The sequence below is a fragment of the Humulus lupulus genome, chromosome 3, assembly GCF_963169125.1.
Source record: "Humulus lupulus chromosome 3, drHumLupu1.1, whole genome shotgun sequence".
NCBI lineage: Eukaryota > Viridiplantae > Streptophyta > Magnoliopsida > Rosales > Cannabaceae > Humulus > Humulus lupulus.
The window spans coordinates 46,523,641-46,595,729 of NC_084795.1; the positions used below are offsets into that span (position 1 = coordinate 46,523,641).

Genomic DNA, 72,089 nt, shown 5'->3' on the forward strand with positions numbered 1-72,089 from the left:
AGACCAGAAGGCAGAGGTTTCTCTAGGGGCTACAGCCTAGGATGGCCTGTACTGTTCATATTACCATTGTGTCTGGAATTACTACTTATGCACAGGTGGTTGAGAAGGCGCTCACAGCTAAGAGTGCAGAGAACAAGATCTGGCGGGACAATGCAGTCAGGAGAGATAATAGAAGGGTGGGACTTTCATTTGTGGGTTTAGGTAGGGCCAGAGGCCCCAGTGATCAGAAGAGGAAGGCTCATGATGTCGTCCCAGCTCCAAGCCCTAACAGGCGACCACGTGGTATTACAATGGGCCACCAGGGTGGCAGTGAGTCCTGGAGGACTTTTCTTGAGTGCCTTAGATGCAAGAGGCGCCATATAGGGGAATGTCGGGCAAGAGCTTGTTTCTTATGTGGAGTGGTGGGACATTTGAAGAAAGATTTCCCGAGAGCAAGAAAGGAAGAGCCAAGAAAGGCAGACAGCTCGGCCCCAGCTCGAGTGTTCGCATTGACTCAAGCAGAAGCTAAGGCTTGTCCCTTAGTAGTTATAGGTCAGCTTTTTAGTGCTGGAACCTCTTATATTGTTTTGATTGATTTTGGTGCTACACATTCTTTTGTTGCTAGTAAAATTATTGATAGACAGTGTAGACCATGTGATTATTATGTTGTGGGGTTCAGAACCTTATTACCCACTGAGGAGCTAGTAGTATCCAGAAGATGGGTCACATCATTGCCAGTGACAGTGGAGGGCAGAGAGTTATCAATTGATTTGATAGAGTTGGTTATGACCGACTTTGACATGATTCTGAGTATGGATTGGTTGGTAAAGTATGGGGCAACCATAGATTGCAAAAGGAAGATGGTAACATTTGAGCCTGAAGGTGAGGATCCTTTTGTGTTTGTTGGAACTGTGCATGGACCCCGTATACCTATGATATCTGTTTTGAGGGCTAGAGATCTATTGCAATAAGATTGCATAGGATTCTTAGCCAGTGTGGTTGATACCACTCAGGTCATGCCAATGAGACCAGAGGAGACTAGACTAGTTTGTGAGTTTTTGGATGTAATTCCAGAAGATTTACCAGGGTTGCCACCACATAGAGAGATTGAACTTGTGGTTGAACTGGCACCAGGGACGAAGCTAGTGTTTAGAGCACCTTACAATATGGCCCCAACAGAATTGAAAGAACTGAAGGTACAGCTGCAGAAGCTGTTGGACTTAGGTTTTATCAGACCTAGTTGCTCACCATGGGGTGCACCAGTTTTGTTTGTGAAGAAGAAAGATGGTTCTCTAAGGATGTGTATTGATTACAAAGAGCTAAATAAGTTAATAATCAAGAACAAGTATCATCTGCCAAGGATAGATGATCTGTTTGATCAGTTGCAAGGTAAAAGGGTATTCTCTAAGATAGACCTTCGATATGGCTATCATCAGCTGAGGGTCAAGGAGGGAGATATACCGAAGACTGCCTTTCGCACCAGATATGGGCATTATGAGTTTTTGGTCATGTCCTTTGAGTTGAACAATGCCCCAGCTGCTTTTATGGATTTGATAAACATAGTGTTCAAGGGGTTCAAGGATTATTTGGACCAGTTTGTGATCGTCTTCATCGATGATATTCTGGTTTATTCTCAGTCAAAGTCAGAACATGAGCAACATCTGAGGTTTGTTCTACAGAGATTGAGGGAACACAGATTGTTTGCAAAATTCAAGAAGTGTGAATTCTGGTTATCTCAGGTAACTTTCCTTGGGCACATTGTCAGTAAGGAGGGGATTAAAGTAGACCCAGCCAAGATTGAGGCGGTTAGGGATTGGCCAAGGCCAAAGAATGCTTCAGAGGTTAGAAGTTTCCTTGGTTTTACAGGTTATTAGGCATTTCGTGGAAGGATTCTCAAAGATTGCCACTTCATTGATTGAGCTGACACGCAAGAATCAGAAGTTTGTGTGATCAGAAAAATATGAGAACAACTTCCAGGAATTAAAGTAGAGGTTGATTACAGCTCCAGTTCTAAGTCTTCCAACAGATCAGGAGAAGTTTGTGATATACTATAATGCCTCACATCAATGTTTGGGTTGTGTTCTTGTGCATTTAGGGAAGGTGATTGCTTATGCTTCACTTCAGTTGAAACAATATGAACAGAGGTACCCTACTCATGATTTAGAGTTGGCGGCTGTGGTCTTTGCATTAAAGGTATGGAGACATTATCTTTATGGGGAGAAGTGTGAGATTTATACTGACCACAAAAGCCTGAAGTACTTCTTCACACAGAAAGACCTGAACATGAGACAAAGGCATTGGCTGGAGTTAGTAAAGGATTATGATTGTAAAATCTTGTATCATCCAGGAAAGGCCAATGTGGTAGCAGATGCTTTAATCTAGAAGGGTCTAGGATAGATTTTCAGTGCGAGGCTGATATCCAGTGAGTTAGCAGAGGATATGACAAGAGCTAGCATAGAATTGTTGGTAGGTGTTGTGAAAATTTCTAACGATTAAAATATGCGCAAGTATACACAGTCGACAATAAGTAATACAGTGATACAGTATCAAAGTTCGTCTCCACAGGGACTTTTAAACTAAAAATAATGCAATATCAACTAATAACAATTTACAATTCAGTAACCAAATCAAGAGAAAATTTATGTAATTAATTCTGAAAATAAATGTAAATGAGCAAATTAATTAAACTAAAAACCAGAGATTAAAATGAAAGAATTCTGGGTGGATTTCAGATATGAGAAAAATAGATTTGGGTGGTTAATTCCCCTCGGTTCGTTCCAGTTGCTACAGCAATGGCTCAGCAATGGGTCAGCAATTTATGTCACAGTTAACAGATTTCGTAAAACCCAGTAAGTTTTTCCCAAAACTCAATATCTATTGTCTATAACCCCCCTCAATACATTCCTGTATTAAAACAGACTATAAACAATCAATCAAGCACCAAATCTTTAGGTTATGCAAGGCAGCAAAATAGTCCTATTCCACTACTCAAAATCACCTAAAACTATGTAAGTTTCTTGCATCAATTGAATGGGTTCAGCTAGACTTCCCTTTTCCAAGCTAGATCTAACTTAATAAATGCTAAAAATGGCCAGTAATTAACATTCACTTATCATTACAGCACATTCAATTGAACAATGACATAAACAACTTAACCATGCATTTAGAAATTTAGTTCATACATAAGGGTTCATAACCACCCAAATCTTTAGGATGTTAGTTCATAGCTGAAATTATAAACATAAAACCAGTACAGAATATTTCCATGAAGTTTGAACAGAAATTGAGATGAGAAAATAATACAAAATTAAAGAGAAATAGAGATTAGAGAGAATTGAGTGTTGAGCTCTAGTCCCCCTTAGGCGTCTGCCTTCTTTTTCTCTCCTATTTCGTACTCCCTTCTTCTTCTTCTTTCTTTCTGCTTCTCTCTGTACTTTTCTTCCGTGAAAATATCTAGAATTCTCAAAAATGATGGGTGTCTCCTACTATTTCGGCTGCCTCCCTTTTTAGGGTACTTGGTTTACCCTAATTAGTAAGTCAAAGTTAATTGTGCCCTCTTGTCCTTTGCCACACCATCCAGCTGACTCATTGTACAACATTCTCGCCACCTAGGCGTCACTTATTCTTCATTAAGTCCAGTTGGAATTTGTCACGTTTCTTCACTGGTCCCTGCCGATTGCTACGTTGTGGTTGCTACAGCATTGATAGAACAGCAACATGCTATTTCCAGATTTGTTCCCCTTCTTGATCCAAAGTTCCCGATCACCTATTCCAGCTTCCTTTCCTGTTTAACACATACACTAATCTACATAAATCACTCAAAAAATATGACAATGCAAACACAAGGTCCCTAGCTACACAGACACACTAAATTATACACAATTACACGAAATACAAACACATTACTCTTTTGTTTGGTTTGAAAATTAAGTTTAAAGATATGAAAATAACTCTAAATCTTAGAGTTATCAGTAGGCCAGTTGGCCAACATTACGCTACAGTCTACACTATTGAAAATGATAAAGGAAGGTCAGTTGGGTGATCCACAACTGACTAAGATTAGAGAGGATGTTTTGGCTGGAGTGTCCAGGAATTATACAGTGTTAAAGATGGGCTTGCTGAGATACAAAGGTCGAATATGTGTTTCGATGGACATTGATATGAGGCGGGGGATTATGGATGAATCTCATATTACTCCTTACTCTTTGCATCAAGGCACCACAAAGATGTATCAGGATGTAAGATCACTGTATTGGTGGCCTGAGATGAAGAAGGATGTGGCAAAGTATGTGGCTAAGTGCTTGACATGTCAACAGGTCAAGGCTGAGCATCAGAGGCCAACAGGGCTATTACAGCCTCTAGACATTCCAGAGTGGAAATGGGAGGAAATCACGATGTATTTCATGGTGGGATTACCCAAGACTGTGGGTCAACATGATTCAGTGTGGGTTATTGTGGATCGATACACCAAGTCAGCTCACTTCTTACCAGTGAGGACTACCTATATAGTTGACTAGTATGCAGATCTCTATGTGAGAGAGATTGTGTGCCTTCATGGGGCACCAAGGTTTATCGTGTCAGATCAGGACCCCACTTTCACTTCCAAGTTCTGGGGAAGTTTATAAAAGGCCATGGGTACACAGTTGAAGTTCAATACTGCTTATCATCCTCAAACAGATGGGCAATCTGAGAGGATGATCCAGATATTAGAGGACATGTTGTGAGCATGTGTGCTGGACTTTGGTGGGTCCTGGAGTAAGTATCTACCTTTGATAGAGTTTTCCTACAACAACAACTATCAGTCGACCATTGGGGTGGCTCCTTATGAGATGTTGTATGGTAGGAAATGCAGATCTCCCATTCATTGGGATGAGACAAGAGAAAGAAGATACTTGGATCCTGAGGTAGTTCAGAGGACCAATGAGGCCATTGAGAATGTTAGAGCTTGGATGCTCGCTTCTCAAAGCAGACAGAAAAGTTATGCTGATCCCAAACGCAGGAACGTGGAGTTCCAAGTGGGAGACTATGTCTTCCTTAGAGTCTCTCCATGGAAAGGGGTGATAAGATTTGGGAAGAAGGGCAAGTTGAGCCCTAGATTTGTAGGTCCATTTGAGATCCTAGAGAGGATTGGTCAGGTGGCCTATAGGCTGGCCTTACCAACGACATTTTTGGCCGTGCATAACGTATTTCATATTTCAGCTCTTCGTATGTCTCAGATGTGACTCATGTATTGAGTTACGAGGATTTGGAGCTTGAGGCAGATCTCTCCTATGAGGAACAACCAGTCCAGATACTAGACAGAAATGACAAAGTCCTCAAGAGTAAAATTATACCTTTGGTTAAGATATTATGGAGGAACAACAAGGTCGAGGAAGCGACCTGGGAGCTAGAGTCAGATATACAGAGTCAGTATCCCTAGTTGTTCAGGTAAATTTTGAGGACAAAATTTTTGTAAGGAGGGGATAGTTGTAATGTCCCAAATTCCCTAGTGTGACTTAGTGCGTGGATTAGGGGGCCAGGAGGGGCATAATTGATTAATGCATTATTATGTGTTATATGTATGATTATGTGAGTTATACTATTATATAATGATATTTGTATACATATGGGGCCACATCTTATTAGAAGGGCATTTTCGTAATTTTGGCAGTTAAGGGTGTATTTGTATATTTATGAGCATGTATGTGATATATGGGTGAGACCATTTTATATGTGGATATGTTTGAGCTATTCATCATGAGACGATCCTAGAATGCAAGTTAGCGGTTTGGTCATAACATGATTATTTACCGGGCTCAGGGTGAGCCTAGGGGTAAATTGGTGTTTAGTACATTACCAGGAATGAGCGGGTAATGGGATACAATTTAATAATTATTTGAGGATATTGGGAATAATAGGAATTGGAGGACGTTAATTATGATTAACAGGATAGGTGGGAAATGACAATTATGCCCTTGGGTGGCTTTGAGAGATTAGAATGGCTTTAGGGGCAATTTGGTCATTTTGACCATTGGATATGTTTAGCCAAGGAAGGTTGTGGAATAAACTAAGGCAAAACATAGTTTTTTCTTTCTCTCTCACTCTCGATCACTTTTCTTTCTCTCTCTCTCTTTCGAGTTGGATTTCTAAGGCAAGCTAGAAGATTAAACTTGAGGATTAAGGCTTGAGAGTTTAGGATCGTGATCGGCAACTGAAAGAGGTTCAATTCATATTTGAGGTAAGGTTTTCAGCTAGAAATTTCAAGGTTTTGCTCTATTTTTATGTGGTTTGGAGGCTTGAGAGTTTGATTGTGTGATTGGGTGTTTGGTGATGTTTTAAGTGTTATAGAGCTTGGGTTTTGCTGTTAAACTAGTGATAATGTTGCAGTGATGATTGATTATGATATTGGGATTGGTTTGATGAGTTTTGATTAAGGTTTAGATTGAGAAAAATACAGAGGAGCTAGGTTCGCGGGGTCAAGTCGCAACCAAGTTCATGCAAGTCGTGACTTGAGTGTACCCCAGAGCCTTCACTAGGTTCTGTCTGGCAGGCATGCCGCGACCCTCAGGGGCAAGTCGCGACCAGCCCCTGGCACCCAGACAGGGGGCTCTCTGTCTTGGGGGCGTGCCGCGACCCTTGGGGTGCAGGTCGCGGCCCACCTGTCCTCTTTGCGCCAGGTTGGGGTTTAATTAGTTTTAAGCGTGGGTTTTTGAGTCTCAAGGCTCAGGATTGAATCTACTAACCGTTTTAGTAGGATTCAAGGTCCCGGGAGCTAGGTTTTAGTCCATGAACCTTTTATTACTCATTTTATTAATGGGATTTCATATTTGATTATGATTAGGTGACCGCTAAGGGCTTAAGGACAGGATCATTCTCAAGGGTCGTTCTTTATTTATTTTACGCTCAAGTTTGAGGTAAGAACACTGCACCCAGTATGTGACATGCATGGTTATTGATGAGGCATGTTGAGTGCTTTGTATATGGATATTGGTTGCATTGTAAATGTCTAGCAGCATTGCTTACTTATGAATGGCACTGACTTATTAGTCAGAAACGACAATGGTGTTTAGTACTGGTCGGGAAGCTCTGACTTATCATAAGAATAGTACTGAGCGCTGGTCGTATGGAATTGACTTATGAATCAAGTGCGGCATTAGCGTTCTGATCGCAGGCCGAAATGATTAGATCTAATCAACATGAGCATTAAATGCTTGATTGACCTATTGGTCGAAGAAAACTAAAGCGCTTGGCTAGTCTATGACTAGTTACTCAGAGCCAGGGCTAAAAGGCTCAGGTGACTTGATAGTCAAATGGCTTAAGGCGCATGACCCCAAAGAGACTTATTAATCATCTATTCAGGGCGCATGACCCCAGAATGACTTACTAGTCATCTATTTAGGGCGCTGGTCCCTAGAACAACTTAATAGTCAACAATCTAGGGCGCAGGACCCCATAATGATTACATGATTATTTATTATTATTCGTATACATGCAGTAATAAGTTTTCTTGTTGAGCCTTGGCTCACAAGTGCTATGTGGTGCAGGTAAAGGGAAAGAAAATCTTACCCAGACTTGAGTGGAGAGCTTAGGTGGCGATGTGTACATATGCGGCCACTTGACCACCACAGCCAAGGTGTTTCTCAGGGAAACTAGGGTTTAACCCTATTTTTGCCGCTTAGGTCGGCGGATTGTAACTTTTGAACTGTAATGACCATTTTGGATTGTAAACAACTTTGTAAACACTTTTATGGGATCCCATGTACAGTTTAATGTGTTTAGTAAAATATATCTATTCTTTTTTACCAAGATTTTCACCCTGGCCCATTAATGACACTTAGATGCATGTTTATGTCCTAATGACTCGTTTAGCGAGTTAAGCACTATTTAAAGTACACAGTGTGACGGTCTTGGCTAACTAGGGTGTTACACCGTTGTTTGAACTTCCTGCCTTACGACACTCTCAAACCATCTCTCATCTGTGGCGTCTTCTATAACAGGGCCCTCCCTACTGCCCAAGCATAGCTAGAAGTATCATGTGCTGGAGCGACCCTAATGCTCTAGGCCATCCCAGATTTCAGTCCTCAAGTGAACCGTTCCTTCCAGGGCACTACCGCTGGTACCAAATCAAAAGCGGATTTGGCCAACCCATCATATTCATTGACATACTCTATCATTCATAAACTCATTGATCTTTGCAATTCAGCTGTGTCACAATAGTCTCCTTCGTCGAACCACTGTCTGAATTCCTCCCAACCCATCATAACAACATGTTGGGTCTGGGGTACTACTTCCCATCACGTCCGGGCATCCTCCTGCCGCATACACGTGGCACAACCACTCTATCATGGCCTGCCACTCACATAACATCAAGAAGAGCTAATCATGCCCATCTATTGATCTGAACAAACCTAAACCTCCCTCTAAAACTGGAGAATAATGTTTCTAAAGTCTTTCATATGATAACTCTTATCTGTTTCCACCCCCACGTTGAACCAGCACTGGTGCCATTGCTGTCAAGATATACGAAGCAGCGTTCCCTGATGAAACCCGCTGTCTCAACCATCTAATCTCCTCACTTTGATCTGGTAGTCTTGCTTGCATACCAGCATACATCTGCTGCGAATTCCATGGGTAAATGGAGGGTTTGACCCTAACTATCATTTGCAACCCCCATACTAACGATGCCAGGTCCAGTTGACTATTTCGAATACATAATTTCTTAATCAGTCCACAGTCAATGACTTAACCCCTCAGCCTTGATATTCTTATCCAGAATTATCCCACGGGCAGGTCTAAACAATCACAATAACCACACACACAATATACATATCAAAACACAAATCTACATTTTTCATGCATCAATTATCAAATCCCTTTTCCGCCAAATATATTCATACACTTCATGCTCTCTATACTAGCATGCAGATAAGGCATATAGGTTCAATTTAAACAATTAATCACATAATCATGTCATTAGATACCTAACTATGAGTCGAGCTTATCTTTAGCGATGAGTGTACACGCCCAGCCAGTCTTCAGGAACCCTTAAACCTAGATCACTCTAATACCAAGTTGTAACGCCCTGGATAATCAAGACCGTTACACTGTGTGTTTAAAATAGTGCTTAACTTGCTAAGCAAGTCGTTTGAACTCAAACGTGTAATTAAAGACTAAGTCAAGGTCAATTATTAAAAGAATTGGTCAACAAAATGATTATTTTTCATTAAAATATTAAGTTTATACATGGGATCCCCAAATCAGTTTACAGACTTGTAAAAGACAAATAGAATACAATTTAGTTGTCCTACGCAGCAAATCAGGGTTTAACCCTTGTTCCTCCCAATATATCCCGACCGTGACGATTGAGTAGGCTGCATATGTACACACCACCCCTGAAGCTCTCCAACTCATGGCTAGTCTTGCTACCTCTTTCCTTTACCTACACCACGTAGCACCCATGAGCCAAGACTCAATAAGAAAATTTAAACCAATATGCACAACTAGGCAATAGTATAAATGCAGTAAACATAAATCATTAGATTCAATTAACAATATGGTATACGCAACAAACTCACATAAATATTCAGCTCAAACAGTATAACTCAAGCTCATCAATCAATACAAATAGTTAAGTATGAACCACACTTCTGTTTATTGTATAATGTCTAGGCCCGACGCCCTTAGGCCGAGTCTACTAGTCTTATAGCCGACCTCGACACCATTAGGCCGGGCTGCGTTCCGCACGCTTCCTATCAACCCCCGGCACCCTTAGGCTGACCTGAAACAAACATAGTTACAAATGCACAATGCATAAAAAATAATCAATGGTAGCGTATACAAGCATGCCTATCCGGATATTCTCATATACTGGTAGGTTCATATTCATTAACAGGGGTTTGAGCCCCATTCACAACTCAGGTGCATTTTTCTTACCTCAAGTCTCGAGCAGCTAGCGTATGGCAGCCCCGAGCACGATCCCTAATCCTGAGCCCTTGCGGTAAAACCTAGTCACAATGCGATAGTGGATGATCGTTAAAATCCTAAACTAATTAAAAGCTTTGGAATCAAATACTAGCTTCTGAGACCTCAAATTCTACTAAACTGGGTAGTAGAATTCATCCAAGCGCTTAGGTTTAAGTCTCCGAGCCTAAAGACCAAACTTGGTTATGGCTGCCTAGGCAGGTTGCGACCTGACCCTAGAGGTCGTGGCGCACCCCCAAGACAGAGGCGCCAGCCCCAACCCCTACAGGCATGCGGGTCGCGACCTGGCCTTGAGGGTCGCGGCACGCTTATGAGACAGAGAGCCCCCTAGGTTCCTAGGACCATGCGGGCCGCGGCGCCTATGAACAGGGTCGCGGGGCGCCCCCGCAAACCCAGAAAACCCAGCTTCTTTCTGCATTTCCCCCCCAATTCAAAGTCACAGAATTCAACCTAAATATGCTCTAAAGCCACAATTGAGTTTACAACTCTCAATAACACCTTATAAATAGCCCAGACAACCTGGAATCCATATCAAATCCTTAATCCAATTCAAAACCAAAGCTAGAACTAAACTTATTCAAAACAATGCCCAAACCCAGAAATTCACAAAGAAAATTCAGATTGCAAAGCTTACCTCAAGGGTGATTTCGACCTTGAACTGCACCTCAATCAATCCCAGCTCCAATTCTTCAGGAAGAAACTCAACCCTTTCCCCTAAATTCATCAAAACTTCAAATGTCTCCCAAAGCTCTAGAGGAGAGAGAGAAACGTGAGTGATGGAGAGTGAGAGAACAGCTCCATGTTCTATTTTTTCCTTCTGATTGCTTCCCAAGACTATTCAAGTCTATCCTAAGCTCCTCTGAAGTCTAGAGCCTTAAACCAAGCCTATCTCTTGGCCAAAGGACCAAAACACCCCTTAAGCATACTATTAACCTTAAATGGCCCCAAGGGAAAAAACGTCATTTGCCACATTTCCCGCTAATCCTCAAGTAGCACTATAAATTCCCAATAAATCTCGACAAATCCAATTAATCACTAAATAATTGCACATTAACCAATAAATCCTAAGTGCGCACTAAGTCCCCAGAATACCCCTAGGCTCACCCCGAGCGGGGTATTGGACTCCTTTGTTACTATTCCGCTAACCCGCTCACTAGGATCGCCTCGAGCTGAATATTGGAAATATATCCACATAATAATGTATTCTCAATCATTTCAACGAGACAAAATTACAAGTATGCCCCTATAAACAAGAACGAGCCCACATGCATATTTAATACTTATAAAATGCATATAAATATATTCATATTATCATATAAATCATGCATGCCATGTAGTCACACATTTAATCAATTAATTCAACATGTATATCCTATTATGCCCTCCAGGCAATGTAGTATAAGCACTTAGCCTTAACAGTAAATTCGGGTCATTAATGGGTGACCTCTTGGGAAGTCTTTCCCAAGAAGCGTGCGAGTGAGGACAAAGCACGCTGGAAACACTCGTGTTGGTTTGTTGGGTTAGTCGTCATTTGAAGAAGCAGCCATAGCGACGTGGGACGTTACAACCTCATATGCTCAATACTGCAATGCAAGGTCATAACCATACAAATTGTATTTCGCTTATTTCTGTTTCCCGTAACTTCCTTCTTCTTTTGATGATGCATGTCTTTTTGACATGCATCCATAAGCTTGTTAAAAGACACCTTCCCCCATGGGTAAGTAAAGAAGTACTCAGTGTCCTCCACCATCTTCAGCGAATCTATCCAAACATTTAACTTGCCCTCTCGTGCAAGTAAAACCCCCTCAACAAAGAAATATATGCCCAACTTGTAGGCATCTTCAACTACAATGCACTTTTTTAAAGCAGCCTCCAAATGCATTATCTTCACTATTTCTTCATCATTAAAGTACTCATTGATTAAGTGGTCACTAGTTAGGTGATTCTTCAAATCAGTCTTAGATGGCCCAGCATTGAAGTTCAACCTCATAACCAGAGCAAACTCGCCTCTACCAAATCTATAGGGTCTAGATCCCAAATGGAAATGCAACTCATCCTCTTTGTTGCACTGGATCTTGCACAACATTAATTGATGTAAGAGGGATGCAGAGAAGTCCAATTTCTCAGCCACAAAAAACTGTTTGAAAGGGGATTCCTTCACTCTTTCTATCAACCCGAGCTCCTCAAACTTGTCCTTGATTATTTTAAAGTAACCATTACCCCTATATGTGACTCGACGGGGAAAGTGACCTGTCAAGGGAAAAAGAAGCTTCAACATTTGCAAAAAAAAAAAAAAACAATATAGTTAAACAGAATCACATGAAAAATCCATCAATAAACATATATGCAACCATCGAACCCCTATAGAGTACCCATCGAACAAAAAAACTGGACATTTTCATAACAAAAAAATATCCCATCGAACCACTACAGCATTATCCTGTAACCCAGATGCCCTACCCTATCGAACCCAGACAACACCCCCATCGAAGACCCATCGAGTATGCATCGAACCCCCTAAATGCCTACCCTATTGAGCTTATATCGAGAATGCATTGAACCCTATCAACCATGCACCTGGAACCCCTAAGGCCCACCCTATTGAACCAACCTCGAGCATGCATCGAATCACCATCGAACTTGCTCCTAGAACACCTAAATGCCTACCCCATCGAACCCAAATCGAGCATACATCGAACCCTATCGAACCAATATCGAGCATGCATCGAATCACCATCGAGCATGCACTTGGATTCCTTAAATGCTAAACCAATCCCCCCATCGAACTAGCATCGAACCCCTATGGAGCAACCTCATGAAACCCAGAAAAATTCCCAGTAATTCATTCTACGATTCCCACTACAATCCATACAAAAAGCCCAACCACAAACAACAATCCATACACAAAACTAAAAAAAAATAAAAAATACACAAACAATCCTATATTTTAACACTAACAAATCAAATAAAAAATATGTCCATAACTTACCTTTGTACACTTGTATCTCGTGGGTTTTGGTTGAGATTAACCCAATGCCAGAGGTCGACGAAGACGAGAGATGGAGAAATAACTTCGGTTTTAATGGAAGCTTTGACGAGAGACGGAGAAATGGAGAAAGAGAGATGCGACCCTTCGGTTTTTATGGCACGGGGGTTCAACGGAGAAATGGACGGAGGTCGGCGGTGGTTCAACAACGGCAAGATGGGCTTCTCCGATTGGATTCGATGGTTCTCGATGGGTTTCAGGCGAGGGAGAGATGAGCAGAGAGAGTGGAGAAAGAGAGAGGAGAATTAAAAGTGGTGGGAAATTTTTTGTGGCGGAGACATTTTGGGTACTGTCAAAAGTTTTGACATTATTTTAAAATGATTAAAGAGTCTAGTATTTTTTTTGACTTAATATCCATCGTTAAGTATAAAAGTTCAAATTTCCCTTTTTCAAATGTTAGAAACAAGGCATAGACTTTCATTAAGCATAATATGTCAAATTTATGAGTTACAATGCAAGCTGCTGACTGACAGGATCTCATTGGATATCAATATATTATTAGATTATCCTCGGTGCTGTAGTTCTTTTTTTTTTTTTGAAAGGCTCGGTGCTGTAGTTTATCATGTGTATTTGTATCGTTATGAATCTTATCATAGTATCCAATGATATAAGTTAGCAAAATTCGCTATCAGGCCTAGTATGACGTGATAGTATCCAATTATATGATTTCCATTATGACTCCTCAATATAAAATCACATCGATATTTCATTAAAAAAAAATTTAATTTCTTTGACAAACTAATATTAAAATTTAATAATTAAATCCAACTTATACTACGTTGATAGTTTGATATATTACAATATATTATTTTTAAAAGCACAAATTTATTGTAATTAATATATATTTTTAATTATTACTCTTATTTATTAATGAAAAGAAGAAGAAAGAAAGTAGTCTGGTAGAGCAGTAAAAGGGTTTCAAAAAGAGTGATATTAATTTGAGAAGCGGGAGAGGGAAGGGCAAAATTGTAAATATATGAAAATTGAAAAATTAGATGTATTATTGCATTAACTTATTGTTAATGTCCAAAATCCCAAAGTTAAGCTTCGCTCCATTCACCACCATTTCTCTCCTTTCCATTTCCACCCTAAAAAAACCTCACTCACAGGCACACGCACAAAACCAACGAGAGACAAGCAAACAAAGCCTCATACATATTCATCCACGCATATATATATATATATACACATATATTTATATATACGCACACATATATTTATATTTATATGTGTATTATTACATACACAACACCAATATATATATACTCAGCAGACCCCACACTCACCAGGTTCGGCTTCATCTATTTTTATTTTTTGTATTTCATATTGTGATGGACCCTATGTTTTGATCCTCTTTACAACCCATAATCACTTTCCAAATTCAAAAATATTTAGTGGAAAAGTCTCCAGATCTTGATTCTCTATGTGCATTGGGAGGTAAACTAGTTTTTCCCTTTCGGTGTTCGTCGAATCCTCTCATTTCGGAAACCCTCGAACGAAATTGGGGTGGGGGTTGAGGTTGTTATTTTTTCTAATTGGGGATTTGGGTATTGGAATTGGGTTTTGATGCTCGATCCATTTTGGGAATATTCCAGTTTTGGTCTTTGGGCTTGGCCGGCAGCCCTTTTCGTTGCATTTTTTTTTTTATAACTTAGGTTTAAGTTTTGAGGACTATATATATATATATATATTTTTTTTTTGGGTGTGTACGTATGAATATGGTTTGTTTTTCTTCCAATTTCTGCTTTGTTTGGTTGATTAGAAAATGTCTGCGAAATGAAACTGGGTTTCTGAATCTTTAGTTTTTTTTTTCCTCTTTATTTTCATTGCTCAGGACGGTAGAAGACAGAATGTTGCAGCTGGGTGTAGCATAGTACGAGGTAAGTTTCACGTAATAAATTCGAGGATTTTATTTTAATTTAATGTTTATTCTCTTGGGGCATTTTTATGCGTAGAGAATGGAGCATTCAATGGCCGTTTTTTTTCCTAATTTATTTTTTATAAGGTGATATTTTGTTGGTGGCTGTCTCAGGTTGGTGAGGTGCTTCTCTTTTGAGTGCCTGCAGTTTTGGTGGTAGACAATGGGTGACACGAATTCCTTCGATTTGATTCTTGACTTCCTGCGGCGAAATAGGTTCACCAGAGCTGAGGCAGCTTTACGTAGTGAGCTTGGTAGTCGCCCTGATTTGAATGGTTTTCTTCAAAAGCTTGCACTTGAAGACAAGGATTCTGGCAATTCTTTGGATGGAGAGAATGGGGACAAACCGGTCTTGGAAAATCAAGCGTCTTCTCGGAATTCCAGTGACGTTTCGAAGGAACTCATAGTAAAAGAGATTCAGTGTGGAACTGGTAGAAATGGGTCTGAAAGCAACTGGAAGAATGCTTCTTCTACTGGGGAGCGGAATAAGGCAAATGAAGCTGCTGGAACTAGTGACAAGGGCTTTACATTTTATAAAGGTCCAGAGGACACTGTGCTAGATTTGTATTCATGGAAGTATAGTTCTAGCAATGGTACTGCAAATCCATATGGCGCTGGTGACGATTCTGCTGTTAATGCAAAAGGCATTGCGAAATCTGGAGAGGATGTCAGTTTTCCCAATGAAAAGAAAACTTCTTGGGTTGGAAGTACCAGTAAGGTTATTGTGGATCCTAAGTACAACAGAGCCAGTGTGAGTGAACCCAAGGAACTTGATCAGCAACTTAAGGTTACTAATGCATACTCTAAAGAAAATATCACTGATAATCTATGGCCAAGGGGCGAGGAAGCTGCAAATTCATCAACTGACGTGTGGAAAGATTGTTCTGTTAAAACTGTTTTTCCCTTTTCTAAGGGTGATTTTTCAACTGGCAATGATAGTGGTTCTGGTTCTGATAAGAAAGAAGGAAAGAGAAAAGCAGAAGGAACTGACGTTAGGGTGGCAATAAAGGAGCAGGTAGATGAAGTGGGGAGAGCTTTATACTTAGGAAAGTCACAAGGAAGTTCTGAGCACAATGTCATTAGTAGCTTAGTTTTTCCTGTTGTTTCTGAGAATCAGAAAGAAGATTTTCCAAGGTTGCCACCTGTCAAACTTAAGTCAGAAGATAAGTTATTGAGTGTTAATTGGGAGGAAAAATATGATCGAGATGGACCTAGTACAAAACTCAGCAGTGCTGATAACGCTTTGCTTATAGGATCGTACCTAGATGTACCTGTTGGGCAGGAAATTAGCTCCGCAGGTTAGTTCTACTATAAACAGGATATTGCATCTTCATAATATTTTCTTTTGATTTTGAAATTGGTTCAGTTGATAGACAATTCATTGCAGATGCTTTCCCTTCTTGAATTGTAAATTTTGGGCATTAGTTTCTTTACACACTTGTTATTTCTCTGTAGGCAAACCTATCATTATAGCTTAGCTGAAGCATCTCTGTACTATGATTTATTTGAAAATGATTGATAATTGACTGAACATGTTAGCTCTTGTTTATGTGTTATTTTTTGTATTAGTTGTATAAACATTATATTAAAGTAAAGTGCCGATCTGATACTTTCCAAAATGTTGAAATAAGTAGGTATTTTATTCTTCATACTTTCCATGGATTTTATCATGCTTTCAGTTATTACCATGTACTTTTAGAATATTTTTGTTTCCTTTGCTGATATGAGGCACCGAAAAGAACTTAGAACCTGGCTGTGAATTGTTATGATAAAATTTGGTCTCCAATTACTAACACCATTCTTACTGCGTTCCTTTTTTTTTTTTTTTATATATATAGCATAATTGTTCTGTTTGTCTGATGTGGTTACACAATTTAGAATCTGATCGTCTTATTAAACACACACACACACACCCATTTAAATCTTTCTTTTGATGTTCTCATCACTTATTTCTACTGGGCGTGATGTAGCCCTCCATCCTCATGATGTTTTCAAACACATACAGTGTTTATGATGCTATTTTTATGCATAATCAAAACATACAGAGGCATCCTTGCCTTGGTCTTACAGAATTGATAATTAAATAGACTTCAATACTTGTAATTTGTGTACCAACTTATTCCTATCACAAACTTATTTTTAAATGATCAGGGTTTATGATGCTATTTTTATGCATAATCTTCATATATGTGTATGAAGCTGATATTTTTGGATTATCATCTCAATAAATGCCCAGAATTAAGCTGATATTTTTTTAATAATGGACTAGGAGGGAGGAGGACCGGTGGAAGCAGTTGGCTGTCGGTAAGTCAGGGGATTGCAGAAGATGCTTCTGATCTGGTTTCTGGTTTTGCTACTATTGGTGATGGTTTAAGTGGTTCTGACTATCCAAATGAGTACTGGGACTCTGACGAATATGATGACGATGATGATGTGGGATACATGAGACAACCTATTGAGGATGAAGCCTGGTTTTTGGCTCATGAAATTGACTACCCAAGTGACAATGAAAAAGGAACTGGGCATGCAAGTGTCCCAGATCCTCAAGAAAGGGGTCCAACAAAAGATGAGGATGATGATCATTCTTTTGCTGAGGAGGATTCCTACTTTTCTGGTGAGCAGTACTTTCAAGCAAAAAATGTTGAACCAGTGACTGCTTCAGATGATCCTATAGGATTATCAGTGACAGAACTATACGGGAGGAATGATGATAACGATTTAATAGCTCAATATGATGGGCAGCTGATGGATGAAGAAGAACTGAATTTGATGCGTGCGGAACCTGTCTGGCAGGGTTTTGTGACTCAGACAAATGAGCTTGTTATGTTGGGGGATGGGAAGGTTCTTAATGAAAGTGGAAGGCAACGACTAGATGATGTTTGCATGGAAGAGGATCAACATGGTTCAGTGAGATCCATTGGTGTGGGAATTAACAGTGATGCTGCAGATATTGGTAGTGAAGTTAGGGAAAGTTTGGTTGGAGGTAGTAGCGAAGGGGATCTAGAATACTTCCAAGATCATGATGTTGGATTTGGTGGATCCAGAAAGCATCATCATGATTCTGACATGAAGCACGTAAAAGAGAAAAAGAAAATTAGTAAACAAGAGTCAAAAAAATATATGGTTGGGAATAGTAAGAGCGTACCCACGGAGATTAAAAATCTTACAGATGGGGGATTCTCATTTCCTCCACCATCTAGAGATGAACAGCTAGTGCCGACAAGTTCTAGTAAATCTTTGTGGTCAAACAATTGTAATGCTGTTGCTGGCGATGACACTGATGAATGCCTGAATGAGTTAATGAGGTCCGATGACATGCTTTCTTCATGGAAGCGGAAAAGCAATGATTCTTCACCTGCCAAGAGTTCTAGGGATGATAATAATGCTAATGCTGTTAGGTCCACCAATTCATCTCCCTCAACACTCTCAAATTACGCTTATGCCGAAAGAGAGCATGCTGAGGAAGAAGATGATGAAAAAGCTGGCATTGCTAGGGAAGAAGATACAGCAACATCACTTGAGGATGAAGAGGCAGCTGCTGTCCAAGAGCAAGTAAGGCAAATTAAGGCTCAAGAGGAAGAATTTGAGACCTTCAACCTTAAGATTGTCCACAGGAAAAACAGGTATGTCTTCAAGTTACCGCTGTGATGGAGCTTTGTTACAAGGACCAATTATTTTTTGTATGGGGACTGCTGCTTACATTTACTTGAAAATTACTGGTTATTCCCTCTGCCTTTTTGTCTGTTTGTGTCTCTTTATGCACATGTAAACAAAGTCAATTTTAAAAAAAAAAAATCCAAAAATTTCCTCGATGGTAAATTAGCAAGCAATCTTCACACTTGGTCCTTCTATGAAAATGTTTCCTCTTTATCATTATAACTGGAAATATTATAGGGGGCGGGGTATCCAAATAGAAATCTATCTAACCACTTGTTGACCTCAACAAACTGAGATCATGGTTTTCTACGAAACTAATATAGTAAAATCATATGAAAGGTGCTTATTGATGGTTGTCATTCAATGTTTATTAAAGGAACAAAAAAAAGCATTGTCTCTTATTAAAAATGGCCATTTTAATCTGTTGGGGATTGAGCAAGAATATACTTGACTATGGAAGAGATGTCTAGCATTGTGGTCTTTTCTATAATCATATAGAACCCAAGATACCTACCTAGCAATTTGCTAGAGTTTCTCACCTCTCAGAGACTGTAGATTGTAATTGCTGAGGTTTTGTAATGTAATTTTTTTAATTTTTTTTGTTGCTCTTGGTTTGTTAAGACAGTAAGAACTATATAAATATATATATATATTTTGCATTTCTGTTATTTCTTTCTAAATTATTGGTCCTGTGTGGTTTGTGATTTCTTTCTGAATTGGTGGTCCTATGTATCACATTGCAGGATATGTTATTCTTGAAGGTGTCCTCTTCTGTTTCTTTGCTGTTTAATTTTTCATTAGACTTGTTATCCCAAGATTCCCGTTTTAGTACCGCATCATCAATATTATAGAAATATAAAAGACGAAAAGAAAAGGAGAAAGTATGTAGTTTTCTAAGGCTCTTATATTTGTTGTTCTTGCTTAAAAAGTTGCTTTTTTTTTGCTGATTTCTCAGAGCTTAGAGTATAAAGTATGAAAATTTCATAGTAAAAAAAAAAGAAAGTTGTTCTCGAAGATAATATAAATATACAAAATCAGAGAAATCTAATCTATTTCTGACTCGTAGTAGTGCTGCCAAAGAAAGCCTGCCTCCTTTTTGTAACTTATTTCTTTCTGGGCATTTGCCACGGCTTGCTTTCCAGATTCTAATGGATTATACGTTTTGTTGATCAGAACTGGATTTGAGGAGGATAAGAACTTTCACGTTGTTTTAAATTCAGTGATAGCTGGTCGCTATCATGTTACTGAGTATCTGGGATCAGCCGCTTTCAGCAAAGCTATACAAGCACATGATTTGCATACAGGCATGGATGTTTGTGTAAAGATTATTAAGAACAACAAGGACTTCTTTGATCAAAGCCTTGATGAGATAAAGCTACTGAAGTATGTCAACAAACACGATCCTGCAGATAAACACCACCTCCTCCGATTGTATGACTACTTTTACTATCGAGTAAGTAAATGTTTTTCTACTTGATTTTATTTTGTTTTATTTTTGTGGTTGCTTTTTTATACATGCCCAAACTAAGTAGTTCCATACATTATCACACGAAAGAAAAGTAGCTCCATAAATGGAGATAAAAGGTTATTAATTCTCACGAACATTGCACATCAGTTTTATTTTGGAATTTGGACTTGTTCCCATCACATGTTGCTGCTTAGTATGATTTTTTTATATCACGAAAGCTTCAGAGTATGATTGTTTTGCCTTTTGGTCACTTTTTCTTATTTGATTTTAATGAGAGTTGATGTGATGTGCTTTCTAATATAAGAAAAATGCTCATAGAGATGTTAGCCGGGGAGCCTAGTTTTTAAAAAAATGTTCATAGGGATCAAAATAACTGGGAGAGAGTTGGAAAAAAGAGAATGTGATATCGTCCAGTACTTCAAAAGAAACTAAAAGGAAAAATAAATTAATATTTTTTATTTTTATTAAGAGGATTTCCATTGCTCTTCACTTCGATATTTAATATAGTTTTTTTTTCTTCATAAATAAGAAAAGACCTTAAAAGTTGGAGTCCAAGGATATGCCGAAGTTTTTTTTTTCATGGAAACGTGAAACTTATTCTCTGGTCTGTGTGGTTTTCTTATTTGAAAGAATTTAGGGTATCACTATCTTTGATTTTGTTCTTGGTGTGCCAATTCTATGTAAAGCTCTGAAGTCTCCCAGTTCTCTTTACTTGTCCTTTTATATATAGTTTTCTTGGTTCTTCTTTTACACATATATATAAATACCTTAAAAGTTAAAGTTCATGGGTATGGCTAAGTTTTCTTTTTTTCCCCACAAAAGGAGAACACAAGTGGTACCTACCTATTCTCAAAAAGTGACCATTTGTTCTGACCAAATCTCCTAAAATAGTTAAAATCACACCCTTCCAAATGATACCAGATTTAACTAATTCTTTTGCTGACTGGCCATGCATGTTATAAATAATTTTAAACCCTGAAGCCCTCTTATTCTTATATGGCTGTAGCACATAGTGTGTCTCAAAAGTAGATGTTATCACCTTCCAATTTGTTGATATTTTGAAGGTGCTGATAAAGACAAGGGGTGCAAAGAAAATTCTCTGAAAAAATCGAACTATGCTATTGACATTTCCATTATATTATGATTTTATCTTTATCAGTTTAGCCTTGGTTTTCTGTTCATTTTGTTGCCTTTATTTTGCAGTACGCAGGTAAAATTTGTTCTAAATTTTTTTTTTGGTAGCTTAAACAACTTGCTACCCCGTTGTTAACTACTACTTGGCTGGTATTCTAGGGCTGCACTCCTCTAATTAAAAAGAAACATAGTTGATTATTTTTTTCTTTTTTCCTTTTTGAAATAGAAACTAAACTTTGATTAGCTATGATAGCGAATATGAAGGGAACCTGCCTATAATACACAGGCCAAAAACCCAAACTAAAAACAACAGAACAACATGAAAAAGCATTTACAGATGAACAATAATACACAGATAAACAACCTAATTGAAACTTCAGGTTGACATCAATTATTATTATCACAAACATGATTATAATTTTTCAACAATTACGATATGTGTATTGTGATATCCTTACATGACTTTTAACTCATCAATTTGCATTTTCAAATTGTATGCTGATTTTAGTGTTCCAAAGGTTTGCTTTTTTGTATACAGTATTTATGATTTAAGTTTAATTAATGCTGTGAAGATATTTTTTAATCATATTTTTTAAAGTATCGCACTAACTTTCATTCACTCTACATTCACTGTAAGTTCTAGTAAATATAGAATTTTCATAACAGAACTTGTTTACTTGATCTTACTATTGTTCACTTCAGCCTTTCAAAAGTTTACATTAAGAATTTCCATGTTTTGCGAACTCATTTTAGGTGCTTCTAGGTAATGGGGTTTTTTGTCGTAATTTAACAAGCTTTCTTGTCCTCTGATTTTATATCTCCTTTTACATTAATAATGGTTTTATACTTATGTTTCCTTTCAGAGGAAAGAAGACATGAAATTTGTACGGCATAAACATTCTTGTAAAAAATATGGAGTATACCGTGATAGGAGTGTTCGGTGTATTTGTGTGTACTGTGTATATATATATGTTGGTAATAAACTATTATTATTGTAGGCACATATTCAATTTTTGGGTTTGCCTGTCCTTGTACCATGGTCTATATAGCCTCGGCATAGGAATGAATAAAGTTTCATAGTAATAGAAGGTAGAATAAAATATTAATAAATGCTATCAAGATTACCATCTTGTTTTGTTCTATTAAATAATAATCATGTGTAACAAACGGGTTTGTTTATGAAAATATTGGTATTCGTGAATCCATCTGCCTTTTGTGCATTATGATAGTCTTTGCAATCTTTTTTGCTTGATGAAGCACTCAGTTATGAGCAAACTTGTGCTTCTGTGCAGGAGCATTTGCTAATAGTATGTGAACTTCTGAAGGCAAACTTGTATGAGTTTCACAAGTTTAATAGAGAATCAGGAGGGGAAGTTTACTTTACAATGCCAAGATTGCAGGTGTGTCAAGGGCCTTACTTTTCTTAATAGCTTTTAACTTTCAGTTTGCTGGTGCCTAACCTTGTAACACTGTCTCTGCAGTCAATTACTATACAGTGTTTAGAGGCTCTTCAATTTTTGCATGGTCTTGGCCTAATACACTGTGACTTAAAACCTGAGAATATATTGGTAAAAAGCTACAGTAGGTGTGAGGTGAAGGTCATTGATCTTGGGAGTAGTTGTTTTGAGACAGATCATCTCTGCTCATATGTTCAATCCAGGTCTTATCGGGCTCCAGAGGTTATATTGGGACTTTCATATGATAAGAAGATAGATATCTGGTCACTTGGCTGCATCTTGGCAGAACTTTGTACTGGCAATGTAAGTATTTTCTTTCTCATCATATGATGGAATTGGTTTATATTTTGTATCGAGGCATTATGCGCTGTGACAGATTATGCTATGTACAGGTTGCATTTTTAATTTTTTATTTATCATAGCAAAAAAGTTTTTATCATGTGTTTCCTATGTAAAGAATGTGTTCATCACATGAAAATAGGGGCTTTTTTGGATAAGAAGGAAACTGATATGTTATTGATCTAGCATTTTCAATTATTGATGCGTATTCCTCTAAAAAAAAAATTCTTTTGGAGGGAAATTTACTGTTGACAAAACAAAATTGCATTTTAAGTGGTCACTCTCGCAAATTTATCTAAATCAATTCCTGGGCTATCTATTTCCTTGATTTACCTGGATTTTATGATGTGTGGGTTGTTGGACTCAATTGTATTAAACTCTTACGAGAACTAATCTCCTTGTCTAATGCGACAACATACTTGAATTCATTATGTAAATTGACTGTGTTCATGATTGTTTTGTGCAATTATATGGTTAAGATGCACCTTTCTTTTGTCCCTGGAGCTTGTGATGACTAAGTTGCTTTTGTATAGGTATTATTCCAAAACGATTCGCCTGCTACATTACTTGCACGGGTGATAGGAATCATAGGCCCCATTGAACAAGGCATGTTAGTGAAAGGTCGTGACACATACAAATATTTTACCAAAAATCACATGCTTTATGAACGGAATCAGGTAATATCATAGTTGAACTATTTAATTTTTCTGAAGACATTTAGTACTTCAGTATTTCAGCTTTATTTCTTTTGTATTTGTATGATATAAGGGAGAATAATGAAATCTAAAATTTCCTACTGCTTGACGTGGGTAAGAAGTACAAATTGGGTTTCTCAAAATGTAGCCAATAAATGGGGCATAGACTGGCATGCATTATCGTTAAATTATCATTTGGTCTGTTCTAGCAATCAATACTTGGTCAAAATGAAGCCTAGAAGTGGAGCATAGATTGGCATGCATAGTTACATTCTCGAGAGGGCATTTATTTTATTATCTTGTACTTTCTTTATAAATGACAAAAGGTGTTGCATCCATGTATTATTCAGGAAACTAGTAGGCTGGAATACTTGATACCAAAAAAGACATCCTTGAGGCATCGACTTCCGATGGGGGATCAAGGCTTCATTGACTTTGTTGCTCATCTGCTCGAGGTAAATCCGAAGAAACGTCCATCTGCATTGGAGGCCCTGAAGCACCCTTGGTTATCTTATCCTTATGAACCCATATCTGCATGAAAGGAGGAGATTATCTTTTATTTATTGAGATTAGATACATCGTCATCTTCCCCAATGTTTCGGTTTGGGTTTCTTACCAAGAAAAGGAAAGGGCCACAAATCAAATGAGATTTGATTGCTTGCCGTAACTCTATCTATATAAGAAGGTGAGTTTGGAAGAGATTTGCTCCTTCGCGTTGAAAGGTGTGTTTGGCTTTGTGGTGATGTACCTTTTTTCCTCCTTACTGTCACCAAGTTGTACTCTCCCATTTTAACCATAATTAATCAGAGAATGTAATCTTGCACGTGCTGTATTACTAGGTTCTTCACTTTGTTTTGGGTCTTCTAGCCTTAGTGGAGGGGAAATCTTAAAATATCCTGTTGTACATGGTTGTGATAATTCTTTTAGGTAATTTAGTAATATTAATTTTGTGAAATATCTGCCTAATTCAAGTTTTGTCTTGGCTCCTGATAATGCCTTGCATTGCATCAGATAAATGTGCCATTTTATGCTTGTGCTATTTTAGCTTTTCATGTAATTTCATCTTTTCTATTTGATTTGGTAAAAGCAAATCGCCCAGAAATAGGGCTTTGATGTAGTTGAGACAGTGGAGTTTAAAAGTTTTTGGTCTCTGTGTAAAAGACCTTTTTTTTTGCTTATCCCTCCACAAAATTTATGTGGAGTTTGTTTTTTTAGTGTCTAGCAATGCCTTTTTAAATATATTTATAATTTTTGCATCCATTTTTTTTGGTTTATCAAAACATGATCTCTAATTGGACAACTTTTTCAATCACCTGAATAGGGCAAAAGAACACTCAGAATATGCAAATTAATCTCTGAAGTCTTGGACAGTTGCAATCACAGCTTTATAGCAGCTCTAACATCAACTCTAACAAATATTATGTTTTTTTTTGTTTGTTTATATTATTAGAAGAGATTGAGATTATTTTTATATTTGTTACTCTAATATTTGGTTCAACTGCTAGCTCGTAATAGTGTTTTTCTTAAGGAACATTTAAAAAGAAAATTAAAAAACCATCCTAAATAGGTCCAAGAAAGTTCATTACTTCTTTTCTTTAGATATAAGCTACAAGGGGTATTATGTCCCCAAAAAATTCAAGGTTGTCTTCCATGCACAATAATGGAAGTGGAGAACAAAATGAGACCAGCAACCAAGACCAAGTTTTTTGTTCTTTCGAACAGTAACAGAGTTCCTATAAACAAATGTTTTATTAATTTATTCTAAAGGTCGAACAATAAGCCGTCTTAGCTCAGCCGGTAGAGCGCATGGCTTTTAACCATGTGGTCGTGGGTTCGATTCCCACAGACGGCGGGTATTCTAAAAAGCTTTACTTATTTACTTTTGTAATGCACTTTAAATTTTACTTTGTTGTTTTGGCTTGAAACAAACAAGCTTAAATTTGGAAAATTATGGCTGTTCTGAAAAAAAGTGTTTGGTTCACGAATCAAGCCTTTTTCAGAGCAATCAAAAAATGCAGATATAGCTAGTACGAGTAACTATTTAAATGGTAATAACACGCTTTTAGTATCTGAAAACCCATTAGTTGGATTGCAAAACTAAAATTTCCTTATGTCAAATTAACTAGTTTCACATATTATAACTCTTCTCGTACAAGTAGGGGAAAGAAAAAAGCCACGTTAGAATCCTCCTTTAGAAACTAATCAAAATGGACACGAGTATTTCTCAGGACCATGTGGGCAAATGCAGTTCAACCAGTAGAGCCATGCAAAGATTGGCAAACTGACAAAATTCTACATTCGTCAGAATTACAAAAATTTAACATCAAACAAGTAATTGACCACCCTTGGCAAGAGATGGTTTGACAAAAATACCAGGGCCAAAACGATCCTCGAGTCGTGAGTTAAGAAGGTTCTCTTTAGAAATTTTTGTCAACTCTTGTATCCTAGAGCTTGATTTTGAAGATTTTGGTTGTCTTCTAAGAGACGATCATATTCGAGTAATAGATCTGCAGCTTGTTTCTGGAGGGCAGCCACATGGGCTTCGGCAGTTTCAACTCTTTTATCCTTCTCATCAGACTCAGCCTTGAGCTTTTTCAAACTTTTCGTTAATGCTGAAATTTCTTCTTTCAGCAACTTTACTTCCTTGGAATGTTTCTCCTCCTCTTCTTTAAGCTGTGTCTTCTCTTTCTGAAGCTTCTCAAGTTCTTCCTTTGAAGCTCCGACATTTCTCCTCAATCCAATGAGCTTTTGAAGATAATGATGCATTCGATCAATAATGAAGCCAAGAAATAGGGTAAAACCTGTAAGATCAAGCTCAACCATCAGAGATATAGAAGAGTAGAATCGAAAAAATGTTATAATAAGTATAAATACAACCATCCTATCAGATATATAATTACACATGCCCTTATGATAGCCACTGCATAATGACCCTTACAATGCATCATCTTATATGACCAAGGAAATCAAAATACCAATTTAAAGGTTATCATAATCTGACAATTTAGAACTTGGAAAAATAATAAGCAAATGTTGAAACTGTTCCCTAGAAAATATAATTACAACCCAGCAAACTATTGCCAAAATATACACTCAGAAGATATAATGCACTGCTTTAGCTAGTTTTGATGAATGATGATTAGTATTCAGTCACAGTAGAAACACATTGTTTGAAAAGAGCCAATTATAAGCAGGTGGAAGCAAAACCAAAATGCAAAAACATTTCAACAGTGTAAGAAAAATCTCTTACAAATTCCATGCCAGTTTCAAATTTCGCATCATTTTGCCTGAAGGGTTTAGATGAGTACTGGCTGAGAGCTTGGTAGGTTCAGCCAGTAATCATCAAAATCCTTCAGTCAAAATGTTGTGAAAAACTACTTCACTAGTTTCTTGCATGAGAAATGTGAAATTTTATTTATTAATGTTGTCAATTGACTTTGTCATCATCATGAGCTGGGTTTAGAATTTTTTTATTTTAGAACCCTATCTATTTTTTTTTTCTTTTCTGCCCTTCTTGTCTTTCTTTATAAACAATACATCAATGATGGTAAACGGCATAATTAACTAAGGATTTACGATCAGTCGGTAAATATACTAATATCCCAATAATCTTGTATATGCATTCAGTTATACATACCTGTATACATATATAAATATATTTAACACCTAAATCCTCGTTTTAATTTTCATTCTCTTTATTTCATCTTCTTCTTCACTTTTACAATTTTATCCTATTTTCCATGTAAGAAAACTAAGATGATCAATATCAACTACACATACTTTCACCCAAAAAAGGGAAAGAAAACTGAGTATGTCAATAATGTTGCAACATATTTATCAGTCTGAATCCATAAGTCAACATATCTATATATGTACTTAAAAAACTCTATTACTCCCATGGAGGGAAATTAAGTGATGTTTGGTTAGAGGGAATGAAAATGGAGCAATAGGAATAGAAAAAGGAATGTAAATAGAATGAAATAAAAAAAATTATTAAATTTTCTTCAGTCTTGATGGAATTTCATCAAATTTTCAAATGGAACAGTTATTCCAACAAAATGGTGGAAAAACCTTTCAATTGGAATGACATTCCAATAGTCTAAAGTGCAACCAAACAAATGAATGGAATGAAAATCGATTCATTTTCATTAACCAACCAAATCCAAATATCACCTAAGTTTCTTATAAACCATAATATATTGTTTCATTAATTCAAACATGTATAAAAACCAAAATAATGGGGATTTCAAAGAATTCAAACAATAAACAACTAAAATTGTGCAAGTTCCCGCTCCTCGTTTTACTAAATTCCACAAGATTTCAAATTTTCAGTGTAACATTGTAAGAATATGAAAATTTCATTAGAAATAAATTAATATATTAACATCTACAAAATAGAAAAACACAAAATCAAGAATCAAATCCCAAAGATTGGTTTGGTTAATACATAATTAAATATAAGCGTAGCAAAAACAGTAAAGAATGAATAACATAAAACATACCCATGAGTGAAGCCTCGAGCAAGTGGGTCCTCCAAAGAACCTGATCCATGGGTGACATGGAACCTAGTTTTGCACCTCTGTTCTGAATCTTAACAATGCTAAAAAAGCTTGACATGAAAATGGCAAACATAGTGCCTGCGATGGTTAATACAGTGCCCCTTTTCATTTTGAGCTGATCCAGACTCTTAATCACAAGCTCCCTTAAAGGGCCAATCTTTACCAAAAGAAGGAATGCCACAACACCCTCAGAAAAAAGAACTAAGAACAGCAACTGCATCATCTTCTTCGATTGTAAAATTCTAGGAATAGAAAGAAGAGTGAAAATAACTTGCCTTTCTCACTGAAAATCTCAACTTAGCTTTGAAATTTTCGGAAACCCACTCGAGAGATCAATCCCATAAGAATAAAGGAAATAACTTTTCACAGGAAAACGAAATACCCATTGGTTATTTCCACTGAAGGAAGAGAAAAATCGGCCAAAAACCCTTGTTCACTCGTAAATGGCCATTAAATTCAGCTGCAAAAAAGAGCAGGCTTTACGGTTGATTATTCATGAAACCAAGGATTTATGGACTCAGATCTGTGCACTTAGCTAAATGGAGAAAGAGAAGGTTGGGTTCTGAGGGTTACTGAACAACCCAATAGAGACGATTTTGGGTTGCAAGTTGCAATTGCTGTTACAGTGACCTTAGCTTTTTGATCTTTGATCAATGTGAAGAAAGCTAGTTTATTGAGCGGTGAGCTGCAGGTGGAAAGGGAAAGAGAAGGTCTGTTTATGTTTTGTTTGTATTTTTATTTTAACTTTTGGTCCCTGTAGTATACAGGAAATCTCATTTTAATCCCTAAATTTTAAAAAAGATTTTGCTTTTAGTTTATCACTGCTATGTTTTTCTCATAATTGGAATGACCTAGAATGAAAAGAAATTCTTATTTGAGTAATGACAGATGCAATTTCAATTTATACATTTAAATTTTTATTAAAGAAAGACCCCCGCTCATTGATTTGAGTTATGAAATACACAAATCATAATATAAGGAGGAATTTCTTCCAACAAAGTGAATTTGTTTTAATAAGTGTATATTTAATTAAACCATGAGTAAAAATATTACAAATACACAATATATAGACAAGTTTCCACTGTTCCTAAGAATACAACTTCAATAAGAAGCAACCGAGTGCTGAGAAGTGAATTAATCACGACCTAGACATCACTTTCTACCGTGAACAGAATAAAATAAATGTAAATTGAATAAAAAAGCAAAGGCTTCGCTTCTTGTAGAGTGAAGAAGCTAGTTATTCTCTTTGCAAGGCTCATAACTCTTGAATTAAAGAGTTATTTTGATGTTATAAAGTTCTAAATGTAGAATTAGGAAGAATGATGTTTGTTTATGATTGTTATTTTTAGTTAATTTTTTTTCATTTTTTTGTGTTGTTGTGAGTTATTGTGTCTTTTTAGATTTTAAGAACTGAAAGTAGGAAAATAACGAATTAATGCATGAATTGTCTAAGGAAAAAGATGAAAAGAAAATTGATTTTTAAGTTATTTTGTTTGTGCTAAAATTTCATATTCTGCTGAAATATTTTCATCAGGATTCAAGTGGGAGATTTCAACATATGAAGAAGAGATACTTGCCGTGTCATTAATTGAGTTGGCAAGGAGTAATGAGGTGACAAAAATTATAAGCAATGGGTTGTATTTTGGAGCATTTTTTAGAAGAGAAAAAAGAGAGGGCCAAAAATAGAGAAAAATGATGTGGGCCTTCTAATTAGTGAAATGAATGGTACCCTAGCATCATTAAAAAAAAGGCAGCCACCATTTTAGAGGGAGAATCCTAGAGTTATCATTGTAGATAGAAGTGTTGGATTAAAATGAAATATAGGCATATGAACAATCCTATATACATGTAGGCGGAATTAATATATTGAATGAACATATACAAAAAGAGGATCGAATATTGTATACCTCCAGTCATTGCAATTGATAACCTCGATCTAGCTTTAGATCATCAGAGTCTCTGCCACAGATTTAGATATTTTCTCAATCAGTTGGGATATGAAAAATCGGGTAACAACAAAATCAGGTAACAAACAATGTTGACCATTAATTAGAATATTTTGTCAATAAATTAAATATTGACTTTAATATATTAAATCAATTAGTTGTAACAAATTGATTTTATATACCATTTAAATAAATATTCTAACAAGAAGAAGGAGAGAAATGAAGAAAAAGAAGAAGAAGAGTAAATTCCGAGCTTGAGGAGGAGAATCCAAGGAAGAAAAGGAAGAGCAGGAAGACAAGATTATTGATTCATCATCTTTGACTTGTTTTCTCCTCTTTAATCTCATTTCGTTTGTAATTTATATCTTTTGTTATTTAAATACCCATGGGCATATTTGATTTTGAATTTGTGTTTTTAAATTTAGATACGAAGTAAACATTTTGAGACTTGAATTATTAATGAACTGTATGTCTTAGTTTTCAATTTCTATCACTTTATTTTAGCAAAAATACCCATTGTTCATTCAAGTGTACTTAATGATGAATTCTTATTGTTGTTTGGCCATCAATGACAAGATTATTAGCTATATTTGTGCCAAGAAGTTTGAACATAATGGATGAACTTGAATGACACAAGTAGATAATCTTGTTAGATTATGTTTTGTGAATAACATAGGAATGCGTTATTTTCCTTGTGTAACAATTATGAATTGAAGCTTAAAATTGAATTCTTAAACTTGATTGTCATAGGAATATGTTTAATTAGGTGAAATAATTAATACCATAGGATTTGGGAAAGTTCTATGAACTGGTTTTGAATTCTTGTTAACTCTGAGAATTTTGTTGAGATTTCGCTATAGCAAAACGTACAGGTCACTTGCATAGAAGAATTTAATAATTATAGTCGATTTCAACCAATTGAATTTCTCTTGCTTTTAGATTGTCATCTTAGTTTATTTTAAGCATTTTTAATTTATTTTTCATCACTATTAAATTGTTTGGTAATTGATTTGCGCACAATTATTTTCTATTTCAATCCATGTGGAGACGATACTCAACTTATCATTATATTACTTGGTTTGTGACTGTGTACACTTGCACATAATTGATCAAATTATATCACAATAAGTTTTTGGTGCCATTGCCGGAGATTGAATTTAGTCAAATTTTGTTTGTTAAAATCAATTGCTTTTCAATTTGGTCTTTTGTTTTTAATTTGTTTATTTTCAATTTTCTTGTTCTTTTTTATGTTTTGTTGGTTTGATTTGCTTGCTAGGTACTTGAGATGTCTCATCGTCAAGTCCTCATGAATTTTTTTCAACACGACTTGGAGCCTTTATACAAGGCATGGTGGAGATACAAAGCTTTGCTAATGAGGTTCCCATACCATAGTTTGTCCAAAGAGTGTCAATTAGAAATCTTCCTCAATGGGTTGAATGTCACAACAAGAGAATGGGTAGAAAGAGAAGAAGGTACCATCAATTTCTACCAAGTATCCGTGGATAAAGCCTATTGGATGTTGGAAGAAATGGCGGAAATGGTGGAGTTTAAATTGTTCAATGACCAACCAAGGGTGGAAGAGCAATTATAACCATATGGAGCCAACTTTTGGCACTTGCACTTAAGGACAAAATGAGGAGAATTGGGAAGATTTTCAAGAAGTAATCATGGAAGATGAACCTCACCAAGCGACTCAATCAAGTTCATTGGAGGTACTAATGATGGAGTTTATGGCTAAAAACGATGCCTTGCTTCAAAGTCAAGCTTCATCTTGGAGGAATTTGGAAAATCAAATTGGGTTATTGGCCAATGAGTTGTGTAATAGACCCTATGGTGATGTGCTTAATGATTGAGAAAATTCAAGGGGGGAAAGCACAAAGTGAAGAGGTCAATTTGGGGAGTGGTAAGGAGATGGAGCTATTAATGGAAGAATTTGAGCATGAAATGGCTCGAGCCCTCTTCTATCCAAAGTGACGAAGAAAAGAGAGAGAAAATAGTAATGTCAAATGCTATCTTTACCCAAGATGTGAATAAATTGTCTAACACCCCAATTTCATAAGACGTTACTTGTGTGAAATTAAATAAAAAAAATAAGAAAAATAATTAAGTTGAACTTTTATCGAAATAAAATGACTTCCATACATTGAAATAAAAATAGATTTTAGAATCCTTAGTAAAAACAAAACCATTCAACTACTACCATAACATATTTCATAGGTTTTAAAACGACTCATATATACCCAAAAGTAACATTTGCATAAAGTCATAAAATGCATCAAATAAATGTGGGACCTTGACCCCTCAGGTTAAGATATCCTAAACATGTACTCCCCGCCACCACAACTCTCCAACCCATTGTTGCACACATTTTTCCTTGTCTTTACCTGCATACAGAGTACTCGTGAGCCAAACCCAACAAGAAGAGCTATATAGGACACAACCCCCCAAACCCAAAACACAATAACATACATAATACAATAATATCACATATGCCCATTTCATATACAAAATTAACCATCATGTTTACAATATAATCTCAACATATCATAAACACATCACGAACATTATACCGCTCTTGCAACGACCCACTGCCTTTGCGACAGCCCACTGCCCTTGTGACAGCCCCTTGGATCTTACCACATACCAAGTTACAAGAATACGTATTCCTTTAACCTTTACACACATGTTATATGCACCACAACATACCGTTAACATGATATACAAACATGTATAACACGTATTTACTCTATACACATGTGTCCACTCTTCTTACCTCAAATGCAGTAGCGATCAAATTCCATAATATGTCCTTTCAAGTAGTCTTAGCAATTATGACAAACATCATACAAATGTTATCTTTTGGAACAATTATATCAAAACAAATCATTCTGCAAGTACCCTCACACTTTCTAGGACCCAAATCACTCTAAAGTGTCCCCAAGAAAGTCCTAAGACCACCAAACAAAAAACCTCAAAGCAAAAATGTCAAACCCAAATCAAACCGAGCAAAACAAGGTAACCTCGTTTCTGGGTGTGCGGCATGGTCGTGCCCAACGTTGTTCCAGAATTCACAGGTGCGACTTCTTTTTCGTGTTCATCTCCTCCATTCGACCTAAACCTCCAAAAATCTACATTCAAACCTACTTTCGTCCCCAAACCAATTACATAATACCCTTGATAACTCTACACAATAGAGTTATTTCACCACATTTTTTTATGCTAATTGTTGCTTAGTCTTTGAGTTTTTAAGTAACTTATTAAGTTTTTAAGTAATTTTTAATTTATTAGTCTTATTGTAATTTGTTAGATTTTTATATGTTTTTATAGATATTTTATTATAATATGTTGTAGTTTAGTTATTTGTAATTAATATTGTTAAGGTAGAAGTAAAAAGATGCAATTTTGAGTTTAAATGTTTAAGTAAATTAAGTTTTAATTAATATTTCCATGGAACTTATGTTGTATATTTTATTATTGAAAATATTTAGTTTTAATTTAATTTATGTTTATTTTTGTAGAGAATTTGTTGCAATTTTGCTCTTGAAAAGCAAGAAAAATGAAGGAAAAATTGACATTTTCAAGGAAAAGAAAGGAAGAAATTGGCATTTTTCAAATGACACTTGCCTCAGCCCCTGGCCCAAGCCCCACAGCCCAGCAGCCACCAGCCCCTCATGCCTGCCATTTTTCCCTCTTGAGCCCAAAAAATGTTCTCTTGTCCCCTTTGTTCAAAAATGTCATTTTTACCCAATTTTTCCATATATTTCACCACAAAATCATCATTACACCATATAATTTACCTCTACATGCCATATCTACTTTGTTTAATTAATTTAAGTTGAGTATTTTAATGCTCTCATTTTGGCTATAAATATGGAATTTCAAGACCATTTTAGAGTGCTTAATTTTTTGGGTAACCATCATCTTTTCTACTATTTCTCTCTACCATTTTAGTGTTTTTCAAGAGCATTTTCAAGTATGTATTTTATGTATTTTGTAATTTCTATTATAGTTATGTGCTTCTAATCTTTTTCATAAGATTATTAAGATCATAATGAAGCTACTTGTAACTAGATAATATTTATGTTGTATGTTGATTTCCCTTGTAATGCAACAAAGTTTATGGATTTTTCTTCTTCATATATGTCTTTCATCTTTAATATTATATATTTTGGATTGTTAGATAATATTGTTTTGTTCTTCATTTTGCAAAACATAATATTCTTTGTGTAAGATGTGTCATTAAATTGTACACATCTAATGCTTAGAACAAAAATATTATGTTTTGCCTTATAAATAATGTTATTTGATTTTTTGTTGTTTCATTAGGTTGATTCACATTAAATACTTTGAAATTATACTTTTTTGAAAAGTGGAGAAAAATCCTATCTTTTTAGAAATAATTTGTGCTTAAAATTATAAATCTATTTGGAAAATGATAGTTTGACTTATTTTAACTATCACTAAAACTTGGGAATCAATATACTAATAAGTATTATTAAACTTACATTTTGTGGATTCTAGTATCTTAATAATCTTTCTTTTACAACTTATTTTCAAATCATAATTGGTTTATTTTGATTCTCTTAAATAACTTTACTTTAAATCTTTTATTTTATGTTCATGATATTAAATCTCATCAATCTTTGGAGCTATGTTAGAATTTATTAATTTTGGTTTAAAATAGTTCTCTTTTTGATTTTAGACAACTTCTTTGGGTTCGATCTCGTGCTTACACGAACATTATACTTCATATACGATTCGTGCGCTTGCGAGTTATAAATATTTAAAACATATCCGTTTTGTGTCCATCAAGTTTTTGGCGCCGTTGCCGGGGAGTTGCAAGAAAAGAAACGAACTTTTTCTCAAGGTTAGTTAATTTTTCTACTAGTTATTTAAATTTTTGCATTTAAAAAACAAATATATATACAAAAATATAGATTTATATAAAAACTAAAAAAAAAGATAAAAAGAAAATTTGGGACGGTTCTACCACCCATAAAAAAAACTTACTTATATATTTATATATTTTTTTAGTTGACGGCACTTATGCCTCCTATCAATCTATCTTTTTAATTTTTATAGTTGATGACACTTGTGCCTCCTAGCTTTGTTGTAACTTTGTTCCTTGTATATCTTTGTTAGTTGACGGCACTTGTGCCTCCTAATCTTTGTTGTAATTTTCTTTATTTATCTTGTTGTTATTTTTTTTTTTTTTTTTTTTGCAAGTTACTAGTTGGTGGCAATTTTGCCTCCTAGTCTTTTATTTATGTTTTAGTTGATGGCACTTGTGCCTTCTAATTTTTACTTTATTTGTATTATGGTTGATGGCATGCTATGCCTCCCTACTCTTACCTAATTTTTGACAGTCTTATTTAATCTTACCTTATTTTTCTTTGTCTTTTATCATATTATTGTGTAATTGTGAAAAAATACTTGAAAAAAAAAGAAACCTAAATCTTGTCCTTTCACCATAAGCAATTTTTGCTTAAAGGAAATTTGAACAAAATTCCCAATCCGCCTCTACTAATTAACCTCAGGGAGTTGTTAGTAGTGTGCGAGTAAGTGGAATCAAATAGGCCTGGGGACAAGTAAACCATAAACATTATATTGTTGTGAAATCTCTAAAAATATTCTAAGTATGCTCTGTGGTTGCGATTTTAACTGATCTTCCACGTCAATAATTTTTTTGTTTGAGATCATCTTTGTTGCCTTGTTTGTGAAAATTGTATGCATCATTGGGAACGTAACTCTAAAAATCGATTAATAAAAATACGCTTATCTTTGTTTGAAATTGAAAGTGTTAGTAAAAATTTGAGCATCATGGAACCAATTGCTAATACTAATAGAAATCATGTTGATGAAAATGTTGTGCTTGAATATTTTGCACCCATTTCATCTAATACTCCTTCATGTATTGTTTTTCCTACCACTTCTGCTACCCATTTTGAGCTTAAACCATCAATCATTCAATTGTTGCCATATTTTTATGGGTTAGATAGAGAGGATCCTTACATGCATGTCAAAGGTTTCTTAGAAATTTGCTCAACATTTAAATTTCAAAATTTTTCTGATGATTCAGTCAAACTAAGACTATTCCCTTTTTCATTAAAAGACAAATCAAAAGCTTGGTTAAATTCCCTTCCCACAGGGTCTATAACTACATGAGATCAACTTTATAATAAATTCTTGCTGAAATTTTTTCCTATGTCTAAAACTGATAGTCTAAGGAGAGAAATCTCCGAGTTTTTTCAAAAAGATAATGAAGAGTTTTATGAATGTTGCGAGAGATTTAAAGATTTATTATTAATTTGTCCTCATCATGGTTTTGAAAAATGGAGACTTGTAAAATTTTTTTATGATGGTTTGACTCCCTCTAATCGTCAAATGATTCAATCTATGCATACTGGAATTTTTTTAAAATTTCAAGGACAAGAGGCTTGAGACGCCCTTAAAGATTTGTCTGTCAATTCGCAACAATAGAATTATTTTGATTCTAGGTCTAGGTCAACTAATTCACCAAAAAGAGGAGGAAGGTATGCAGTAAAAAATGAATTAGACTTAAGAACATCCTTAGACAAATTAGCGAGAAAAGTAGAAGCTTTAGCCATAAGCCAAACTATAAATTCTCCAATACAACCAAGAAAAAATGTTTGTTCTATATGTTCTAGTCCTTGCCATAATGCCCAATCATGTCCTTCCTACCAAGAAGCCTTTTCTGAGGAGGCCAATGCTCTTCATGCTTATGGGAAACCAAATGATAGCCCATTTTCATCCACTTATAATCCAAATTGGAGAAACCATCCAAACTTTTCTTGGAGACAAAACCAACCTCAAATGAATCAAGGGCACCAATACAACACGCAAAACCAAACTTATGCCCCACAAAATCAACCATATCCTCAACAACGGAAACCTTCCTTAGAAGATACTTTACAACAATTTATGCAATCCACTCAACAAATCCTACAAAATCAGTCTCAATCAATTACCAAACTCGAGACACAAGTAGGACAACTCGCTACTGCTTTAACTGATAGAGAAAAAGGAACATTCCCTAGTCAACCTATCCCTAATCCAAAAGGTCAATATGAGATAGGAAAGTCTAGTCATAATGGAGAAGTCAAATCAATTTCAACTCTTAGGTCCGAAAAGAACATTGTCAAACCCGAGGTTGAAAAAGAAAAAGAAAAAGAAAAGAGTCAACTTTCTAGTTCTAATGCCAATGACTCTTCAAACAAGGAAACTCCAATCCATCCTTTCATTCCAAAAGCCCCATTCCCACAAAGATTACTTCCAATTAAAACAGGCAGCCAATATAATGACATCTTAGAAGTTTTTAAACAAGTTAGTATCAATATCCCTTTCTTAGATGCCATTAAACAAATTCCTGCCTACTCTAAATTTTTAAAGGATCTTTGTATCGTTACAAGAAACACTAATGTTCCTAAAAAGACATTTTTAACTGAACAAGCTAGTTCCATTATTCAATATAAGAGTCTTGTTAAATATAAAGATCCTGGGTGTCCCACAATTTCATGCATTATTGGTGATCATTTTATTAACAAGCCTTTACTTGATTTGGGTGCTAGTGTGAATTTATTGCCTTATTCTGTTTATAAACAACTTGGTCTTGGTGAACTAAAACCTACTTATATAACTCTTCAATTAGCCGATCGTTTTGTAAAAATTCCTAGATGCATTATAGAGGATGTTTTAATATAAGTTGATAAATTTTATTTTCCTGTTGACTTCATTGTACTTGATACTCAACCTGTGGAAAATGTGCATGCTCAAATTCCTATCATTTTAGGTAGAACATTCTTAGCCACATCTAATGCAATCATTAATTGTCGTAATGGTATTTTGAAATTATCTTTTGGAAATATGACTATTGAATTGAATGTTTTTAATGTTGCTAAATTTGTTGAGTGTGAGGAAGTGCATGAAGTTAACATGATAGATAGCATTTGTGAAGATGATGGAAATGACTTACTTGACTTTTGTGAAAAATACTTTGGTATGAACTTGCATGTTGATGATTCTAATGATTAGGTGAATTCTTTGCTAAAGTCTATACCCATAAATGAAACCAAAGTTGAACCTTTTTCACCCTTAGATCATGTTCAATCAATTTCCGAGTCTCCAAAGTTAGACCTTAAACCTTTGCCAGAAAATTTAGAATATGCTTTTCTAGGAGAGTCTGAAACCTTACCTGTTATTATAGCATCCGCTTTAGATAAAGAACAAGAAGATAAATTATTAGATGTCCTTAGAAAATATAAAGAAGCCATAGGTTGGACCATTGGAGACATTAAAGGAATTAGCCCATCCATATGTATGCATAGAATCCATCTAGAAGAAAATGCTAAAACCTCTCGGGAATGTCAAAGAAGGCTAAATCCAAATATGAAAGAAGTACTGAGAGAATAAATTATTAAATTAGTAGACATAAGTATCATTTACCCTATTTCTGATAGTCAATGGGTTAGTCCAGTTCAAGTTGTTCCTATGAAGTCTGGGATCACAGGTGTTGAAAACAAGAAAAATGAATTAATTCCTACTAGAGTACAAACGGGGTGGAGAGTGTGCATAGACTATAGAAAGCTGAATAATGTTACTAGAAAGACCATCTCCATTACCCTTTATTGATCAAATGCTTGAATGTTTAGCTGACCATGCATATTATTGCTTTCTTGATGGGTATTCGGGATATAACCAAATCCCCATTGCCTCAGAAGATAAATAAAAGACTACATTTACATGCCCTTTCAGAACTTTTGCCTATCGTCGCATGCCTTTCGGATTATGCAATGCACCTGCGACTTTTCAAAGGTGTATGATTTCAATTTTTTCTGACATGGTTGAAAGATTTCTTGAAGTATTTATGGATGATTTTTCTGTGTTTGGTTCCTCCTTTAATGAATGTTTGCACCATCTTTCACTTGTTTTGATTCGTTGCAAAGAGAAAAACCTTGTGCTTAATTGGGAAAAATGTCATTTTATGGTTAAAAAAGGAATTGTTTTAGGTTATGTAATCTCATCTAAGGGAACAGAAGTTGATAAAGCAAAAGTTGATCTTATTTCAAAACTTCCCCCACCTAAAACTGTGAAAGAAATTAGATCATTCCTAGGCCATGCCAGTTTCTATAGACGATTTATAAAAGACTATAGCAAAATTTCTTGACCTTTATGCCATTTATTTGGAAAAGAAAATGCTTTTGTCTTTAATAATGATTGCCATGCTGCTTTTGAGAAATTAAAAAATTTGTTGACTACTGCACCTATTATTTGACCCCCTGATTGGAAAATACTTTTTGAAATAATGTGTGATGCTTCTGATTATGCTATAGGTGCTGTCTTAGGACAAATACTTGAAAAAAATTCTCATGTAATTTACTATGCTAGCAAAACTTTAAATGATGCTCAATTAAATTATTCCACAACCAAGAAAGAATTGCTTACTGTTTTTTTTTTGCATTGGAAAAATTTAGATCTTATTTGATAGGGTCTAAAATTATTGTCTATTCAGATCATGCTGCATTAAAATATCTCTTGTCGAAAAAAGATGCTAAGTCTCTTTTGATCCGTTGGATCCTACTTTTACAAGAATCCGACTTAGAAATACGTGATAAAAAGGGCTCTGAAAATGTTATTGTTGATCATTTATCTAGACTAGTTGTTTAAACTATACATGACTCCATTCCTATCATGAAAACTTTTCCTGATGAACAATTGATGCATGTTTCTTCCTTGCCTTGGTATGCTGATATTGTTAATTATTTGGTCACTAAAGAAATACCATCTCATTGGTCTAAGCATGATAAATCTAAATTTTATTTTGAGGTGAAATTTTTTATTTGGGATGATCCTTACTTGTTTAAATACTGCCCTGATCAAATAATTAGAATATGCATTCCTAATTGTGATCAATCTAAAGTTATATCTTTTTGTCATGATCATGCATGTGGAGGACATTTTAGTGGTAATAAAACAGCTGCTAAAGTTTTACAATGTGGTTTTTATTGGCCTACTATTTTTCGTGACACTTATGTGTATTGTAAAGCTTGTGAACGTTGCCAAAAGTTAGGAAGTTTAACTAGACGAAACTTGATGCCTTTAAATCCTATTCTTATAATTGGCATATTTGACGTTTGGGGCATTGATTTTATAGGACCATTTCCTAACTCTTTTGGTAATCTTTATATTCTCGTTGGAGTTGATTATGTGTCTAAATGGGTTGAAGCTATTGCATGCCACACTAATGACCACAAATTTGTGCTTCGGTTTTTGAAAGAAAATATATTTTCCCATTTTGGTTCACCACGTGCTATCATTAGTGATAACGGTACACACTTTTGTAATAAGCCATTTGAACATTTGATGAAACAATAGGGCATTACACATAAAGTCTCAACACCATATCACCCACAAACTAGTGGTCAAGTCGAAGTGTCTAATAGGGAAGTTAAGCACATTTTGGAAAAAACTGTGAATCCAACTAGGAAAGATTGGTCCTCAAGACCCACTGAAGCATTATGGGTGTATCGTACCGCGTTCAAAATTCCCATTGGCATGTCACCCTACAGACTTGTGTATGGGAAGGCGTGCCACTTACCTGTTGAGTTAGAACATAGAGCCTTTTGGGAAATTAAGCAGTTAAAATTTTCTTTAGACAAGGAAAATGAGAAAATAAAACTTCAATTGAATGAGCTAGACGAAATTAGGAATGATGCATATGACTATTCAAAAAAAATATAAGGATCATATGAAATTTTGCCATGACAAAAATATTTTGAGAAAAGATTTCTCTTTATGTCAAAAAGTCCTTTTATACAACTCTCGTTTGCATTTATTCCCGGGAAAATTACGCTCTAGGTGGACCTGTCCTTATATTCTTCGAGTTTTTTTTCCACATGGAGCTATCGAAATTGAAAATCCTAACAATGGTGATATTTTAAAAGTTAATGGACAAAAATTAAAACCATTTTTAGAATTAAAAACCGATGAAGTTGATGAAATCCTCCTTGAGGATCCTATTTACCAAGTTATTTGATTGCTTGCAATTACTCTTGGTAACTTGTGTTTATGTGTTTTGTGTGTTTAATTTTGTGTGCTTGTTTTCGTGTTTCCTTTTGTGTGTTATACTCTTGTTAAGTGTTTCTTGCTCTCTTGACGTTGCACCACGATGAAATACGACCATTCTAAACTCTATCATCTTGTAAATTGTCATTTATATTTATATTTTGACACATTGAGGATAATGTTTAAATTAAGTTTGGGGGTATTAAGTTTATATGATTATTATCATTAGGAGAGTATGTTTTATTGTGTTTATGTTTTGTGTTATTTTTATTGTTTATGTTTTGTGTTAATTTTTGTTTTATTGTGTTTTGTGTAGTTTGTTTGAAAAAAAGAAGAAGAAAACTTTATTAATTTTTGTGTTGTTTTGTAAAATATATATATATATATTGTTGTCTTGTTAAAAAAAAAGCAAAATTTTTTCATTTTCATAAAAAGTCAAAAAAATAAAAAATAAAAAAATTTGGTGATATTTTTCATTTTTAATGATAAAAATCTTGATTGAGTTTGAATTTAATTCTCTTAAAAATATGAATAATTTTTAAGCTTTGTCTTTAATTATTGGGTCAATTTTGCTTGTAACGAAAATTATATTTTTCATAACAAGAACACTTTTATTTCCTATAAGTTTAAGTAAAAAATAATATTAATGAAAGCCTCTTTTTAAAAGCAAAATTGATAATTTAATTAATTACATAAACTTAACTTTTATCCATAATAATTTTTGAGAACTATTGTTATTGTGCAATTTTTGAGAAAATCCTTTATATCACCAATAAAAAATGTGTGTTTTAATTTTTCTTTGGGTTTATGTCTTTTTAGACCCTATGTTTTGGCTCATTACCTGTTTGAACCCTATATTTTGACAAATTACTTTTTGGACCCTGTGTTTTCTAAAATATTCAAATAGACCCCTAAACCCGATTTTGATAAAAAAAATTTGAACTAAAATCACAAATAATTCATCAAACTAACAACTCAGAACAAAAATACAGTCATTCTGCCTAAGAACTGTGTTGTTATATTCAATTTTTTGTTTATCAAAATCAGGTTTATGGACCTATTTGAACCATTTTACAAAACACATGGTCCAAAAAATAATTTATCAAAACACAAGGTCTAAACAGGTAATGAGTCAAAACACAAGGTCTAAAAATGTATAAACCATTTTTTTTTTGCTTGAGGGCTAGCAAAACTTTAAGTTTGGAGGTGTGATAATTTTACAAAATAGAGTTATTTTACCATATTTTTTATGCTAATTATTGCTTAGTCTTTGAGTTTTTAAGTAACTTATTAAGTTTTTAAGTAATTTTTAATTTATTAGTCTTATTGTAATTTGTTAGATTTTTATATGTTTTTATAGATATTTTATTATAATATCTTGTAGTTTAATTATTTGTAATTAATATTGTTAAGTTAGAAGTAAAAAGATGCAATTTTGAGCTTAAATGTTTAAGTAAATTAAGTTTTGATTAATATTTCATGGAACTTATGTTGTATATTTTATTATTGAAAATATTTAGTTTTAATTTAATTTATGTTTATTTTTGTAGAGAATTTGTTGCAATTTTGCTCTTGAAATCAAGAAAATGAAGGAAAAATTGGCATTTTCAAGGAAAAGAAAAGAAGAAATTGACATTTTTCAAATGACACTTGCCCAAGCCCCTAGCCCAAGCCCCATAGCCCAGCAGCCACCAACCCCCCATGCCTGCCATTTTTCCCTCTTAAGCCCAAAAAAATGTTCCCTTGTCCCCTTTGTTCAAAAATGCAATTTTTTACCCCATTTTCCACATATTTCACCACAAAATCATCATTACACCCTATAATTTACCTCTACATGCCATATCTACTTTGTTTAATTAATTTATGTTTATTATTTTAATGCTCTTATTTTGGCTATAAATATGGAATTTCAAGACCATTTTACGGTGCTTAATTTTTTGGGTAACCATCATCTTTTCTACCATTTCTCTGTATCATTCTCTTTTCCATTTTAGTGTTTTTCAAGAGCATTTTCAAGTATGTATTTTATATATTTTGTAATTTCTATTCTAGTTATGTGCTTCTAATCTTTTTCATAAGATTATTAAGATCATGATGAAGCAACTTGTAACTAGATAATATTTATGTAGTATGTTGATTTCCCTTGTAATGCAACAAAATTTATGGATTTTTCTTCTTCATATATGTCTTTCATCTTTAATATCTTATATTTTGGATTGTTAGATAATATTGCTTTGTTCTTCATTTTGCAAAACATAATATTCTTTGTGTAAGATGTGTCATTAAATTGTACATATCTAATGCTTAGAACAAAAATATTATGTTTTGCCTTATAAATAATGTTATTTGATTTTTTGTTGTTTCATTAGGTTGATTCACATTAAATACTTTGAAATTATACTTTTTTGAAAAGTGGAGAAAAATCCTATCTTTTTAGAAATAATTTGTGCTTAAAATTATAAATCTATTTGGAAAATGATAGTTTGACTTATTTTAACTATCACTAAAACTTGGGAATTAATATACTAATAAGTATCATTAAACTTATATTTTGTGGATTCTAGTATCTTAATAATTTTTCTTTTACAACTTATTTTCAAATCATAATTGATTTATTTTCATTCTCTTAAATAGTTTTACTTTAAATCTTTTATTTTATGTTCATAACATTAAATCTCATCAATTTTTGGAGCTAGGTTAGAATTTATTAATTTTGGTTTAAAATAGTTCTCTTTTTGATTTTAGACAACTTCTTTGGGTTCAATCTCGTGCTTACACGAACACTATACTTCATATACGATTCGTACGCTTGCGAGTTATAAATATTTAAAACATACCCGTTTTGGGTCTATCAACCCTCAACATATTCTATTCATAAACAAACAACATTAAAACATATTCATGCATTCATCATGCATCATGCATGGTTAGGGTTCAAGAACCCTAACTTTGTATTCCTCATCAAGATATTTCAAAACTCAAACCACGAGATCTATGATCACCCATATATTCACCCCTATCATGTTTCTAACCATTATATAACAACAATATAGACCCTAGCATGCACTTCTATCATTTAAAAGTAATCTACCATGCACATCTGCTCATATCATCATCATCATGCATTCAAACTTGAGAACTTTAATGGAAACTCTAATGAAAACATAAGAATGTACAAGAAATCTTACCCCACGAATTCAATAACCTTGACCACAAATTTTTCCTTCAATCTTAGTCCAAAGAACCCTTAAGATCCAAGATTGACAAGATAAATCTTCTTCTTCTTCTTCAATGATTCCAAACCCTAACCCTAGATCATCTTAATCTATTTATAATCATCATTATCACCAAATTACCATCTTATCCATTATCCTAAGCTCCATGTAATATCTGTTTTCCTAGAAGGGCAATTTCGTAATTTTCCCACTGTGTGCATCCTTGTCATTTTTTTTCTTTTCTTTTGATGAAATATTGGATATGTATGACCTCCAATGGAAATAAAATTCATGGTTTCTCATGTTTGAGTTTTTGTGGAATCACAACATTAGAATAATGTCAAGTGAATGAATAACGACTCGGGTTAAGTTATTTATTTAATGAAATTATTATTATTACTATTATTATTATTATTATTATTATTATTATTATGAGCATAATAGTAATAATAATATGCTTGAAATTATTTTATCATATTATGTGTAATTTTTAGTTTTCCATAATATTAAATATTTGAATTTGCAAAAAGACCATTGTACGCCCTAATTCTCCACGGGCTATTGGCGAGCCTAGGTAGGGCATAATCATGTCAGCCACATGGATGCCACATACCTGGAGCTGTTGTTACCAGGTCCCACCTCTTTAGCTCGAGATAACCAAAGGCTTACCAAGGTTACTAAGGAGTCGGGTCAGGAGTATAGACACCACAGGCTAAGAAGACATCCAGCTCGAGGGACGTACTTGAGTTGGAAGCTGTGGCCCTTTATAAAGTCAACCACGCAATGTAAACGTGCATATATCAGACATCACATGTCTGATATATCCCTAAATTCTCGGACATGCAGCATAAACGTGCGTGTTCAGGCACCTACGACTGGGTTGGGCCGTGCGACCCATTATCCCCCTTACCTATTGATTAGACCACACTTCATTTGTCAGGTTTTAGGAATTAATCATGAATGTCACAGAAGTGACATGATGGGTAAGAAGGTCACGGAATGACCCCCCCCCCCCCCCCCCCTTGCCAACCCCTAGGTGCCCTCTCCTATAAATATGGAGACCATGGGAGTTGCAAAGGGTTGAATTCTATTGTGTAACGAAATACCTTGTAAAGAATACCAGAAAGCTAGCAATAATATTGGCTGGTGGAGTAGAAGGATTTTAACCTTTGAACCACCTAAAAAACTATTCGTATCATCATTTTATTAAAAGATCATTCATCTTTTACGGTTCCTTACTTAGCACTAATCCCATTCTCTTATTCTATTAATTACCTGTTGGCGAAGAACCGCGTCAACAACCATAATACCTTCAAGTTTGGGATTAGTTCAAGGGGCATTTTAGAGACTTTATTTCTTATGATTTAACAAGATTAAATATTCATAAAATTGGTCAAATTTTAACTGATGATATCAGTTGAGGAACTTTAGTTTATTTATTTATTTTTAAAATAAAGAATTCCTTGAAAAGAGGATCTTACCACTTCAAACACTAACTTCTTTTCTAAACCTATTCTAAAATGTGTTACCATGATAATCTGAAGGAAAGAAATTGTGTAAATAGTAAGGGAAGCAAATGATCGAAGAGAGAGAGGGTAGTTATCGTTTTTTTTTTAAAAAGAGAAGAAATTTTTGAGATCTTGCACTTGGGAAAAATCTGGGCAGTAATGAACGTTGTAGAATCATTCTAGGGGAGGAAATAAATATTTTGAGTGTGGGAAATACATTTATAAAGCCTCAGATTGTGATTCACCATTTTTATCCAAGAAAATGCATATTCTTGGATAATTTTTGATTTAAGTGTGTTCAAGAGTGTATGGTGTGCGTGGTTGGTGACAAAAAAGCTTAAGGGACTCCAAGAATCGGTTTTGACATGAAGAAACAGGCTGAAATGACCATTTTTATCCAAGAAAATGCATATTCTTGGATAATTTTGGATTTAAGTGTGTTCAAGAGTGTATGGTGTGCGTGGTTGGTGACAAAAAAGCTTAGGGGACTCCAAGAATCAGTTTTGACATGAAGAAACATGCTGAAATGGTCTAGAGCAAGAAAAACCAATTTTGAGATCCATTGTTGGCGGTACACCGGCGTTGGAGAAGAAGACTTCAACCAAGGCAGTTGTGGCGTGATTCTTCGTGTCTTAGGGTCGTTTTGGACTGCTGGAACATGTGTGGGAAGTTTCCAAGTGGTTTGGAATGTTGGGGTAGCCGGAAACGAAAGAAACAACCTCGCCGACGCCGAAGAAGACGACAACTCCGGCGAGAGCTCCGACGAACCCGATTTGGGTATTTCCTGAGGTTTTTTTTGTTTTTATTTGTTTTTCAATCTTAAAAATTAGTACATTAATTTTAGAGCATTTTCCAATTAGTTTGATATTTTTCTTTGAATTATTATGATTTATTGAAAAATATTTTTATTGTTAAGAAAAATATGATTTTATGTTTCAATGATATTTGTATGATTTAGAATGACTTTGTATGTTTATATTTAAGTTTTGATTGTATTTGATAATTTTCTTCAATTATTTTCTTTTAAATATGTGATTTAAGAAAATAAATGGGGAAAATTATTTAAATTATTTTTAAAACTCTAAGAATTTTTGTATAAGTTTAAAATGAGATTCTAAGGCTCTTTGTAATTTTATTTTGAATTTAAATCATTTATGTAATTTACATGATTTAATTGGCTTATTTTATATTTTAAATATAGAAAATATTAATGCTATCGTTCTGAATCCTAGGTAATTTTGGTGTATTACTGTAGTGTGTAGAAACCGATCTGTATAGTTAGATTTTATTTTTAATCAATTATGAATTTTTCTTTAATTAATTAGTTTTTATATTTAATTAATTAAGAAAAATAGTTATTTTGCCCAGAAAATTCTAAAATAATTTTTATAAGTTTATTTTGGATTTTTAAACAGTTCTGTATGTTATTTTGATTTTTGGGCTGGTTGTGTGTTTATTTTTTATTATTTGGGTTTTATTTGAGAAATTGAGGAAAAATAATTTATAAATATTAAAAATTAATTTTCTGGTCTTGTATGAGTCTTTGCTTATTATTTAGGGTTTGGAAAGTTGGTTGTTAAATTTTGTTGTCATATGATAATCTTTAGAAATTATTTAGTCTATTATGTAATTGTGATATTAAAGGTCATTTTTGTAATTTTCACATAAAAAGTATATATATGAATTCATGCGATACGTTATGAATTGTCTGTGCATGTGACATGATGGTTTTGAACCTTGTAAAAAATGATTTTAATTTACGTGCCATGCACGTTAAAATTTCATGGTTAATTATTTCGACAATTAGGGTTTTGAAATAAAACCTTAACGCCTATTTTTATTTTTCCTGAATTTTCGCTGTGGAATTGGACGTCTAGGAGCTAGTGGTTCGAGACACGTCAGCAGAAAATGCACTGTTTAAGGTAAGAAGAGTGGACATCTGCGCACAAGGTGTACGTTATGTGTACAACCTTGTTTTTCTATTTGTCTAATTATGTAATTATATTGTGACTTGAATTGTTGCATTAGGTTGACTAGCATGAGGATAGTGCTAGGGATTTTAGTTAGTAGACATGCTTAGATGATAGAGTAGGCATGCTACTAGATTCTAGCTGCTCGTGTGAGTATAGAACTTGCAGGAATTATCTTGGGTGTGTGTAACTTAAGATAATAGGATGCCACCACGGAATTGCCGAGTGGTAGTACAACGCAGACAGGGCAACGATGTCTCGAGGGAATGGCCGAGTGCGAGTACAGCGCAGGCGAGACTAGGTGCCACCGTGGGAATGCCGAGTGTGAGTACAGCGCAGTCAAGACAGATTACATTTCATGTCCGATCAACATGACTTGTTAGTATTTATGTGTGTGAGTGTAACACACATTATGTTAGTGTGATATGGTGTTTATATTTCGCACGATGATTATTATGTTTATGATGTTTATTTATGTTTAGTTGAAAGTTTATGTTTTCTGGTTTGGGGAGTTATGTCCTACATGGCTCTTCTTACTGGGCGTTAGCTCACAGATACTCTGTGTGCAGGTAAAGGCAAAGCAAAGCAGTGAGTGGTGCGGGCTCGAGGCATGGACAGAACATGTTAGAGGCTGGGCTCGAGTTATTTTATGTTTTTAGAAATAAATGTTATGTTTTTATATTTTCAAACTTGAACGATTATTTTCTTTATGTTGTTGTTATTAAACCTAGCGTCCAACATTTTTATTTTTAAATAATGAGATCTCATTTTTTGTTTAAATTTTAAATAAAAATGTTCTCTTAGTATCTTAAAGTATTTATTGTTTATTATTTTTAAATGGACTCCCTAAGTAACGTCTCGGGAAATCGGGGCATTATAGTATAGTATCAGAGCAAAACGGTCCTAAAGAATCTGTGATAAGCCCTAACATGTAAAGTTCATTGCCAAGGACGAGCTCAACTCACTGTATTGTAAGCGGTTAAAGATTACTTAAGAATTTTTGCTTTTTGACTATACATATTTACGTACTTAGCGTTCTATTATAATGATCTCTTTACCGCAATAATTCCTTTTTCATTATAAGTTATTTACGTGTGTGGTTCAGGAAAATTGAGAATGCTCCCTCGTAGATCAGTCAGAGTAGGACGTGGTCGAGGTAGGGGAGAGCAGCAATGAATGCAACACAGCCCGAACTGCCACAAGGATGGGAGGAACGTTTTGCGAGAATGGAAGAGACCATTCAAAGATAGAACAAAAGATCAATCAATTAAGGCAGCAAGCTGGGCCACCTGTAAGGTCTGAAGCACCAATGGTTAGGCAGCCACCTGCCATTGTAGGGTTACCGGCTGCGGAGAATCGTATGGAGACTTTGTTTGAAAGGTTTCAAAAGCAACACCTACCAGTGTTTGAAGGGAGCATCGATCCAGTCCAGGCAGAGGAGTGGATCAGTGGGATGGAAAGGATCTTGAACATGAGGGGAGTTCAAGGAAATGAACGAGTGGTGTGCGCATCTTTCATGCTGAGAAAAGATGCTCGAATTTGGTGGGAGGTGGTGGAATAGTCACGGGATGTTAACACTATGGATTGGGACGGATTCAAACATGTGTTTAATGATAAATACTACAATTCAGCAGTGTTAGCAGCAAAAATGGATGAATTTACCAAGCTGACTCAAGGTAATCTCTCGGTGACAGAATATGCACAGAAGTTCGATCGGTTGGCGAAGTTTGCCAAGGATCTTGGACCTACTGACAAGGTACAAGCGGACCGGTTTGTGAGAGGTCTGAAACCAATGATAGCTCGGGATGTGGAGATTGTTTCTAGAGGTATTTTCACCTATGCTGAAGTGGTGGAAATGGCTCTTACGGCTGAAAGAAGCGAAGAGAGAATCTGGAAAGATAATGCTACTAGAAGGGATGCCAAGAAGAGTGGGGTAGCCACATCCAATGACAATAGGAAAAGGGGACAGGACCAGCCAAGCCAAGCCGGAAATGATAAACGGCCTAAGCCCAACAATGACAACCGTCCTGGTGGAAACGGTGGCAAAAACATTCCACCTTGCCCTAAGTGCACAAAACGCCATTTTGGTGAGTGCAGAGCTGGAGTTTGCTACAAATGTGGGAAGGAAGGTCACGTGAAGTGCAATTGTCTGACATGGGAACAATATGGAAATAAGGAAGAACAGAAGAAGAATGACAAGTACGTCCTAGCCAGAGTCTTCACCATCACCCAAGCAGAAGCTGAGGCAAGCCCTTCCGTCGTAACTGGTCAAATCCCTATGGCCAATATCACATGTAAAGTTTTATTTGATTATGGTGCATCACACTCTTTTATTTCTAGAAGAATTTTAAATGTTGTAAATGAACTTAGTGAATTATTTAATGTGGGGTTTGGGACTATGTTACCTTCCGGGGAAATTATAATATCTAAAAATTGGGTTAAAGCTGTACCTTTATGGATAGATGGGAGGGAATTGTATGTAAACTTGATTGTATTAGATTTGTCTAATTTTGATGTACTTCTAGGGATGGCTTTTCTTTCCAAATACGGAGCATCTATCGACTACAAACGCAAGAAAGTGGTCTTTGCACCAGAAGGCGGAGATCTGTTTGAGTTTGAAGGCATAAGCAAGAAACCCAGAACTCCTATCATATTAGCGATTAAAGCTAGAGAAATGTTGCAACACATATGTTTGGGGTATCTCATGAACATGGTCAATGAAACCGAAGAAACAGAAAGGAGACTTGAAGAGACAAGAGTTGTAGCTGAGTTCCTCGATGTTTTTCCAGAAGAACTGCCAGGTTTACCTCCGCACAGGGAGGTAGAATTTTTAATTGTTCTTGTAACGCCCTGGTTACCCCAAGACCGTTACGGTGAACGATGAACCGTGAATTTAACTCGCTACCCGAGTTCTTTGGTTAAAGACTTGCTTCTAGGTGTTATTAACAAGTTAAGGTGGAAAACCAATCAAAAGGAACTGATATATTTTTTTTAAAACATAAAACTGTTCATGGGCCCATCAAAAAATTTATACAAGTTATTTACAACTCAAAATGGTCATTACGGTTTGAAATTTACAACCCACCGACCTAAGCGACAAAAATAGGGTAAACCCCCTAGTTCCTCTGAGAACACCTTGGCCGTGGTGGTCAAGCGGCTGCATATGTTCACAACACCACCAAAGCTCTCCACTTAAGGCTGGGTGAGCTTTTCTTTCCCTTTACCTGCACCACATAGCACCCGTGAGCCAAAGCCCAGCAAGAAAACACAATAATGCAAGCATATAATATCAAATGATGATCATGATAATCATATAGAGCTTATAGCTCTGAACGGACGAGTGAATATCACTTTGTGGTTACATTAATCATGATGGAGCTTATAGCTCCTAATTAGATGAGTGATTTAACACTTGAGGTTTTGGTAAACCATAATGAGTGACTGACGAGCAAGTCACTAGCTTAAATAGATGAGTGACTGCTGGGTAAGTCACTAGCTTAAACAAATGAATGACTGTTGGGTAATTCACACGGGGCTTGGCACCCACAGCCATGTAACTAAATAGTCATTGTGGCTCTAAGTAACTAGCCTTTGGCTAGACAAGCGCTTGTAGTATTCATCGAACTTGAGGTCGGTCCGGCATTAACGCTTTTCTGAGTCATTTAATACAGATGTCAAGTAAATCTAATCTTTATTGGCTTGCGTTGAACACGCTAAGGCCATTCCTGACTTATGAGTTAACACTGTGTGACTAGTGCCTAGTACCACTGCCGAACTTGACTAACGAGTCACAGCTTCACAGTTGATACTGACACCTTTACCAATTCTGACTATCCAGTCAGTACCATGCACAAGTGAGCAAGATTTGCTAAGCATTCAATAATCAATCCATGTCCACATTTAAACATTCAACATGCCTCATGAATAACCATGCATGTCACATATGGGGTGCAGTTTTCTTACCTCTGATTCGAGCGAGAGTAAATATAAGTACGACCCTTGAGAATGATCAACCTTTAAGTTCCTTAGCGGTCACCTAGTCATAACCAAATATGGGATACCATCAATAAAATGAATAACAAAGGTTCCCGAACCAAAATCTAGCCTCCGGGACATCAAATCCCACTAATCCGGGTAGTAGGAACGATCCCGAGGCCTAAACTGAGTTTCCATGATCAAAACACTTGATTGGCCTAAAAACCACTCATGAGCCACGACCCTAGAACCTTGAGCCGCAGCCCCTAGCCAGGTCAGGAGCAAGCACCACGACGCCCACTACTCAGTGCCACGGCCCCTAGCACACACAAAACCTCACCTCCTTCTTCTTCGAGCTTGGGCCGCGGCCCCCACTTGGGAACCTGCCATAACCTCGTTTTTCTTCATTTTAAACCTTCCAAAAACATACCTAAACACTTCCAAATCCAAAAATCAAAGTTCCCAAACATCCCAATGACCCAAAATCATCAAATCCCTAGGCTCAAACGAATAAAAAACTCATCGATTCACAAAATCCAATTCAAAGCTTAGAAACTCTAAAAACTCAAAACTTAAAGCTTAGATTACCTTTGATTGGGTTGTTTCTCGTTAAATTCTTCAGTCAAGAAGCTTAAAATCTTTCTTAGGATCGATATACCTCGATTCTCGCTTGATTCCGTCTCCTAGAACTCAAGATTTCTCAGAAATTACTACGACCGTAAAAAAGGTTAACGAGAGATAGAGAAAGTATTTTTAACGTACGGTTCTATTTTTCAGACTACTTCAAGCTTAAGTAACCTAAAATAAAACCTAATGCTCGGGGTCCCAAAAACATCCCCGGGGAAAAAATAGTCAAAACTCCCAGAATTTCCTCATGATCTCAATAACTCCCAATTCATCATCAAATAAACATTCTCATTACCCAATATCCCAATAATTGACTCCGTTATGACAAAACCGCTAATTTGCAATATAGGACCGTCTCATGCCGAATAGCTCGAATATATCCCCATATTAATGGGATCTCATCCATAAATCACAATATGCACCGAAATACACAAATATGCCCTCAACGAGCCAAATTACCACAATGCCCTAATAATCAAATGTGGACCCACATGCATGCATTTAACATCATATTATAATATAATTCACATAAACATGCATATAATCATTTAACAGCATAATTAAACAATTATGGCCCTCCTGGCCTACTAATCCAACCATTAAACCGCATTAGGGATTTTGGGGCATTACAGATCTGATGCCCGGGACAAAGCTAGTATCTCGAGCACCATATAGAATGGCACCAGCAGAATTAAAAGTACTCAAAAATCAATTGGAGGAATTACTTAAGCTGGGGTTCATCAGACCGAGCTATTCTCCTTGGGGCGCACCAGTTCTTTTTGTCAAGAAGAAAGACAGGTCTACGAGGATGTGTATTGATTATCAGGAGCTGAATAAGGTCACAATAAAGAACAGATATCCTTTGCCGAGAATCGATGATCTGTTCGACCAACTTCAGAGGACCAAGGTGTTTTCGAAAATTGATCTTCGTTCGGGATACCATCAGTTAAGGGTCAAGAATGATGATATACCAAAGACAGCCTTCAGAACCAGGTACGGGCATTACGAATTTCTGGTGATGTCGTTTGGACTCACAAATGCCCCAGTAGCTTTTATGGACCTCATGAACAGGGTTTTCAAGGAGTACTTGGATTAGTTTGTCATTGTGTTCATAGATGATATATTGGTCTACTCCAAGACAGAAGAGGAACATGAGGAGCATTTACGTCAGACCTTGCAACGATTGAGACAACATCAACTATATGCCAAATACAAGAAGTGTGAGTTATGGTTATCTGAGGTTGGTTTTCTGGGTCATATTGTCACCGATGGAGGAGTGAAAGTAGATCCTGCAAAGATTTCTATAGTGAAAGAATGGCCAAGACCAAAGAATGCCTTGGAAGTCAAAAGTTTTCTGGGTTTGGCGAGCTATTATAGGAGGTTTGTTGAAGGGTTTTTGAAGATAGCTGAACCGATGATAGAATTGACAAGAAAGAATCTGAAGTTCACCTGGTCAGATAAATGTGAGCAGAGCTTCCAAGAATTGAAGAGTCAGCTTATATTAGCACCTGTACTCAGCTTACCCTCAGAGGACAGGCAGTTTGTGGTTTATTATGATACGTCAAAACAAGGGTTGGGATGTGTACTGATGCAGTCTGGTAAGGTGATAGCCTATGCCTCTAGGCAACTGAAAGATTATGAGTAGAGGTATCCGACACACGACCTGGAATTAGCAGCAGTTGTCTTTGCACTGAAGATTTGACGTCACTATCTATATGGGGTGAAATGTGAGATTTACATCGATCATAATAGCCTCAAATGCTTCTTCACCCAGAAGGAGTTAAATATGAGACCGAGGAGATGGTTGGAGTTAGTCAAGGATTATGACTGCGACATACTATACCACCCCGGTAAAGTCAATGTTGTGGCAAATGCACTTAGCCGCAGAGGGCCGGGAATGGTTTCTTCTTTACAAGGAGTATCAAGGAAGATCCTAGAAGACATGGAATGAGTAGGTATAGAACTGATCACAGGAAAACTTGCAAAGGTTACACTTCAGTCCACCTTGTTAGAAAGGATCAGGGAAGGGTAGAATGCAGACAAGAAGTTGAGTGACCTAAAGCAAGAGATGCAGGGTGGGAATGCCAAGGATTTCACTATGTCAGATACCAGACTAATCAGATTCAAGGGGCGTATTTGTGTGCCAGACAGTGATGAGCTGAGGAAAGAGATTCTAGCGGAAGCTCATACTACACCATATTCAGTTCACCCCGGGACCACTAAGATGTACCAAGACCTTAAGGTATTGTATTGGTGGCCGGGAATGAAAAAGGATGTAGTGGAATATGTGGCAAAATGCTTAACCTGCCAGCAGGTTAAGGCAGAACATCAAAGACCAGCGGGGCTACTGCAACCGTTGAATATTCCTGAATGGAAGTGGGATGAGATATCTATGGATTTTGTGACGGGGTTACCTAGGACCACAAAACATCACGATGCAATTTGGGTAATTGTGGATAGGTATACCAAGTCGGCTCACTTCCTACCAGTGCGCATGACTTATTCTATGGATCGGTTCACTGAGTTGTACATGCATGAGATAGTACGACTACATGGGACACCGTACTCTATTGTGTGTGATCGGGATGCTCGGTTTACATCATCATTCTGGGAGAGTTTGCAGAGAGCGTTGGGAACTCGGTTGAAGTTCAGTACAACTTATCACTCAGAAACGAATGGTCAGACCGAGAGAACAAATCAGATCTTAGAAGATATGCTTAGAGCGTGTGTCATTGACTTTCAAGGATCCTGGAGTAGATACTTGCCACTGATTGAGTTTTCGTACAACAACAGCTATCAATCTACCATCAGGGTAGCACCATATGAAATGTTGTATGGAAGAAAGTGTAGGTCCCCACTTCACTGGGATGAACTGGGAGAGAGAAAACTACTTGGACCAGATGCAGTGCAACACACCAATGAGGCTATTCAGAAAATCAGGGCTAGAATGGTCACAGCTCAGAGCAGACAGAAGTCTTATGCAGACCTAAAGCGCAAGCATGTTGAGTTTGAAGTTGGTGATCATGTATTTCTGTGTGTGACTCCAAGGAAAGGAATCTCGGTGAAGAGGTTTGGCAAGAAGGGAAAGCTAAGTCCCAGATATGTCGGACCTTTTGAGATTTTGGATAGAGTGGGAAATGTGGCTTACAGGGTAGCTTTACCACCATCACTATCCGGGGTGCACAATGTATTTCATGTGTCATAACTTCGAAAATATGTATCCGACCCATCACAAGTGCTGAGTTACGAGACCTTGGGTTTGCAGGAGGATTTGTCATTCGATGAGCATCCAGTGAAAATACTCGATCGAAAGGAAAAATTCCTAAGGAATAAGACCATTTCCTTGGTAAAGGTAATGTGGATGAATAGTGTTGTTGAGGAGGCAACCTGGGAATTAGAGTCTGATATGCTGCAGCAGTATCCCGAGTTGTTTGAATAAAATTTCGGGACGAAATTTGTTTTCAGGGGGGGATAATTGTAATATCTGTTTTCTCAGAAAGGCAATTTTGTAATTTTCCCACTGTGTGCATCCTTGCCATTTTTTTCTTTCTTTTCCTTTGATGAAATATTGGATATGTATGACTTCCAATGGAAATAAAATTCATGGTTTCTCATGTTTGAGATTTTGTGGAATCACAACATGAGAATAATGTCAAGTGAATAAATAACGGCTCGGGTTAAGTTATTTATTTAATTAAAAAATTATTATTATTATTATGAGCATAATAGTAATAATAATATGCTTTAAATTATTTTATCATATTATGTGTATTTTTTGGTTTGCCATAAATAATAAATATTTGAATTTGCGAAAAGACCATAATACCCTCAAGTTTGGGATTGGTTCAAGGGGAATTTTAGAGACTTTATTTCTTCTGCTTTAATATGATTAAATAATCATAAAATTGGTCAAATTTTAACTGATGATATCAGTTGAGGAACTTTAGTTTATTTATTTATTTTTAAAATAAAGAATTCCTTGAAAAGAGGATCTTACCACTTCAAACGCTAACTTCTTTTCTAAACCTATTCTAAAACGTGTTACCATGATAATCTGAAGGAAAGAAATCGTGTAAATAGTAAGGGAAGCAAAGGATCGAAGAGAGAGAGGGTAGTTATCGTTTTTTTTTTAAAAGAGAAGAAATTTTTGAGATCTTGCACTTGAGAAAAATCTGGGCAGTAATGAACGTTGTAGAATCATTCTAGGGGAGGAAATAAATATTTTGAGTGTGGGAAATACATTTATAAAGCCTCAGATTGTGATTCACCATTTTTATCCAAGAAAATGCATATTCTTGGATAATTTTTGATTTAAGTGTGTTCAAGAGTGTATGGTGTGCGTGGTTGGTGACAAAAAAGCTTAGGGGACTCCAAGAATTGGTTTCGACATGAAGAAACAGGCTGAAATGGTCTAGAGTAAGAAAAACCAATTTTGAGCTCCATTGTTGGCGGTACACCGACGTTGGAGAAGAAGACTTCGACCAAGGCGGCTGTAGCGTGATTCTTTGTGTCTTAGGGTCGTTTTGGACTGCTGGAACACACGCGGGAAGTTTCCAAGTGGTTTGGAACATTGGGGTAGTCGAAAACGAAAGAAACAACTTCGCCGGCGCCGAAGAAGACGACAACTCCGACGAGAGCTCTGACGAACCCGATCTGGGTATTTCCTGAGGTGTTATTTTTTGGTTTTTCAATCTTAAAAATTAGTACATTAATTTTAGAGCATTTTCCAATTGGTTTGATATTTTTCTGGTTTTTCTTTGAATTATTATGATTTATTGAAGTTTAAATAAAGATTAATTATGAAAATATTTTTATTGTTCAGAAAAAATATGATTTTATGTTTCAATGATGTTTGTATGATTTATAATGGCTTTGTATGTTTAGATTTAAGGTTTGATCGTATTTGATAATTTTCTTCAATTATTTTCTTTTAAATATGTGATTTAAGAAAATAAATGTGGAAAATTATTTAAATTATTCTAAAAATTCTAAGAATTTTTGTATAAGTTTAAAATGAGATTATAAGGCTCTTTGTAATTTTATTTTGAATTTTAATTATTTATATAATTTACATGATTTAATTGGCTTATTTTATATTTTAAATATAGAAAATATTAATACTACTGTTCTGAATCCCAGGTAATTTTTGTGTATTACTGTTAGGTGTAGAAACCGATTTCTATAGTTAGATTCTATTTTTAATCAGTTATGAATTTTTTTTTATAATTAATTAGTTTTTATATTAAATTAATTAAGAAAAATAGTTATTTTGCCCAGAAAATTCTAAAATAATTTTTATAAGTTTATTTTGGATTTTTAAATAGTTCTGTATGTTAGTTTGATTTTTGGGCTGATTGTGTGTTTATTTTTTATTATTTGAGTTTTATTTGAGAAATTGAGGAAAAATAATTTATAAATATTAAAAATTATTTTTCTGGTCTTGTATGAGTCTTTGCTTATTATTTAGGGTTTGGAAAGTTGGTTGTTAAATTTTGTTGTCATATGATAGTCTTTAGAAATTATTGAGTCTATTATGTAATTGTGATATTAAATGGCATTTTGGTAATTTTCACATAAAAAGTATATATATGAATTCATGCGATACGTTATGAATTGTTTGTGCATATGACATGATGGTTTTGAACCTTGTAAAAAATGATTTTAATTTACGTGCCATGCACGTTAAAATTTTATGGTTAATTATTTCGTCAATTAGGGTTTTGAAATAAAACCTTAACGCCTATTTTTATTTTTCCTGAATTTTCGCTGTGTAATTGGACGTCTAGGAGCTAGCGGTCGTTGAGGTGATGCAGCAAGTGGTTCGAGACACGTCAGCGGAAAACACACTGTTTAAGGTAAGAAGAGTGGACATCTGCACACAAGGTGCATGTTATGTGTACAACCTTGTTTTCCTATTTGTCTAATTATGTAATTATATTGTGACTTGAATTGTTGCATTAGGTTGACTAGCATGAGGATAGTGCTAGGGATTTTAGTTAGTAGGCGTGCTGCTAGAGTCTAGCTGCTCGTGTGAGTATAGCACTTGCATTATCTTGGGTGTGTGTAACTCAGCATAATAGGATGCCACCACGGAACTGCCAAGTGTGAGTACAGCGCAGGCAGGGCAACGATGTCTCGAGGGAACGGTTGAGTGTGAGTACAGCGCATGCAAGGCAGATTACATTTCATGTTCGATCAACATGACTTGTTAGTATTTATGTGTGTGAGTATAACACACATTATGTTAGTGTGATATGGTGTTTATATATTGCACGATGATTATTATGATTATGATGTTTATTTATGTTTAGTTGAAAGTTTATGTTTTCTGGTTTGGGGAGTTATATCCTACATAGCTCTTCTTACTGGGCGTTAGCTCATGGGTACTCTGTGTGCAAGTAAAGGCAAAGCAAAGCAGTGAGTGGTGCGAGCTCGAGGCATGGACGGAACATGTTTGAGGCTGGGCTCCAGTTATTTTATGTTTTTAGAAATAAATGTTATGTTTTTAAATTTTCAAACTTGAACGGTTATTTTCTTTATGTTGTTATTATTAAACCTAGCGTCCAACATTTTTATTTTTAAATAATGAGATCTCATTATCTATTTAAATTTTAAATAAATATTTTCTCTTAGTGTCTTAAATTATTTATTGTTTATTATTTTTAAATGGACTCCCTAAGTAACGTCTCGGGAAATCGGGGCGTTACACTCCACATTAATTCACCTATACCCTTTTTAGTAATTCACTCTTAAACTAATAGTTTCAACTCATAGAAATTACAATTTCTACCATAAATTTCATAATTTCACTTTAACCCCAAATCTTAGAGTTTCCTGACAAATATGCCCCAACTACTTGAATGAACACACGTGATCACTATCTTCATTCTTTGGACAACCATAAACGTACATAATAATTAATTCATTCATTTTAATATCTTGAAAATATATTCATATAACATAAAACACATAAATCACAAAATAATTTACCAATTCCCTTGTACCATGATAAATTACCGAAATACCCCTTCAAGGAAAGCGGATATTACAACTTGTTTGATAAAAAAAGTGAAGAAAGGCTAAACCACCCAACCCCTCATGCAACAAGTGCTCGATCCTCAATATAGTGAGCTAATGGTAATAGAAGAGTACACATATGACGATCCTTATTGGGCACCACCACCTCCACCTCCATTAGCATCATTCCTTGGCATCCATCATTCTTATTCTTCCAAATCAAGTCAAGTTCATCATTTAGGTTCATCAATTCCATGTCTCGCCAAGCTTGAGGGCATCCATAATGAAGATCCGTGTGTGAGGGCATATGCCACTCTCTATCGAAGGAAGCCTCTATTTGATGTGTGCTTATCCATAAAGTCAAGACGATGACTTTAAATCAAGCGCTTCTTGGGAGGCAACCCAAGTTTCTAAACATCATTTTTTTAAATTTTGTTTTAGTATTTTAGTCAAGTTCATTCCATTTCCTTTATTGAATATTTTTCTGTTTATAACAAAAAGGCAAAAACATATGTTCTTTACTTAGTTTTTTTAATTTTTGTTAGTTTAAATTCAATTTATGGTGATGTTTTTGGGAGTGGTTTTACATTTGTTGATGAATTTCAGGTGTTGAAAAGTACGAAAATATGTTTTGGGAGTAATTGAAGAGTCTTATGCTTTTGCGGAAAATTTGCTGAAGCAATTTGGGGTGTAAAATGGGTGATAATTCTGAAAAAAGTGAAAGTTCCATTTGTTGGAGCAAAATTTTTACTCATAAAATTTTGCTGCAGCAAAGTTTTTAGCTTGGGATACCACAAGTCAGAGGGCTCGTAGCCCACGTGAAAATGGGGCACTGACTCGCAAGACTGTTACCATTTTTTACAATTTATTAAAAAAAATCAAAAAGAAAATTAAAAAAATTTGCCCTGGCCGATACCCCTTTCTCTCTCTCCCATCTTTTTCTCTTCCATTCACTTACCCAAACCCTAGCCGCCCATAATCACCATCGTCACCATCTCCAGCCATCCACCACTGTCCTCCCCTCGCCTCCGGCCGCATAGACCCCAAACCCCCAGCGCCTAGCTCCTCCCTATAGTACCCACCCTCGTTTGATCTTTTCCTTGAACAGTTCACATTTGGGTGGTGTCACTGATTTGATTTGGAGCACCGTTGTTTAATTGTAAGATCTTTAAAAGGTAAACCACTATTCTATGTGTTTTTTTTTGGGGGTTTTGATCGATCCTTCCTATTACCGTTCTTGTGTATGTATCTGTCCTTATTAGGGATAACTTAGTTCTTGGGTTTATATGCTTCATCATTGTAATTGATTTGGTTTACTGTATTTGAGTTATCTTTGTTGTGAGACTTGTACAGTTCTTTGAGCTTTGTCTGACGTGTAATCTTTTTTAACCATTGAATAATAACTCTTCCCCCTTAAAAACAAAAAATAATAATTGAAAATTTTATAAACATATAAAACACTAATCGTATCACTGTCATTTTTCCTAATTTTTTGATTTTCTTTTTGTTTTGTTTAGCTAGTATCATTTAAGTTATTCCAACTTTAAAATGCTTAAAAAATTTGTTATGGTCTTTATATTTACTTGAGGATACAAAAAATCCACATTTAAAAAAGAAAAATACATGATCCCGCCTTGAAATGAGTAAAGGTCTGCGAGCATAAAAGAATTGATCTAACGAGCAACACAAGCTAAGTTATAGAGTTCGGGCTAGCCTAGAGCCTAAGGCCTAAATGCTCACATGAGGATGGGCCACATTGCACAAAATGACCTCTGTGGAAGCCAAAAGAAAACGTAACACACCTCTGAGGTAGTCCCAAGAGACCACGGGTCAAGTGATGGAACCTTCGATCCTCACGATATTGGCTACATCCTAGACATGCCCATCTCGAACATATGCACAATGCGGCACCACGCCTCGCGAAGCCGCTCACGCAACTATGGGCCTCGCCCATGTGCTGTCTCACACAAGCGCTCCAGCGGCCTCGCGCCTCACACAGCCACGACCCCCGCCTCGCCCAGGTGCCGTCTCGCGAAGGCGCTCCAGCGGCCTCGTGCCTCACACAGCCACGGCCCCCGCCTCGCCCAGGTGGTGTCTCTCGCGCTTATAGGTCTCGCCCAGGTACCGTCTCGCGCAGGCGCTCCAGCGGCCTTGCACCTCACGAAGCCACAACCCCCACCTCGCCCAGGTGCCGTCTTGTGCACCTATGGGCCTTGCCCAGGTGCTATCTCGTGAAGGTGCTCCAACGGCCTTGCGCCTCACGCAGCCACGACCCTCGCCTCGCCCAGGTGCCGTCTCACGTAGGCGCTCCAGCGGCCTTGCGCCTCACGCAGCCACGACCCCCACCTTGCCCAGGTGCCGTCTCATGCACCTATGGGCCTTGCCCAGGTGCCGTCTAGCGCAGGCGCTCCAGCAGCCTTGTGCCTCACGCAGCCACGACCCCCGCCTCGCCCAAGTGCCATCTCGCACGCCTATGGGCCTTGCCAAGGTACCATCTCGTGCAGGCACTCCAGCGGCCTCGCGCCTCATGCAGCCACGACCCCCACCTCACCTAGGTGCCATCTCGCGCACCTATGGGCCTCGCCCAGGTGCCGTCTCGCACAGGCGCTCCAGCGGCCTCGTGCCTCACGCAGCCACGACCCTTGCCTCGCCCAGGTGCTGTCTCGCGTGCCTATGGGCCTCGCCCAGGTGCCGTCTCGCGCATCGATAGGCCTCGCTCAGGTGTCATCTCGCGCAGGCGCTCCAGCGGCCTCACGCCTCATGTGGCCATTGCCCCCGGACCTCGCCCATGTACCACCTTGCGCATGCGTCTCACGACCCTCAAGCAACTTTAACTCGATGGTCTCGCAGCCCCTTGCGCATGGGTACCGCGGGGCATTGGTCTCGCGAAGTGAGATCATCGACTCACGCATGGGCATCAAGTCTTATCGTGTACATAGCAGGCATCGTTGAAGAGGCCTTATCTCTCTCTCCTTAAGATAAGCACCATTAACGGGGGACCTCTCTCCCTGTGGGTCTCATGGGATGTAAAGCCAAGGACCTCTTTAACATGTGTTAAAAGAAGGATAGGGAAGGCCTCCCAGCGATCTGGTACGAAGTCAGAAGAGGTACAAACTGCCTTTACAAACCAGAGGGGAGTTAGAGTATGGACACGATATACACGCCAGACAAGTAGTGGTCGTACGAGTGAGGTACCTGTTGTGGTCCTCACCAGCCAATCTTTGACATTCGTATCCTACTTGTAGTGGTGGTATAAATTAGTACAAAGAGTGGAGGCACTACTTGCATGTCTTTGACCCTATACCAGAGCCAACAACACAACCTCCTGCACCACTACGTCTGGTGCCACCATCCCGACAGTGTACTTATGTATAATTTTGTCCCCCAGGACCATAATGTATCAGGAGCCATTAGAGCTCTACTATAAATAGATCTTCACCCTTCCAGCATAGGGGTTGGAAAATTCATTGTACACTCAGGCTATTAAGCAATATACAAAGGCTTACTCCATTGTTGATCGGTGTTTATCTTTCCTTAAGTTTATTCTAAGTCATTATCTAAATATCTCCATACTTACCTTTGAGTTTTCCAACCTAATTTCGTTGACGAGTTTTCACCGTCAATAGTTTGGCGCCATCTGTGGGAAGGATAAGTGCCAAGCCACTGTTCTTCCATTAACTCCGGCATAAAGAGATGCCAAGATGCTCTAAGTGACTGAGAGAACCACGAGAGGTGGAGGTCCACCTCGACGGAGATCAGCTAAAGGACTCCATGAGGAATCCCCCACCACCTAAAGATGTGGGTGCACCAAAGGAGCCATGGGTTCTTGAGGGTGAAGAGGAAGCCTCATCCCCGACCGTCTCACCTAATGAGAATCTTCCGAGGTTAGCAGCTGCCCCCGCGAGAGATGCCGGCGAGTTCCCGCCCCCAAGGTCGCCACAGGTGCTGAACTCCGGCGACAAGATCCGAGCCCATCAACATGTAAGCCTGACAAGCATCCCCGAGTCCATTCCGTGAGCTCGAGTTCTAGATCTCGATTTTACGAAGAGGAGATACGAGAACTGCACCAGAAGAACCAAAGGCTAGAGACCACCTTAGAGAACATGCAAGAGGTGTTGAACGACTTGCTACAAGGAAAATCAAGTGTGCCCCTTCCTAGATAGAAAGAAAAAGGCCCAGAGGGTGGAGAAACCACGGTTCCTATGGATGATGGGAGGACTCAGCTCTCCACTAGTAATACCCTTCGGAAAAAGCAACGTGAACATCCTGGAAAGGCGAAGTAGCCCCAGATGCCAGAGAAGAAGAACAACGCTAACCCTCCCAATGAAGCCGAAGTCACCTCTAGGGAGGCGCCACCTGACCTAAGAGAAAAACTCAATAGAAGGAGGTCAGAAGTAAGGACAACACCTCCTGTGGCCCCTCCGAAAGGTAGTGAAAAGAGAAAGGCCGACCCTACCGAGCTGAGGGACTCCTTGAACATGAGGCGACATGAGCTAGACACCGAGATGAGGAGCCTTCAGAGCAAGATCGTCATGACGTCTGGGGGGCACATTACCGATGAAGAGTTCGATTATGAGTCACCCTTCACGCGAGAAATCCAGTTGGAACTTTAACGTACCTCATATGACCCCTTATGAGGGAAATACGAACCCTAAATACCATCTAGACACGTTCAATGACCTAATGAAGCTGAGAGGAATTAATAGCAAGGCCAGGTGCCACTGCTTCACTGTCATGTTAAAAGGACCTGCTTACAAATGGTTCAAAAGACTCCGACCAGGGTCTATTAGGTCATGGCAACAATTTTCTGACGAGTTTCTCCAACAACATCATGTCGTACGTGATTATACCCTACCCTGCACTAGCCTCGCTAATATAAAGCAAGGTGAAGGAGAGAGCTTGAAGAGCTACATCCATAGGTTCAACATGGAGGCAGCTAAAGTGGGAAGCCTGACTAGGGGAGAACTCAAGATGGCAATCACGACCGGAGTGCGCCCAGGAAGTAAGCTTTGGGATAACATGCTCAAAATGGAGGTCACCGACAGATGATTTCTATGAGACGTCACAAAAGTACATTCGTGTCGAAGACGGTCATGAGAACTTGAAGGCATCACTTGTCAAGCACCCAGCCCCTGAAAGTTTGAATGATGAAGAAATGAAAAGGGTATACGAAGGCCTAAGAGATGACCACCAGAGGAAGCACAAACACGGAGGTAACCTTAGGCAAACATCCCACACCTTCTACACCGACCTGACGCATTCTAGGGAGCATATCTTCATAGCAAACGAGAATTAGGTCCCCTTTAAGAGACCCCCACCAATGAAGAGAGATCGGTCAAAGAGAGACCCTGGAAAGTATTGTTAGTATCATAAAGACATTGGCCACACCACTGTGGAATGCACTCATTTAAAGGTGGAAATAGAGGAACTCATACGCAGGGGGCACTTGGGAAGATACGTCCAAAGAGAAAATGAAAAACCAGGTGATAGGCCACCTTCACCACGAGCGCGAGATGTGGCCCCAAAAGTGCAAGGAGAGGTGAGAACGATCTTTGGAGGACCAGGATTTGGAGGAGAATCGAGAAAAGGAGGAGATAGGTATGCTAAGGAAGCCAGACGAAGCCCACCCTCGTGCATGTTAAGATTAGAACAACGACCCCTAAAAAACTTTAAAAGGGAAAATGAATCAGTAACCTTCAGCGAAGAAGACGCGCGGGGTGTGAATTTCCCTCACAATGACCCCTTGGTGTTGACTGTTCAGCTTGCAAACATGAGGGTACATCGGGTCCTTGTTGACAATGGAAGCTCCGTAGACATCCTATATCGCTCGGCCTTAGAGAAGATGGGACTGGGTATCAGAAACCTAAAGCCCTGTAACACCTCCTTGTATGGGTTTACAGGAGACTCGATACAACCTCTAGGTACAATCGAATTAGCCCTCACCATGGGAGAGCCACCTAGACAGACCACTGTGATGATGAACTTTGTCATAGTAAACTGCTCCTCAGCCTTCAATGCGGTATTAGGGAGACCCTCCCTTAGAGATTTGAAGGCGATAACCTCTCTATACCACTTGGCCATAAAATTCCCAACTCCGGGGGGGGGGGGGGGGGTGGCGAGTGCAAAAGGGGATCATAATGATGCAAGGGAATGTTATAACACATCCCTTCATACAGCCATGAGATCGCCAGAATTTATGGCGATGGTAGTGCATGGGAGCACAAACCCGAGAGAGTTCAATCCCAAAATCACCGAGGAGATCAGAATCGATGGTTAAAGCTCCACTTTTAGTATGAACATCAAAAGGGTTACCACAGTTAGCCCCCCAACAACTACAAATTAGAGGGGTAACTTAGATGCCCTGATATGTAGAAAGAACATTGTACTCTCCTTATTTTTAATGAATATGTTTCTTATTGACATGTCACACTCCTCATTTACGTGAACATGTATCTAGCTCTTGTGTACCTATCACCGATTGGAATTATCAAAGTGCATGAGCAAAATGATCAAAATGCCCGACGAGATAAATCTCGCCAACCACTTGGGGGGCAGAGTACACAGCCAAAAAGGGTCCTAAAAGGGACCCTTATAATTTATATATATATATATATATATATAAGGAAGAAAACCTTGCAAGGCATCTCTCGAGTTCACAAGGATTAGCTACCCTTATGAACATCAAGAGGGTCAAAAGGTCCTACAGGAAGAGCCTCCTAGTAAAGGCTGACACCTCCACGAGAGGAAAATCCTTAGGAAGAGCCTCCTAATAAAGGCTGATGCCTCCATGAGAGGAAAGACCTCAGGAAGAGCATCCACCAATAAGCTTAGAACGGCCACCAAGTCGTCTAGCCAAAAAGGGTCCTAAAAGAGATCCTTGCAAAAATAATACTATGCCTAATGACGATAAGGACGCTTCTCGCAAGAAATAATAAGCGTGTGAAAAAGTATATAAAAGGATGAATAGAACCCAAAGGGTCAACATATCCTTATAGATACAATCAAGGTGAACCAAAGAGAGACCTATTGAACCCCTTCGCGTGGGCTCAAAAGGACCTCGAGCATAATAAAAAATATATATATAATAATAAAAAATAAAAAGAAAGAGAAGTGTCTACAAGAATGCCTAAAGGCCTCCCTATAGACTGGGAGGCAAGTGTGGATACCAAAAATCCACATTTAAAAAAAAAATACATGATCTCGCGTTGAAATGAGTAAGAGTCTGCGAGCATGAAAGAATTGACCCAAGGAGCAACACAAGCTAAGTTATAGAGTTTGGGCTAGCCTAGAACCTAAGGCCTAAATGCTCATATGAGGATGGGCCACATTGCAAAAAATGACCTCTGTGGAAGCCAAAAGAAAACGTAACACACCCTCGAGGTAGTCCCAAGAGACCACGGGTCAAATGATGGAACCTTCGATCCTCACAATATTGGCTACATCTTAAACATGCCCATCTCGCACATATGCACCATGCTGCACCACACCTCATGAAGCCGCTTGCGCACCTATGGGCCTCGCCCAGGTGCTGTCTCGCGCAGGCGCTCCAGCAGCCTCGTGCCTCACGTAGCCACAGCCCCCGCCTCGCCCAGGTACCGTCTTGCGAAGCGCTCCAGCAGCCTCGCGCCTCACACAGCCACAACCCCCGCCTCGCCCAGATGCTGTCTCGCACGCCTATGGGCCTTGCCTAGGTGCCGTCTCACGTAGACGCTCCAGTGGCCTCGCACCTCACGCAACCACGACCCCCACCTTGCCCAAGTGCTGTCTCGTGCGCCTATGGGCCTCGCCCAGGTGCCATCTTGCGCAGGCGCTCTAGCGGCCTCGCACCTCACGCAGCCACGACCCCCGCCTTGCCCAGGTGCCATCTCGCACGCCTATGGGCCTCGCCCAAGTACTGTCTCGCGCAGGCGCTCTAGCAGCCTCGCGCCTCACACAGCCACAACCCCCGCCTCGCCCAGGTGCTGTCTTGCTCACCTATGGGCCTCACCCAGGTGCCGTCTTGTGCGCCTATGGGCCTCGCCCAGGTGTCGTCTCGCGCAGGCGCTCCAGTGGCCTTGCGCCTCACGCGGCCACAGCCCCCGGGCCTCGCCCATGTACCACCTTGCGCATGCGTCTCACGGCCCCCAAGCAACCTTGACTCGATGGTCTCACGACCCCTCGTGCATGGGTATCGTGGGGCATTGGTCTTGCGAAGTGAGATCATCGACTCACGCATGTGCATCAAGTCTTATTGTGTACATAGCAGGCATCATTGAAGAGGCCTTATCTCTCTCCCTGAGATAAGCACCATTAACGGGGAACTCTCTCCCTGTGGGTCTAACGGGATGTAAAGCCAAGGACCTCTTTAACACACATTAAAAGAAGGATAGGGAAGGCCTCCCAGCGATCTGGTACGAAGTCAGAAGAGGTATAGAGTGCGTTTACAAACCAAAGGGGAGTTAGACTACGGACACGATATACATGCCCGACAAGTAGTGGTCGTACGAGTGAGGTACCTGTTGTGGTCCTCACCAGCCAATCTCTGACATCCGTATCCTACATGTAGTGGTGGTATAAATTAGTACGAAGAGTGGAGGCACTACTTGCATGCCTCTGACCCTATACCAGAGCCAACAACACAACCTCCTGCACCACTAAGTCTGATGCCACCATCCTCACAGTGTACTTATGTATAATTTTGTCCCTCGGGACCACAATGTATCAGGAGCCATTAGAGCTCCACTATAAATAGACCTTCTCCCTTCCAGCATAGGGGTTGGAAAATTCATTGTACACTCAGGCTATTAAGCAATATACAAAGGCGTACTCCATTGTTGATCGGTGTTTATCTTTCCTTAAGTTTATTCTAAGTCTTATCTAAATATCTCCATACTTACCTTTGAGTTTTCTGACCTAATTTGATTAACGAGTTTTCACCGTCAACAGAGGTGAAAATTATCAATATTTTTATATTCAATTTATTATTAATTTGGGTAGTCTATATAGTATTACAAATATGTATAAATTATTTATGGATTTATATTATTTTATAACCTTATTATTAGATTCATTATTAATTTACACTACTTTTGTTTAGTAAATACCTTAACATTATTTTTATTTGACAAATCAACATATAAATATATTTTCACCCCATTTATTTAAAAAAAAGAAGAAAATAAGAAACACAATTATTAATTTTTTAAAATTACATTTAGTTTTGTAATTAGGGATGGTAACAGGGATTCACCCCTAATAGGAAAGGAATTCCCCACCTAAATGATGAATGTGGCCGATGACATGGGTGGTACTCCCTACCCTATTTATAATTTTATTTATTTATTTTATTATACATATACATATTGTAATAAATATTTTATTTAGTTTTTTTCTTCATATAATGTATATATATATTATATTTTAAATTTGTGATTTTTCATTAAAATGTATCTATATTTGTTGTGTTGTTTTAATTTTAGTTTTAAATATTTCTATTTTTTTATATTACATAAATAGATCCCTGTCAGTGTCCTTAACCTCAACAGGGATTCCTCATCATCAGCCCTGTAAGAGATTAGGCAGGGATGAAATTGGGGAAGGGGGGGGGGGGGGGGTCGATGACTAGGGAGGCACGTTGGATTTTATAATAAAATAAAAGTATTATAGTTAAAAAACTAATTTAGTAATTAATTATGTTAAATAATATGAGAATATTCTTATTTAGTACTTTGTGTTTTAATGAATTATAATATTTCTAATAATGATCACTGTCTTGTAATTTGAAATTTTACATACTTTGGTATTCTCGGCTCAAATTTGGTCACAAGTTATAGGGTTCCAAATTGGTATATTCCCATGAATAGTAAGGTACCATTTTACACCGATCTTCAAATTATAGAGTACCTAATGACCATTATCAATATCGCAAGGTACTTGATAATCATTATCAAGAACATAGAGTACCAAAGTTGTATTTCATTGAAACACAGGGTACCATATATTCCATAATGAATGTGGCATGCATTTATTGGTTAGACATAATTTAGGACACTAAAATACAAGGAATCATGATTCTAAATTCTTATTTTGACTCAACCGCAAATCCTCAAGTTTATCCCTTTGTGAAACCTAAGGACTCCCAATGTCTCTTTCATCTCGATGATTCTTTGTTTACCTTGGACTCGTTAGTTATTAGCCACAAGTCAACATCTATGGCTTAGAGATTAGGAACATGCGAAGGGTTGACTTGTAACGCCCTACTACCTTAGAGCTCTTACCATGTGATTTATAAATGTGCCATTAACTCGCTAATCAAGATTTTAGGTTAAAAAGTGTGATTAAATCAAAATAAAGACTCATTTGACGAACGTTAATTATAAAAGATTTGCACATTCATTAAAGTCATAAAATTTATACATTGGGATCCCACAATGCTGTTTAAAAAATGTATTAAAATTCAAAAGTTACAATACAGTCGACCTAAGAGACAAAACCAACCATTTACAGTAAATTCCTTAAAACAACCCCGATTGTGGCAGCCAGGTAGGCTAAACATGTACACGCCGCTCCACACTCTCCAACTCATGGTTGGTCGACCGTTCCCTTGCCCTTACCTGCACCATAGAGCACCCGTGAGCCAAGACCCAGCAAGAAAACTCAACACATATCATATCACAATTCAATCCAGTAATAAAAAACTTAAACTGATAACATATTATACATTTAGCGGCCTATGCCGACCTAGGTGCTTTACCAGGAACTAGGTTCACGGTCTTCACTGAGTGGGTGAGTACAAAACCCTTAGAGGGTCTTACCCTAGCAGCTTGCATTCAACATGCTTAATGTCATTCCTAACATTTTCCATTCTCGGCATTCGCCGTTCTCGACCTATGCCGATCCAGGTGCTTTACCACGCACTGGGTTCACGGTCTTCACCGAGCGGGTGAGTACAAAACCCTTAGAGGGTCTTGCCCTAGCAGCCTACATTCAACATGCTTAATGTCGATCCTGACCTTTTCCGTCCTTGGCCTTTGCCATTCTCGGCCTTCACCATTCTCGGCCTTCGCATTTCTCGGCCTTTTCCGTTCATTCATAGTCATGCACAACATAGCATAACATTTACATGTATTCACACACACATTAAACACAAATAATAGGGCCATGCCCTGCTCTACAGGCATAAACAACTTTCTTACCTGTGTCCCGAGTTGATTTCTTAATGCGATCCCGAGCACGATCCCCTAAACCCAAGCCTTGATGTAAAACCTAGTAACAACGCATCAATAAATAGACATCCATCAAGCCCTAACCAATTAAGAACTTCATATTAATATTCTAGCCTTCAAGACCTCAAATTATGCTAAACCAGGTAGTAGAATCCTTCCCGAGCCCTTAACTTTGGGTTCCCGAGCTTAAAACTCTGTTTTGGCCCAAATTCCCTATTTGAGCCGCGACCCAGCCCATTAGGGCCGCGGCATGCTACAAGTCAAAGAGCCTTGGGCTCTCTTCTAGGGGACATGGGTCGCTGCGCGCCTCAGCTTGCACCGCAGCGCCTGGACAGTTTTAGAGGCTCCCAAGCCTCTTTGTTCATATGGGTCGCGACGTCTAAAGAACAGGGTCGCGGCTCAAGCCCTAAAACCCAGAAATTCCATGCATTTTCACTACGTTTTCCTCAGCCAAACTTACCAATTCACACCCAGTTCAACCCCTACACTTAGAATTCAGTCTACAGTTCATATCAAAGTAACCTAATCAGCATAGACCCTTCAAAAGCTAACCCTTACCCTTCCAAATCCAAACTCAGACTTATGGTTTGAACCTAAACAAAACTTAAAAGAATCACAACAAAAACTTAAAAAATTAAGTACCAGAATCCTTACCTCAATTGATGATTCGACCTGAGCTATTTCCAACCTCTACAAGGTTCAAATTCCTCCAACCTTCAGCTACTTTTCCAAAGAATTCTTCTAAGTTTCCACATACACCAAAAGGGGAGAGAGAGCGCAAGAGAACGTGGGAGAGAGAGGGAGAGATTGGCTGAGAGTTGTGTTTTTGTTTCTCACTAGTTCTAGAGTCTTAGGCCAAAACCAAGTCTATCTCCAGTTGTAGAATACCCAAAATGCCTCTAAGTAAATTCTTAGTCCATCCTAACACCACCAAGGGTGAAATTGTCATTTGCCACATACCACTGATTCCTCGAGTGTTCCTATAATTCCCCATTTAACCCCCGACATACTTAAACAATCGCTAAATTACTACCTGTTAACCACTAATCCCAAACACGTACGATATTCCCAAAATACCCCTAGGCTCGCCCTGAGTTGGGTATTCGACCCCGTTGTGACTATTTCTCTATTTTGCTCCCTAGGACTATCTCAGATCACACATCACAAATAAATCTCCATAATCTTGTGGTCTCAAGCACAACACACATATAATTTACATTTATGCCCTCAACGGACCAAACTTACAAATATGCCCCTATTAACAAAAATGGGCCCACATGCATATTTAATTCACCTAAACATGCATTTCTAATCACATAGTCATTTAATCCAC

The 72,089-nt window shown here is 37.2% G+C and overlaps 2 protein-coding genes and 2 non-coding genes across 6 annotated transcripts; 2 read left to right on the top strand and 2 right to left on the bottom strand.

The window, feature by feature from the left end:
* Positions 1-14,028: 14,028 nt before the first annotated feature.
* Positions 14,029-24,608, top strand: LOC133822628 (uncharacterized). Of its 3 annotated transcripts, none has more exons than XM_062255026.1 (9): positions 14,029-14,274; positions 14,820-14,865; positions 15,018-16,201; positions 17,173-18,526; positions 19,734-20,013; positions 22,455-22,562; positions 22,644-22,922; positions 23,492-23,635; positions 24,004-24,608. In XM_062255026.1, the coding sequence occupies exons 3-9, from the start codon at positions 15,067-15,069 to the stop codon at positions 24,190-24,192; spliced, it is 3,489 nt and encodes a 1,162-aa protein (XP_062111010.1). In that variant the 5' UTR covers positions 14,029-14,274; positions 14,820-14,865; positions 15,018-15,066; the 3' UTR covers positions 24,193-24,608. The 3 variants fall into 3 exon arrangements, with proteins under 3 accessions (XP_062111010.1, XP_062111011.1, XP_062111012.1); XM_062255027.1 differs by lacking the exon at positions 14,029-14,274 and adding an exon at positions 14,288-14,422; XM_062255028.1 differs by lacking the exon at positions 14,029-14,274 and adding an exon at positions 14,303-14,503.
* Positions 24,609-25,432: 824 nt separating this feature from the next.
* On the top strand, positions 25,433-25,505 carry TRNAK-UUU (transfer RNA lysine (anticodon UUU)). The gene has a single exon. It is a non-coding gene; the product is annotated as a tRNA-Lys (tRNA).
* Positions 25,506-25,809: 304 nt separating this feature from the next.
* On the bottom strand, positions 25,810-28,928 carry LOC133822629 (uncharacterized). The gene is made up of 2 exons (XM_062255029.1): positions 28,156-28,928; positions 25,810-26,454 (listed from the first exon to the last, which is right to left on the bottom strand). The coding sequence occupies exons 1-2, from the start codon at positions 28,433-28,435 to the stop codon at positions 26,084-26,086; spliced, it is 651 nt and encodes a 216-aa protein (XP_062111013.1). The 5' UTR covers positions 28,436-28,928; the 3' UTR covers positions 25,810-26,083.
* A 7,449-nt stretch (positions 28,929-36,377) lies between these two features.
* On the bottom strand, positions 36,378-36,484 carry LOC133827793 (small nucleolar RNA R71). Its single transcript, XR_009890444.1, has one exon. It is a non-coding gene; the product is annotated as a small nucleolar RNA R71 (small nucleolar RNA).
* Between the last annotated feature and the right edge of the window lie 35,605 nt (positions 36,485-72,089).

Excerpts from the sequence above, each read along its gene's own strand:
- LOC133822628 (XM_062255026.1), top strand. The coding sequence starts at position 15,067 with ATGGGTGACACGAATTCCTTCGATTTGATTCTTGACTTCCTGCGGCGA. Across the intron at positions 20,014-22,454 it reads ATGACTACTTTTACTATCGA|GAGCATTTGCTAATAGTATG; the intron begins GTAAGTAAATGT and ends GCTTCTGTGCAG. Across the intron at positions 22,563-22,643 it reads TTACAATGCCAAGATTGCAG|TCAATTACTATACAGTGTTT; the intron begins GTGTGTCAAGGG and ends CTGTCTCTGCAG.
- LOC133822629 (XM_062255029.1), bottom strand. The coding sequence starts at position 28,435 with ATGATGCAGTTGCTGTTCTTAGTTCTTTTTTCTGAGGGTGTTGTGGCA. Across the intron at positions 26,455-28,155 it reads GCTCGAGGCTTCACTCATGG|GTTTTACCCTATTTCTTGGC; the intron begins GTATGTTTTATG and ends TTGATCTTACAG.